Source organism: Raphanus sativus, chromosome 5 (genome assembly GCF_000801105.2).
Source record: "Raphanus sativus cultivar WK10039 chromosome 5, ASM80110v3, whole genome shotgun sequence".
NCBI lineage: Eukaryota > Viridiplantae > Streptophyta > Magnoliopsida > Brassicales > Brassicaceae > Raphanus > Raphanus sativus.
Genome location: NC_079515.1, coordinates 13,401,445 through 13,473,533, shown reverse-complemented (window position 1 = coordinate 13,473,533; position 72,089 = coordinate 13,401,445). Strand labels below are relative to the sequence as shown.

Genomic DNA, 72,089 nt, shown 5'->3' with positions numbered 1-72,089 from the left:
CTTCAATTCTTCTATTAGAGGCTGTAAGAAAACATCGAGGGGCCGCTTCGGATGCTTAGGCCCAAGTATCAATATACTCATGAAAATGAATTTTCTTTTCATACACATCTCTGGTGGAAGGTTGTATGTCGTCAGGATGACTGGCCAAAGTGAGTATTGTCTTCATGGCATTCCAAAAGGAATAAATCCATTTGTGCACAATCCAAGATAAACATTTTGAATGTTGCTTGGAAAATCCTTATTTACCAAATTCAAGTGTTTCCACGCTTTTGCATCTGAGGGATGATTGATCTCGCCTTCCTTCTGAGTATGTTCCGCATGTCATCTCATTGCTGCTGCAGTCTTTTTAGATTGATATAATCTCTTGAGTCTATCCTTAATAGGTAAGTACCACTTCCGCTGGTACAGTACCCTATTCCATCCACGTCCTTGCGGTTTATATCGTGGTTTTTTGCAAAAATATACTCTCCAGCAATTCTGTATCGTCTTTCCAGTAGATCATACAGTTGTTTATACACACATTTACCATCTCCGAAGGTAAGCCAAGACTATGAACCAGTTTTTTGAATCTCATAATAAGATTCATCACACAAATTATCTCCAGACAAATACTCTTTAAACAACTCAGCCCATGCATCCATACAAACTTCAGATAAGTAATGATCAGTTTTGATATTTATCATCCTAGCTGCCAATGATAATTTAGATAAACCTTCTCTACAACCTTCAAAAATTGGTTGATTAGCTGCAGCTAACATTTCATAAAATCTTTTTGCTTCTAAGTTAGGCCCTTATATATTTTCTACTTCCTCTAGTACTGAGGTTGTATCGTGAAATGCTTATGTAACCATATCATGCATCCTATTATGATATACCATCTGATCCTCTTCAGGGTAAGTTTCAGAAGGGAAATGACTCGGTTCATCTATGTTACGAATATTTTTAAACTGATTACTACTACTAGCTTCATTTCTATTATCACTCTTTCCATGGTGAAACCAGATGTAGTAATGAGGGGTAAATCCTCTGTTTACTATATGTTTCCAAACCGTTTCACTAGCAGCAGACTTGTTATTCTTGCATTTACGATAGAGACAAAACATTTTACATGTTTCCTACGTGAGAGACGTTTTTCCGGTCTGGTATATGAATATTTTTGTTCCGTTGAGAATTTTTCTCCATAATCTTTATGTAGATACATCTAACTCCGAAACTCATAGATATATCAAGATATTTTTTACTCAATTTCGTTTTTTGGTGTATGTTAAGAATAAGAGAGAAAAGTATATTTATAGGATAATTTTGGATTTACGTCCATTATAATCTTTACTACAAATTTACAATTTCTACTCGTAAAATGGTTGTTAATTAGATGCAAATTTATAGATGTAATTTAGACATAAAGTAACGTCTATTATCTTCTTGTCGTTGTTAATGCGTCGTTATATTACGACTACTTTACAACCAGATGTTATCGTAATTGAATTACGACTAAATTCCAATGATTTTTATTTTCGACATTACTTGGTCGTAATGTCGACATGAAATTACGACCACACATTTGTGATCATAATTCGCAGTCATTACGGTTTCTTTCTCTCATCCATTTTTTTAATAAATCTTTAAAGATGAAGAATTACCATAAAATATGATCACGTACTTTTTTACGAGTAAACTCGAACCAATCAAATCAAAATATTCAATTGTGTTCGTTTCTAACCAAATTAATTAGTAACAATTTGGTAGATGGTGAATATTTTAGTAACAATTATTCAATTTGAATTTTATTTTGATTTTAACAAAACTATCGTATGAATAATTATTTAGATTTGGTGTAAGTTCATTTTGAACTTTGTTCGACACTAATAATTTAAAATTTCAGAAACATGAAGAATTTTAACCATCTCTAAGTATAGTTTATCAAGTTTAAAATTTCAATAAATTTTTGATTTATAAAATAAAAATTCAAATTTTTTTGTCGACTATATTGAAAGAAAATAAAATATTATAAAATTATATGAGCAAAAAGTTTTCAAATTGATTTTAAGCATTTAGTCTTTAATTTTTTTTTTTTGACGGCAAAAGGCTATTCTATTACTCAAGCTTGAGGTGGTCCGGGTAACCAGACCGGAATAGAACAACCAACAAAATGTAACTTCCTATGGAAGAACCTAGCTGTCTTAGCTAAAAAAATCTGAGATCTGGTTCCGCGCTCTAGGAATATAGGAAATCTTGAAGTCTGGGAAGCATATAATCAGTGTCTCTATCCTCTCTAGTTACGTAGCAAAACTTGGCGAGTCTTGAGGTTCTTTGATCATAGTAATCAAATCCTTGCAGTTCGTTCCAAAGTTCTGGCATGTGAATGTTGAAGCATATCCTCCATCGCCCATCGTAGTGCTTCCACTTCTGAATGTAGAGTTGATTCTCTTCTGGGGAAGTTCTGTGTTTCCATGAGTTGTGTGTTTCCGCTGCTGTCCAATCAGACCCATCCACACCCACTAAATTGAGCCTGAGATGTCCAAGATCCATCCAGTAAACAAATATTTCCCAAACTTATGACTCGGGGTTCCTCTATATTACTCTCTTGTACTACTGGTGGTATCGTTTCATTGGCTTTAAACCAAGCTTAACACTCACTTTCAGCATATCGAACTAGTTCCAGAGGATATCTGTCTATGCCTCTGAAGAGTTTATCATTGCGAGCCTTCCAAATGTACCAAATCAGCCAGGGATAAGGATCCCTATCTTGGTCTGGTTCCAGTACACCATTCTTCTCCCAGAAGAGATAGTTCATATTCGTATAGATACTTGATGCTGGAAAAATAACAGGACTCGTGGGAGTTGATGAGTGTAACCAGACTTGTAGAGAAGGTGGGCATTCGAAAATAGCATGTGTCACTGATTCCTCTGGTTCACCACATCTTGGGCAGTAATTATCACATCTCATATTTCGCCTTACTAGGTTTCTCGTTACTGCCACCTGACCAGTTAACAATTGCCATATAAGATGACAAATTTTCTTCGGCGCTTTTATCTTCCAAGCAAAGGCTTGGAGCTTTGTAATGCTTGGTTCTACCCCTTGCTTTTCGTCTACCTCCTTCAACATATTTTGAGCCACCCAATATCCAGACTTGACCGTATATTGGCCATTTCGTGTAAAGTTCCAGCAAAATGTATCAGGCCTATGAGTTATGCTTATGGCTAAACTCCTAATAAGGGGTATGTCTTCTGGCCTGACATATTGCTCCAGTAGCTCAACATCCCATTCCTTCGACTCCTGATTAATTAGATCACTCACTCTCATATTTGGGTGCATCACCGGCGCTATAGGTATAGCTGGCCTAGCAGGATTCAATGGAATCCAAGGGTCTTCCCACACCTTTACCTCATAACCAGAATGTATTTTCTGTCTTATCCCCAACAACAAAAGCTCCCTCGCAGCAGAAATACTAGTCCACACATATGAAGGACTGTTTACAGAATTTATTCGCAAAGGCGAGCTTAGTCTGTAATATCTTCCTTTCAAGACACGTGCAACCAGAGAATCCGGATTTTGTGCTAGCCTCCATAATTGTTTTGCTAGCAATGCCAGGTTGAATTCATGGATCAAACGAAATCCAATCCTTCCATCTTCTCTCGGTAGGCAGACTTTTTCCCATTTCGACCAGTGTATTCCTCTTTTTGGGGGATTTGAGCTCCACCAGAATTGAGCAATAGCACTAGCAATATTTTCACATATCTCCAATGGGAGCAGGAAAGTAGACATAACATACGTCGGAAGAGCAAGCAATATGGACTTTATCAATACCTCCTTTCCTCCTTTCGAGAGCCAACGACCTGTCCAGCCATTCACTCTATGCATTAATTTGTCCTTTAGGAAAGCAAAGAGCTTACACTTTGAGCCACTAATATCTTCTGGAATACCCAAGTAAGTCCCCATCCCTCCATCATTCTGTATTCCCAGTACATCTTTTATCTCTTGCCTTGTGGTTGCATTAATCCTCTTACCAAAGAGCAATGAGGATTTATCAAAGTTGATACATTGTCCCGATGCCTTGCCATAGATCCTGATCACTTTCATTACTTCTTCACATTCACGGGGCTCCGCCTTACAGAAGAAAAGGCTATCATCAGCAAAGAGAAGGTGGGATACCGATGGACACGCGCGTGTGACGCGCATCCCCGTTATCTTCCCTTGGTTCTCTGCGTGATTTAGAAAGCTAACGAGCGCTTCCGTGCATAGAATAAAAATGAAAGGAGACAAAGGATCTCCTTGACGTAGGCCTCTCCCTGGAATAATATTTCCTCTTGGCTGGCCATTCATGAGGACTCTATATTGAACTGATGTAATACATCTCATTATCCAGGTAATCCATGTTTCCGAGAAACCCATCTTTCTCATAACAGCTTCAATAAACGACCATTCCATCCTATCATATGCTTTACTCATATCTGTCTTGATGGCCATTCTTTTATTACGTCCGCTTGGCTTAGTCCTCAGTGCATGAAACATCTCTTGCGCAATCATAATATTATCCGAAATCTGCCTTCCAGCAACGAAGGATGACTGGATTTCAGAGATTAGACCTGGTAGCACTTTCTTGAGTCTCTGGCATAAGACCTTAGAGATAATCTTGTAACTTACATTACATAAGCTAATAGGGCGAAATTGTGTCATTTCATTAGGCTTTGTAGTCTTTGGGATGAGGCAAATATTTGTTTCGTTCAATCCAGCTGGCATTGTCCTCTCAGTAAGAAATTTATTGACCATAAGAGTCAAATCTTCCTTTACTATGTCCTAGAACTTCTGATAAAAAAGTGCAGTCATCCCATTTGGTTCTGGGATTTTTTCTGGATGCATTGCAAAGAGTGCTAGCTTAACCTCCCACTCAGAAATCGGAGCTGTTAGACTTTATTCATTGGCTCCGTGATTGTTGTAGGAATTTGGGATAGTGCTTCCTCAATATCTTCTGGATTAGAAGACTCAAAGATCTGTCTAAAATAGCTAGTAGTAATGGCTCCTAGTCTTTAATTTTGTTTTGCTGGGAAAATTGATGTTATTGATGAAAATGAAAGTACAAATATATAACATTTGGGTAGCTTTTAAAAAATAAACATAAATACATTTTCCTTAATAAATGTTTGGATACTAGTCAATAGATACCGCCACAAAGCATACTATACCACTCATAAAGATAAAATGATTTATTATATATTCTGCAGAATGTAAATTATAGAAATATCGACAGAATATATATTCATAACTTATAATATATTTATTTTAACGATAATTTGACCTTAAAATAAGTTTAGTTTCTTTTTGTGGCAACAAACATATATTCTATTATTCAAATTTTAATTCGTTTAAATAAATAGACCGGAATAAAATAACTAACATAATATAGATTTTTATGGAAAAAAGTAGATTTAGCTAACGAATCAACAATTTCATTTTGCATTTTTGGAATGTGAAATATTTTGAATTTCGAAAAACATAACCGAAGAGTTTTAAATCTCTTTCAATTTTGTTGTAAAGCTTGGTCAAATTCAAGGTTCCTTTCACAATTAAATTTTTGCAATCAGTCCTATCGATACTAAAACATTGTTTTCATTAGGTCTGAGCATCCGGGTCTTCGGGTCGGGTTTGGGTCGGATCCTATCGGATCCGGGTCATACGGGTCCTAGAAATTTAGACCCATATAGGTACCTATAATTTTTCGGGTCGGTTCCGGGTCAGGTCTTGTCGGGTCCGGGTCGGTTAATACCTGTAAAATACCCATAATTTTCGGGTCTGGTTCGGGTTCGGATACTTAAACTCTGAAAAATATATGACATACTTAAATTTACTCAAATTAATCAATATTTATCATATATATCTAAATATTTACAAAATAATTTAAATTGAACTATTAATAATTAACATAAAACATTTTTGAACTCTAAATTTTATATTTTAAAATGTTACAAAATAATAATAAATATTGTTAATAAAAGATATTTCAACTAAATAAAAAATAATATATATATATATATATATAACAAAACACATAAAATTATAATTTTGAATATACATGTTTTTAAGTCGGGTACAAATCGGTTCTTATCGGGTCGGATCTATTCGGGTCCGGGTCTATTCGGGTCGGTTCTCTTCGGGTCCGGATCTATTCGGGTAAAAGAAATTTAGATCTAAAAAATACTTGTAAACTTTCGGGTTGAGTTCTGGTCGGGTATTTTTGGATCGGTTCCCGGTCGGATCTTTGGGTCCAGGTTAAAATGCCCATGCCTAGTTTTCATAGCTTATTTCAGTGTATCTACCTCAGTATGCAAAATAGTCTCTCTCCATTATAAGTTATGCGTCCCCATGAATTGAGTTTAGCCCAGATTATCTTTTTATATCCATCGGGAGCTGAGATGTAAAGCTTGTAAAGCTTGGGTAATTATAAAATAAGTTAGATGTGGTATGCTTTTTACCCAAAAAAGTAAGATGACGCCAGATTTGGCACATGGCTTACCATCTCATTGTATCTTGGAGAGTGTTACAAGTTCTGGGTTTTGGCCTTCGAAGTCTCCGAGAGAATCAATTTCAGATGCTTAGATTATTCTTTATCTGTTGGATATATGGAGAAAATGTACTTGTTTTCGTAAATAAATATACTTACCAAAAGGGTGTAGATAGATTCTCCCAAAAATATCACTAAAAATGTTTTAGATAGATTTATTTTGTACATATATAAGATGATCGTATACTACATCAGAATAAACTTATCTAAAATTATTTAACTAGCCAAAGTTAGAACAATTGTGTTTGTGTACACCTTTATTTTTTGTAGAAGTTAGATTTATATATTAATTTAATTGTGTAAGTAATGGTGGGGGAACCAACACAATTGAACCCATTAAACACTACTGTCCTTTTTTTGAGCAAGAAACACTACTGTTTTTTTTTTAAATTTCAGTGAAGATAAAAACACCACTAGAACAAGATTGAACGGTTAAAAGTACAAAGAAATCCGTATAAAATTACGATTTTTATTGTATTGGATGTCGTTTACGAGTGATTATGTGTTGGTTCCATCCACATACACATCGAAATACTGTGCTCATGCTTAATTGTTTTTGGTATGAAGTCAAGCTTAATTTTGCAGCAAAGCACATGATGTACGCAAGCATATTTTTGTTTAACTAGTGCAGGTTGGAGTTGTTACTTCAAATCTCGAAGTAAACAATAAAACAAACAATGGACTGGTTTCCGGTTTTCTGTTTTTATTATTAATTAAGTTTGCATTTATCTAAGGTGGTATTTCTATTTATAGCTTTTTACATTTTGATATCATTCCGATTAAGAAATCCAAACCCACGTTCTCGAATACTTTTTTTCTTCTTGGGTTTTTAGGGTTTCATCTATCTAATATTTTTTTTTTTGTAACTGTCTATCTAATATTTTTTGGGAGTTAAAAATGAATTTTGGCAAGAAAATCGAAGAGTACTGTTTCATGAGTTTTCCTTCGATTTTGTTGAAGAGACCTGCTTCATGGCTCTCTCTTCTTGCTCCTCCGTTTCTTCACGTTCTTGGCCTGCGCTTCTTACACCTCCTCCTCACTTCTGCTGCTTTGTTCTTCTCCTCTTTTTTCTTTCCAATCTCATTTCTTCCTTCTTCAATCCAATCATCAAAACTAGATCAAAAAGAAGACTATGTTGCCACAGAGGATATCATCCAAAAACCGGAGAAAAATATCGTAATAACTAATGGAATGGATGAAGATGGTGCAATCCCTGATGATGAGAGCCTTATAGAGCTGTCTTTACCTAGTGGTCACTACGTTGAACAACACAATACTAGTAAGAAAAATAATCTCTATGTAAACAACAAAGTCCAAGATGGTAGGCTCTTTGATATATTCACAGAGTTCAATGGTTTCATCGAAGAAGATAATCTTATCGAGATCGATATCTCTATTGGATGCATCAAGTCAAGGATTGAGATCAAGGCTTGATGTATTTACATTCAACGTTTTCTATACTTTTTTTTCCTAATTTGGGAATTTCGTATAGTACTACATTATTACCTTAATAAATCTCGGGTTGTAAATTACAGTACTTTTTGCACTTATTGTGCTCTCTGTTTTGTGTAATGTTGTAATGTAATTTGTTTTATAAATTGTGCCTTTGTTATAATATAACGAACGACTCTACTGTGCATCTGTATGGTTGTGGTCAAATGGTATGTAAGAAATGTGAAGAACAATTTCAAGAATAAGAGAGAAAGAGGAATTCAATTCAAAAAGTAAGGAGGAAGAGCGTAGAAAGTTGTTTGTTAAAAGAGAGAATACTGAACGAAAATCTTATTATCTTAATTCATAAAATCTGAATATAGTCCAGACAAAAAAAAGACATAGAAAGACACATTGGATATTAGATTGCCTTCTGCCCTAACAGCTATATTTGCAGGAATTCAAATTTGAATGAATCCCACTTGTCCATAAGCTTAGTTTTTTTTTTGTGACACTAAGCTTAGCTTTACCAACTTCTTTTTAATAAAATAAAATAGCGTTCCGAATTGTATCCATTGCTTGGCATCCACTGTATGGCATCTATTTCCTGTAATCTCTTTTACCTGTCCAGCCTCTCTTCTCTTCATTTTTTTGCTTCATTCAAGTTTTCATGTCAATATTCCCTCAAGTTTAACCATAAAGTTTGGTCAAACTGGAAAATCATGAAGCTATTCCTCATTAAAAATTTAGTGTGCAAAATCAAGTGGGACATAAACACGTACTAAAAAAGAGAAACTTACACAAATAGGCACAATCTGAGTTTATTTCTCATTTAGAGACACAAGTTGAGTTTGACACACTTTTTCCCAACAAATGTCTTTTTGTTGACCACCACTGCCCTTCTGTGGTGTAAGTCTATCTTCTCTCTTTTGTTGTCTTTCTAATTATTAGTTACTTCGTTTGTAACTAGTGGAAGGGAGTGTTGTAATTAATGTTAAAGTTAGCAAGTACATTAGTTGTTTTATTGGGTACAGAGAAACTCTTAGCTGTAGTTGGATCTAATGGACCAAATTTAAAGATTCAAAATAGGATATATCCAACGGCTATGGATATAATACTGTATTAGGCTTCAGCTTGGTGCAATTAAGAAGGAAACGACGTGATGGAAAGAGCAATAACTCCTCATAATTTCGGGCAGAGATTGGTTGTGAGGTTAATGTTTTAGATCTGAAGAGAAAAGTGAAACCGCAAGAAAGGGAGGTCAACGAATCGTGTAATGTTGCTTTGAAGAAACAGTTTCTTCGAGTAAAACCAGCAAAGGTACGTGTGTGTTGAGATTGTTTTTGAAAATGGTGTGTTTGGTTACGTGAATATGGTTGCTTGTTTCATAGGGGTATGTGTAATGTATGTTCGAGTCACTTGTCTGTGCGTTGGTTGTCTCTGTCTTGTTGTGTCTCTGTTTTTGTAAGTGTTTGTTATCTCTGTTTTCTGTGGTTGCTTATGAGTTTTTTTTTTTTGTGGTGGAATGCAGATGGATGAGATGTGTATGGTAATGTGTGGAGGATGGTATTGTGGTAACGATGGGAAGTAGGAGTTCTTGGTGGACAAGAAACGGATGGCTAGGATGGTAACTGTTGGGGAGGAAATATCCATAAGAGAGCTTGAACGTCGTGTTCTCCGCGAGTTCAATGTTGTCGATTTGGAGTCTTGTGCTTCGTTGTCTTATTGGCCACCTGACAGTTTGGAGCTTGCAACATGGATTAAAACACTGCATGTGGTGTTGACTAGCGATGGAGCTTTGAAGTATTTTTTCACGCATCTGAAGGTTAGGGGGTCAATGAATCTGTTTGCAACGTTGGAACATGTAGGAGGGGATGTTTTCCAAGGCTCTGGAAGTGTGGGCGTTGCATTTGAGACACCTGTGATGGATTAAAAGAAGAATGATGGAGGCGGTTTTAGTGGGAAAGGGGAATACGTGTCTAGTGTGGGGTCCAAAACCAACTTCATCAATTTGGAAGATGTTGAATTGGTGGAAGAGGTAAAGAGGTTTGAAGCGAGAATGAAGTCGGCTAGTAAGTCCACCGGTGTAGCTGATTTGAGTGGTTGCAGTGAAGCTATCGATATTGATTACAGTGGACCAGAAGAGGTGGATGACCGGGACGTTCGGCCTAAAGGATATGATTATCAATTTTGGGAACCACTGATTGCGGGTGATCTAGGTGGAACAGATGCGCTAGAGGCTGTATTCAATGATAAAGAGGACGCTAGTTTGGTAAAAATGGAAGATGGAAGACGTTCTAACAGCTTTAATACCGGTGGATCGTCTCGTGGATTAGAGGGGGATGGGGCTTCTCGTGGATGGGATGGAGACGATGTTATGGGGGTGTCTGATATACCATGGATTTTATCCATTTTTAACCATGGTATACTAGTATTTTATTATATATTTAATCTGTTTTCTAGCCTGTTAGGTATGTTTTCAGGTTCATGAGCATTTCGTGAGAAAGTGATATTTTTGGAGCATTTTGGAGTACAAGAGATGATACACCCGAGTTGACCATTCATGCGATTATAATCGATCGATACTCATCCAGAGTTGTCGATCGATGTAGCTGAGAATATCCACGTACTAGAAGATTATAATCGATCGATACACATTCAGTGTTGTCGATCGATATCGAGGACGAAATGGTTTAGCCGACTACTTCACCAAGACTTCACCAAATTACGAGATTGCCCCTGACGAGTTTTTAACCTAATGGAAATGCTTAAATATTCCTGCTAAGTATTTTTGACGGCAAGCAAGCTTTGAACAACTCAAGAGAAAAGCAGAGAGTGTGAGAGAGAGACTAGAGTTTTATTTGTATTGAGAGATTGGAGAGATTTCTCATCTCCTTTTGTATTTCTACTTATTTCTATCTATGCAATTCTTTCATCTATCCATTGTCATGAATTGCTTAGCTATGTCTGAGTAGTCTACTTGTTAGATCTAGGGTTTAAATAAGTTTGTGGGATTAGCCCCAAACTATAATTGCTAAGTTGTGGTACTCATCAATTGGATTGCACCCTATGCTTGTTCTAGATTAGCTAACTAGAATATATATCACTAGGATCTTTGATTATCTTGAATTATCCATTGGAGCTAGCTTGTCTCCTGTTGAGAAGAGCGACAGCCCTCCTTGAGACCTAGTGTTCATTATCGGCTCGCGCCTATGCATATCTAGAAGCCGTCGATCGATATCCTGACAGGTGAATCGATCGCCGAGCGAAAGGTGTATCGATCAATATCTCAAAAAGATGTCGATCGACTCTTTTTCTGTGTCAAACATACGACAGTTGAGGCCAGAGATCTAGATTATTTAACCAGTGATACATCACTTGAGTTAAGCGGCTGAGATCTATAGTATCATGCAAGCAACTTGTTTAAGCATTTATAGAAATTATAATCTCTATTCCTGAATAAAAGCCCTATGTCTAGCACTCTTTATCAAACAACCCATCATATTGTTAGTTAGAGCAACTACCTTGCTCATTTTAGGAATTGTTATTTTTATTTCCATCATATAAACCAACTTCACCTAAGATTGATTAGTAGATTTTATTTAATTGGTTCCCTAGCTCCTCGTGATTATCCCTAAGTATTATAGTTGTACCTCTTATTTGAGAGAGTAAGCTCTACTGGGTAATTTGAGCACTATCAGTGTCCACCTGGATGACTTATCGTGTATGGGACAAACAAGGCTTGGTGGTTGCGGTAAGCGTGGTCAGAAAACTGGTGGTAGCGAAACAGTAAAACGGAACCTCCGTGATGTGGACGACGACGAGTTTGACATCCCGCCTTTGTATGATGACACAGAGTACGAAGCTGCTGAGATACCGGGTTTAGACGTTGAAGGGGCGGATGGTGTTGTGCATGTTGGAAAGGTCTATGGGAGCAAAGTGGATTGCCAAATCGCTTTGGACATTTATGCGATAAAAAACCAAATCAGATTCACCCCGACTCGGACGAAGGTTGGTTCATTTGTATGCGAGTGTCAGGAAGCAAGGTGCGATTGGCGAGTAACAGCACATGAGATACGGGGCACTGGCTATTATGAGATTAGAAAAGCCTAGCTTGAACATGCATGCCCGATAAAGACTAGGAATGGATACATGAAGCGAGGAACTGCTCGAGTAATAGCGGCAGTGTACAAGGCGAAATTTAAGGATCCAACTAAAGGGCCAAAGGTGGGAGAATTGCAGAGGCTTGTGCTGGAAGATCTTATGATATCAGCTTCTTACATGAAGTGTTATAGGGTAAAGGAGAAAGCTGTGTTTGATCTTAGGGGATCAGATGATGATTCTTATACAAAGCTGGAAGAGTATTTGTATATGCTGAAACTAGCAAACTCGGGAACGATGGCTGATATATAGTCAGAAGTAGACAAGGAAGGAGTGGAGCGATTTGTGTACATGTTCTTGGCGTTTGGTGCTTCTATACGAGGTTTCAGGAAGCTGAGGCTGGTATTGGTGGTTGATGGCACACACCTCAGCGGCAAATACAAAGGCGTGTTGTTGACAGCTAGTGGTCAGGATGGAAATTTCTAAGTGTTTCCATTGGCCTTTGTTGTGGTTGATGCTGAGGATGTGGATGCTTGGACGTGGTTCCTGCAAAAGCTGGAAAGGATTCTGGCTGATTCTCCAGATATCACTATTATTTCCGATAAAGCAACTAGTATCGCCTCAGCTGTGAGTCGGGTGTATCTACATGCACATCACGATTACTGCATTGTTCATTTAGCAAGGAATGTGAATGCAAGATATTCATGCAAGGGGCTTGCAAGGTTGGTGACGGCAGCTGCTTGTGCACACAGGATGCGTGACTACATGAACTATTGTGACAAGATAAGGGCTGCGAACAGTGACTGTGCCATTTATTTGGGTAAGATTGGGACGTCTCATTGGTCAAGGACGCACTGCAGAGGGGAAAGATACAACATCATGACAAGTAACATAGTTGAGCAGCTTAACAATGCTTTGGTGGAAGGGAGATCGTCACCAATTGTTGAGTTGGTTATGTTTATTCAAGAGATGATGACGAGGTGGTTTAGTGCTTGTAGGAAGAAATCGGAGAGGCACAGGGGGGTGATGACGGTTGAGGTGGATAAGGTGATGACAAAAAGCATGGCGCTGATAAGTGGCAGCAAAATCAACTCTGTTTCTTCTTGGAGCAATCAGGTAGTTGGTAACTTTGGTGGTCACGACAATGTCATGCTTGATCAAAAGAAATGCACCTTTTGGTCATGCGATGCTAGCTGCTGACAACCTTGGGGTACCTTATGGGACACTGGTTGGTCACTGGTATAAGACAGAAACTTGGAAGGAAACCTATGCTGGGGTGATCAGTCCAATAGGTGATCCACGGGATGAAGATATTCCAGAGGATGTCAGGCCAGCGGGACGACGCAAAACAAAACGCTACCTATCGACAAGAGAGATACCTGTGAGTTTATTTTCTCCTTATTTTTAATAGTTCAAAATATATGTTGAGAATGTGATAATCATCTAAGGGGTGTACTTATGCGGCATGGTCCAAATAAGAAAGAGAAACATAATAGGTGTGGGAGATGCAGAGGGATAGGGCATAACATGACCAACTGTACGGTCCCCCTTAATTGAAGTCAGATCGCCAAAGTGACTCCTAATTTTGTGCCGGGGTAAGAATGTGCTGAGTTGGGGAGCATACAAGGTCAGAGGATGGGCAATTGTTTTTGTTGTAATGGCTGGATGTTTGTCATGTTTGATTTCGGAAGTTATGTTATAAGTATCTTTAGGATTGTGATGTTTGGATAATGTTTTCTGTGTATTATGGATGTTTGATTATGGAAGTTTGTTATGTCTTTCAATCCGACCACGAATTTTCCAGCCAATGGTTGCGGTTCCTGGTACACACCAACCCATAAACTCCTAACCACGGAACGCGTATCTATGAGCTCAGACTAGACTAACGAAGACCATGTTTAGAAATAGAAGTTTATGTTGATAGGCAAGCAGATATTGTCAGACATAGTAAAATTAATAATTACTATATCCTAAATCAGTTTTTTTAAATACATAGTGGAAGTACCAAAAATATGTAGTGATGATATGTATAGGGTTTGTGTTTGTACTATTGGGGTTTAGGGTTATAGTGTTTGTGGTGGTTTAGGGTTAAGGTAAAGTGGATGATATGTATGGGGTTTAAGAAGGAATTGTGTAGAACATATTTGGTGGATCTTGTGGTTGTGGGGTAGTTGGTTGTTATTTTGAAATAAATCGATCTTCTCTCTTATTTAGGGTATATGTGGTTGATTTTTAGTGGTTACTAGATTTGTGGTCGGGGTTAAACACATCGATGCTAGCTGGGTTACAATACTAATACAATGACTCAGTTACATTTAAGAAAACAGAGGAAGCTAATACATTTTAAACACAGATCTAGACCTTAGAAGACCTAATACATTCTAAAATAGCAATAATCTCCTGGATATCTTTCTTGATGTCGAGAAGATCTTCCTTAACTTGGACCAAGTCTAGTTGGAGTGTAGCTTGTTTGTCAGCCACGCGGGCAAGCTCTTCTGAAGTTGCTTCGTCAACCCACTTGAAAACATGGCCCGGACCGAAAGTGGTTCCGCAACGAAAAAATTTTCTTCCAGGGTTATCCTGTGTTTTGGATGTGAGAACAATGGTCGGGGAGCCGCAGTGGCAAACAATTGGGATTTCGTCAACATTTTCCATTTCGTGGAGGATGGGGTGGAAAAAGTGTTGAGAGGTTTTTTAGATCTGAGATTAAGGAGAAGAGGAATCAGTGAGGATATTTATTATTTTTCTTAAAGGCTTGAGATGAATATTTTATATCTTTTTTGTTAACTTCTCATTCACTTTTTGTTAACTATTTTGATTTAACAATGGTATCCGTAGACCGCTGAGATATTGGTTATGGTCTGTTTGGTTAGCTATTATGTTTGTTTTTGCTATTGTTTTTTTTTATTCCGAATATGGTGGACGGTAAGCGATGGTTAATCGATGTTTTTTTGCTATTTATATGATTTGGTGGTTAGTATCCTATGGTTTGGATTTTGATTGGTTATCTAAACACGTTGGAAGCAAATCTAGTGGATACTACCATAGACAATCCGAGTTCATAAGTTGATTAGCAAAAAGAAGAACAACAGTCTAAGTTGGTAGAGATAGATTACATCCGTATAAAGCACTGGCCTTTATGCCACAAAAAAACATAATTAGTTCAAGACGCCGCTAAAAAGGCACATTAGTAGTACAAAAGGTGGGGTGCCTTATAAGTCAATCTGACGGAACTTTGATGAGAACACTATTCATCACCCTGGTATTCTGGTAGGGGTGGTGGTTGGTAGGACGATGGGTATGCTGGTAGGACGATGGATTTGTAGGCTTCCATTGCGTAGATCTGACGGATGTTGTCTACATTGTAATCTGTGATCCCTGACATGTGTGGGTCTGGATCGTCGAAAAGGTGCATCTCCATAAACTTTACATAGACCGGGCCGCATTCGCCTGACCGGAGGTTTTCGTAGGTGCCAGAGATGCGCTCCAAGTAAAAGGTGACAGATCATGGGAGGTGTACTTGGCAACATAGCGGAGAAGATATGGGAGCATCTGAAGAATAGGCTTGATGAACCCTAAGACCTCTCCATCGTCGTACAAGCTGGGCTGCGAGTCCATAAGTTCAACATCTCCAACACCGAGGTTTACAGCTAACCTAACCCAATGCATGTCTTCCAATATCATAGGGGTGTAGACCGTGTGAACCTCTTTCATCCAGGTCTTACCAAGAAGCAGTATCAGTTGTGTTAGTCGCGGATCCCAACGAAGCCTTTCTTTTCTGACAGCGGCTTGGAATTGACGATCTTTTAACATCATCAATGACGTCAAGAGGGGACTTCTGAAAGACGCATTCATACACTGGAGTACTTCCTTGTGATGCTCTGACAGCATGTGCTATAGAACACGCATGTGCTGCATTTAAGGTACCACCGCAATTGGTTATGAAGCAGTGATACACAACTAGCATGTTTTAGATATGATATTAACAGTCAAATAAGTCCTCACCAGTGTGCTTGTCCATTGACTGGGAGTTGCTAGCTGGAGAGGAATTGATTGTCGAAATCAAGCTTAGAAGGTGTAACGTGGAAGCTGTCATACGGACCCAAACAAAACAAAAACGTTTTAATATAAAAAACAAGATGTTGATGAAAAAGAAGGATGGGTGAGGGTACTTACCCTTTTTTCCTAGAAGACAACGTTTTTGAGAACTGATTCCAGAGGTCGACAGGCGGATCAGCGATGAGAAGATAATGAGGGAAATCAGGACGGCAGAGTGCTTGATGTAGATCCTTCTCCTCTTCAGATGGTGAATGCGCAGCTTTTTTTTTGGCTGGCGAGGAGTCACTAAGTTCGCAAACATCTTGATCGCTCGTGCGTGCCTGCAAATTTGAAAGATTGAAGCTCTGTATTATAAAATATGCAGATGATGGATGCAGGAGCCTTAAGAGCAATACATTAACTTCGCAGACAACCCTTCGTACTTTAGTGTCCGGTGAGCTCGATTTACTGACTTCCTTCCCTCCGTCCTCGCATTTTCTACCCTCCTGCAAATAGTGAAAAGTGATTGTAATCACCCACATAAACGATAGTCAGTCTTAATGAAGTGTAAGAACATGTACCTTGTCGGGTCCCTCCGTTGGTGTTGACTGGAACGTACTGGTTGACCCTTTAAGCAATGCAGTTGCAGCAAATGCATTTGGTGAGGAGGAGTGTCCTGAAAACCCTTGTGGGGAGACAGCAGGCTTGTTAGGGGAGCATGTGGGTGTCGTGGTTACAGAAGGGAGGCGGGGGAGACAGATTGGTGTGGTGGTGTCAACCGGTGAGGGGGACAATGGTGGAGGAGGAGAGTGAAGAAGCGCTGAGGAATCATAGATGGGGAGGTGGTTATCAGGTCCGAACATGAGCTCTAGAGGGGCTGGTTTCTCAAAAGGGGTGGAGTCAAACTGGGGTAAGGTACCAATTAGAGCGTATTGTTGTGAAGGGCTTCCTTGAGTGGGGTTAAACGCTTCAGATGGGGGCTGGTGGGTGGGAGATGTGTGCGTAGAGACATGGTTAGGTGACCTTGGAGAGACTGTCTGCTGGTCAGTAGGTAGGTGGTCTGGAGCTCCTGGCTCATTGGTTGGGGGTTGAGCAGATATGACGTGGTCATTAGCATTTGGGCTACGTGACCCGTGGACGGGAGAGTTGTGGTCACTTGCTGTCAGGTGGGGTTCCTGAGTCTCTGAGTAGTTGTGGTCATGAGAGTTGTGGTTGGTTGTAATTTGTGTGGGAGTAGATGGGACAGAGTCCTGGGGGTTCTGAGTTTGGTGGTCGGGTGAAGCATGGACAGGAGAGGTTAGGGGGGATGGTGATTTGTGGTTATGGGTTGGGTGGTCAGAGAGGGCTGTGTCGTGGTTGGAATGGATAGAAGAGTGGTGGGCAGGAGAGTGGTGGTCAGGAGAAAGATGGGTGGTAGTATGCTACTGCATCTGGTATTGGCTGAGGATGGGAGACTGAGAACCCAGTATGACGTCACCAGTCTTCTGTTCCTTTTAACAGAAATGAGAAAAGATGGCGAGGGTATGTATATACAAGAAAAAACTCAAAAATGTTGTAGATATGAGTGTGGTTATGCGGGAAGGAAATGATACCCGATTGTTCTGTGGGGATTGAGGTGTGCTCTTGCGACGATGCTTGACAAGTAACTTTGAAAGTAAAGAACCAGATGTGCTCCTTTTCCGCTTGCGATTTATTAGAGAGTTCACACGACCCTTAAGACGCTCGTTGGAAGCTGTAAGTGTTGATACAGATGCTTTCAGTGAAGCAGTTACTTCTTCCACCTCAGTCACTTTGGCTTCCAGTAAAGTCACTCTGTCATCTACTAACTCGTTAGTGGGGACCGTGTTTGAGGTGGAAGCAGCAAACAAACGGGTGATGCGACGTTGTGATGTGGTAGCGGCTCTTTTCTTTAAAACTTTCTTTGGTTTGAGTTTTGACACTTTCCTTTTCTGCGGAACAGTGTGCTTCTTGTGTGGAGGTTCTTTCTCTGCTTCTTGTGGTGGAGTCACTTTGAATACAGGTTCCGAGCAGTCTCCTCCAGGCCAGATGTAGTTGGTGAAGTGATGGTTGTTTGCTATCAGCTGCTCCATGTATGCAACCTTCTCGTCTGCAACTGCATTTGGCCAAACACCCCACCGGGTTGTGGTCCTCGGACGATAGGGATATATGGACTCACAGTGAGCTGCAACAAACAATGAATCTCTTAAAGAACTTCTTCACACACTTAACAAATACAGTTTTAACAAACTTCGAAAATGAGAACACCGACTACAAATGTCAAAAAAAATAAGAGAAATATACTTACTGATGGGTCCGCTTCTGCGATAAGAACATAGTCTAGCTTGATGGAGGGATGGTTATGCCAGTTCCGCTATGTATGCTCCATAAAGATAAGTTCGTTCAGAGGAACAGGGATCTTCAACCGCAACGATGGTATAGCTCTGAAAGCGAGTAGCTGCAGTGCTAGCGGGAACCCTGTGAGACGAAATGATTCTTGTTTGAGCTTATCGACAAGCATACGAACGAGGTCTGCAACAGGTTTCCCTTTCTCGAACTTTGGTGGTTTCATACATCGTACAGTGTGGACGAAGGATTCGCGGCCCCATGGGAAATTCAGGAAAGCATCCAGGTCGTCTAACATCGAAACATACCTAAGTGTTGGACGGTGGATCTGCTGTGAGGCAATCAACACTCCATCCACGATTATTAGGAGGGCTAGCCGGATACGCCTCCACTCATCCATTTCAATGGTGATGTTGTTGTACTTGCCAATTAGTCTCTTCCATATCGAATCTTTGTGTGCATCCTTATGCTTGTAGGAACCCTTCTTGTTGTGGTCTGGTGGTTCGTACCCCTCTGGGAAAGCTCCACAGTTGAGACCGGTTATGGTTCCAAATTCTTCAAGACCAAACTTCAGTGGGTCGCTACCAAACACGGTCCACAAAGTGTGTTCATCATCGGAGAGCAGCTGTCGGGAGAGAAGGCAGTGTATGAGCTTGCATGAAACGGGGCACTGTCGCAAGGGGAGATCGAACAGTTTTCCAAAAGAAGACTCTCTAATCCTTGTAAACTCAGAAGAACCGCGTAGCACGTGGCGGAGAAAGGTAAGGATGTTAGGCCTTGAGTAGATGTTCAGACGGCGACAGGGGAATCTATCAGTTGCAAACAACCTCATGGGGAGACGGTGGTCTATGGCGTCCTCTGCAGAATCTGTAAAAACAAAAGAAGTTAGTTAAAGGATCGTGGGGGGGGGGTGTACTATAAACGGAGACGGAGGGGGTTAGCTAAACGGAAATTACCTTCCATCAGCGGCGGTGGAACGAAAGACAGGTTTAAATACGGCGGCGGTTGAACGGGAACGGAGGAGAGTGAACAGAAACGAGAATCGATGGACGAAATTACGGGGAAACTAACTATTTACTGAGAGTTGCTTAGTGGTTTTGGCATTTTCTTGAATCTGGTAATCTAAATCAACGGGGGAAAAGTGAAAATTAGGGTTTTCCACTTCGAAACCAAACAATAAAGAAGTGAGAGAGGATGAGTTGAATTTCGAAACAAGAGCCAAAAGACATAAAGTTTAATTGTTTTCAAAATAGAAAATACAAACAATTTTCTTGGTTTCGAACTAAGCATTAAGAGACTAGTTAGGATGTTTCGATAATATTAGCTTAGAGTTAGTTTAGTTAGGAAAAGGAGGAAGTGTGTAAATGAGGGTCATATTGGTCATTTCGCATGGAGAAAGTGTGTGGAGAAGTCAATGTGACTGTGTGCGTAATTGAAAATTGGTAATGTGCCTGTGGGGGTAATATTCTCCTAAAAAAAGGAGTAGATGATTTATGACTGAAAGGATTATGATCTTGACAGGTCCATGAGTCCTAACCTTGGATGGATGTACTCACAAACTTTTATGCTTGCTCCCTTGGTGAAAATGCCAGCAAGCTGATCTTCACTTCTTGTGTATCAAGGTAGTATGATCTATTGTTCCACAGCTTGTCTAACCTTGTGACAATTCACCTCAATGTGTTTGGTCCTCTCATGAAACATTGAGTTTGATGCCATATGAATAACAGCCTGATTATCACAATGCATATTGATTGGTGTTGTTATCTCTATGACCAAATCTTCTAGAAGGTTTCTGATCCAAATGAGTTTACTAGTGAGCTGACTCATTACCCTATACTCTGCTTCAGCACTTCAACATGATATCACTTTTTGTTTCTTGATCTTCCAAATTATTAAATTGCCTCCAATGAAGGTGTAATAGCTTATTCTAGACCTTATGTCCAATCTATCACCAGCTCAGTCTGCATCAAAATATGCCACAATCTTTGTGCTCTTGTTGCAGGTAATCCATAGACTTTGACCTGGAGCTTATTTGAGATACCTCGTGATCCTTTCCACCATATTCCAGTGATGAACTTTAGGAGTTTGTATATGCTGACGGCTGACTTGATTCACAGCAAAACATTATATGTGGTCTTGTAACAGTTAGATAGATCAAATTCCAAACTATTCTCCTATAGAGTTTAACATCTACAAATGGCCCATCTTCAAATCCCCCCTCACGCAATACTTTGTACCCTTCTTCAAGTGGAGTTTTGGCTATTCTTCCTCAACGCTTTCCCACCTCATTTAAAAGATCAAGTTTATAATTTCTTTGGGATAAGAAGAGCCCCTATTTGGAGCGGCGTATTTCAATCCATAAGAAGTACTTTAAATCACCCAGATTTTTAATATCAGATGCAGATTTAAGAAGCTTTGATTGAGATGATACCTTCCTTGTCACTTTCTAGTGATTATGATACCATCAACATAAACCAGAATCACCATAATTCCTTGCTTGCTTGAGAGAGTGAAGAGCGTGTGATCGTTTGATTTTACAAACCCTCTTACATTCAAGGTTGTTCTCAGCTTGTGGTACCAAGCTCTAGGTGACTACTTTAATCCATATATTTCCTTCTTCAATCTAACCAGATTATCTGGCTTAACTAGATGTTCTAATCCAGGAAGAGGGTGCATATACACTCCATCTACAAGCTCTCCTTGTAGGAATGCATTCTTCACATCTTATATGTTTGAGTGAATCCTATTGCAACCAATATATTTTTGCGCCTCTCCACTTTTCCATTTTGCTACATAATTGATGGACTGCTTCTTCAGTTCCGTGAGGACTAGAAGATCCCCTGGTTTCCTTACTCTCCTTAGGTTGACTTATTCCAAAACTTTCTAGAATGGTTCTCAAATTGTTTTCCCTATCCGAGGGTCCATGTGAGAGAACTCTAAGATTTTTCCAACTCTTCTCATCATAGTATCCCTTGGATTCCGCAAACTTCATATCTCTTGAAACAAGAACCCTTCTAGACTCTGGTACATATCACATATACCCCTTTTGTGTGTGAGAGTATCCAATGAACATGGCCTTTACACTCTTGCTTCAAATTTGTTTCTCTGCTCACCTGGTGTCAAGACATAACAAACACACCCAAACATATGAAATTTATCTATAGGTGGTTTAATTTTATTTAGTACCTGAAAGGATGAGACATCTTGGAGAATCTTGGTTAGAATTATATTGATGAACATTGGTGTGGAACATCATGCTTCTTGCAACCTCCATAAGATGTCTATTCTTCCTTTCAGCCATCTTATTTTCTTGTGGTGTGTAAGGACGGCTTAATTGATGGATGATTCCATGTTTTGTTAAGCAATGTTTGAAAGCATGGCTTGTGTATTCTCTACCATTATTTGACCTAATTTTGATCTTAGCATTGAAATGGTTAGATACAAAGTTCTGAAAGTTGATGAAAGCTTCTAATACTCTATCTTTAGTTTGAATCAAAGTTAGCCAAGCATATTTCAAATTTTCATCTATGAAAGTGATGAAGTACCTATGGTTTTCTCTAGATACATAAGGTGCTGTCCAAAAAGAATACAAGCTTCACAACTTTCATTTCTAAAAGATAGATTAGGCAACATCAATCCTAAGGTGCGAGAGTAGGGTGACCTAATCTAGCCTGCCACAATGCATTATTAGCTAAAACAGGTATGGAACTAAAAGCAGTAGATAAAGTAGATCTAACGTTGGTGTCTTCAAGCACATACAAGTCCCTTTAGCTCACAACCTTTCCAAGCATCTTACTAGTCTCAATATCCTAGAAATGAACATCACTAGGACTGAAAATAACTTTACAGTTGAGATCAGTAGTGGCCTTTTTCAAAGAAAGTAAGTAAGATGCAAAAGTTGGTATTTAAAATGCTTTAGATTCTTTTTCAAACAGTTTCAGGTTTCCTATACCTCGAATAGGTATTCTATCACCATTTGCAATCACAACATCACCTAAAACAGGCTCTATATTGCTAATGAGACTAGAACCCTTAATCATATGATGGGATGCTCATGAATCTACAATCACCGGTTTAGCAATTTGTAATGAATTTAAACATTTACTACTAATGTTACCAGAGTTTGCATTGAGTGCTGTGATGAGAGTCTCAATGTTTGACTTGCGGATGAAAGCATCAGCATTAGGAAGCTGAGAAGTATCTCCCAGAGCATGAGAAGTAGACACCATAGACTTTCCAGCCTTATTGTTATGCACGGCTTTATGAGTTCTAGCTTGGCTGAACTTGTTTGTTGAGGATGGTCGAAGGTGAGTATGGAGAATTCAACAGTTGCTTTTGGAGTGTTCCTACTTCTTTCAATGTTCACAAGTCACACGTATGTCTCCTCCAGGTTTGTAAGCTGATTTTTTTCCACTGTGTCTCCACCTTCTCAGCCTTGCTAGCCATAGATAGCTCCCCTTTCCACCAAACAGCCCATCTGAGCCTAGTTCCTTTTGAAGCTGAACGCATACATCATCCCTGGTTGATGCAGTCATGATATCAACTGATGATATTCTCATATAAAATGTCAGGAATGAGAACGTGGTCCAGAAGCTGAAGCAATATCTAGAACCGTAGCTGTACCAGAAGCCAATCGGATGCACAACTCAACAAACCAGAGAACCAACTTGGACATATGTTCATTCAACCGGGAAGTCTTTCTCAATGAACCCAATTTTCATGCATTCTACACGCATCAAGGTTTCAGGTACAGTTGTAATCACATTAAGAGCTTCAATTATCAGAAAGATATGAATTTTACAATCCGGAGGTTTTCCAGTCCATCTATCTGCGAATACAGGCCTTTACAAGTGTATTCCAGCCCAACCAAGGTACGGCCTGAACCAAAACCAATTAGATACTTAAAGATGGATCTCTTATCTTTCAAACAATCTCAATTCGAGGAGAAATGGTTATAGAAATTTAAAGTTATGCTTAATTTAGCAAAACTGGTCAAACCAGCTCTCAACTTGGCTAATCTCGAACATGTCACATTCAAGGCAACTCCATTTCTTTTTATTGCTTGATGAGCTCGTGGTAGAGATTCTCCAAGTGATTAATTTGGTTCCAAAACAGCTCACTTACCTACCCAAACTGTCTAGATACAAGGAACCTCACATATTTCCTTATTTGGCCAAGATCAAGCAATAATGGCCATACCATTCAAACCATGGATTGAGTTATTATTTATTCTGAATTATTATTCTCATTTATGTTGATTTATTTGTATTTGAGCAGCCTTGGTCGAGCTTATATAAGCTTTTGCATTTGCTTCTTTGTAACCTGACTTGAAATAATGAATGAAAATGGAACTTTTTGTTTCCTTTTGATGTTTTCTCTTGTAAAACTTTGTTTTAATTGTCTTGTCGAGGCTAGTACTTCCAAGAGCTTGAGTATTTGAGCTGTAACAAAGGCCATACACAGACTTTGTGGTGCTCTTCGACTCATCATCATGATATCTATCCCTTAGCTTAAGATATGTTTATTCAGAAGTTTTGTGAGCCTTTGATAGCTTATGCTTGTATCATATTTGATATCAGAGCTAAAAGCTCATATCATCTATCATTTGTTTTTGTTTTGTTTCATTCTATTCTAAAAAAAACCAAAATATTTTTTTAACATCTTTCTTTCTTTTCTGTTTTATTTTTCTAAGTTTCTTTAAAAAAAAAGGGTATATATATATATAAAGAGAAGATATGGAAAACCAACCCAACAACAGCAACATAGCAAACATCATTGGAGTCTTTAAATGCAAGAAGATTATAATTTTGCAGGAAGATCAGATCCTCTTGAGTACTTTAAATGGGAGCACACGATGAAAGAGTTCTTCAACTTTTGTGGCCGTCCAGATTTTGTGAAGGTGTTCATTGTAGCTGATCAACTCATCAACCACGCTCAAAACTGGTGGAGACAATATAATTCTGGCCATTTTCGACAACCAACTTGGGATGAGATGAAGAATCTCTTAAGGAAACAATGCATCTCACGTGATCAGTATCATGAAATTCGGAGGGCAGTTTCGTACGCTTTGCCAAGATGATAAAACGGTCATGGAGTATCAAAGTAAATAAAGTGTCTCCGCATTTGGCTCAATCCAGGAGTAATGAATGAGGATGTCATGGACCAGTTTTTTTATGGACTGAAAGATGAGATATGTGTGCACATACAACGATACACATGTTGTGATTTAGAAGAGCTATTTCAACGAGCAGTCCAAGTTGAGATTGACACTAAAGAGCCTGAGCCGCCTGATCCACCAGATGAGTCTCCATTTCCAAAAGATCCCACTGAAAAAGAAGAGCCATCAGAAGTGGTCCAACAGCATTCAAGTGAGACCACCATGTCGCATAAACAAGTTTTGAGGACAAATTTTTTTGAAGAAAGAGGGAATGATGCAGTCCTGATATCAACTGATGATATTCTCATATCAAGTGTCAGGAATGAAGACTTGGTCATTAAACCAGAAGCTGGAGAAATATCTAAAACCGTAGCTGTAACAAAGGTCAATCAGATGCACAACTCAACAAACCAGAGAACCAACCAGGACGTATGTTCATTTAAAACGGCATATCTCACAAGCCGAGAAGTCTTTCTCCATGAACCCAATTTTCATGGATTCTACACACATCAAGGTTTCAAGTACAATTGGAATCACATTAAAAGCTTCAAGTATCAGAAAGTTATGAATTTTAGAATCTGAAGGTTTTTCAGCCCATCTAACCAGTGTTCGAAAATGCGCCCTACGCAGCCACCTATACGGTTGATATACGCTATGCGGCCATGCAACGTATCGAATTCAGCATATGAAGCTTAATATACGGTTTCTTAAAAAACGAACGTGTATATACGCCGAACAATCCGCATATACGGTGGCGTCTAAGCGTTTACCATTTTTCTTGCTCAAAAAAATAAAGTTATATAAAGTCGTAAATACATAATTAAATGAAGATGAATCAAAAATTAAAAACTACGTCGTTTAGCTTAGGTTTTTAAGTTAACCGTAATTACCAATTCACGTTCAGCTCATTGTCTTCTCTGGCTACCAAAAAATCTAGTCCCCAACACCTTCACTTTATCGCTTTCTATCTCCACCAAAGGTATTATTTTGATTTATGTTCTTTTTTCTTGTTTCTGTACACAAGGTTGTTTTTGTTTTGAATACTATAATACCTGATGTTTATTTGTTGGAATCTATTTTCATTAGCAGTGTTCAATATAATGTTTGATGAGTGGAACCTTTTTATAATTTATAGTGCGAATTATGGTAGTTGTAAATTACGATCAGTTTTATCTTACTATACATTTGTTTTCCCAAAAATTGCAGAAAATCATTCAAGACTTATTATTTTGATTTGAATATGAGGATATATTTTTGGAAACTTAGGTATTTTATTTTAAGAATTCAGTATTGGAAACTTTATGTTTTTAGTATTAATATTATTTTATTTTCATATTAATGATATATATATATATATAAATATATATATGTCCATGTATATCCCGTTTAGGTGTCCGTGTATACAGTTAGGCGCTAGATATTAGGTTATCGTGAAGGGAGCGCACTGGCGAATACAAACCTTTACAAACTCGTGGTAGAGATTCTCCAAGTGATTAATTTGGTTCTAAAACAGCTCACTTACCTCTCCAAGCTGTCTAGATACAAAGAACCTCACAGATTTCCTAACTTGGCCAAGATCAAGCAATAATGGCCATACCATTCAAACCATGGTAGAGATTCTCCAAGTGATTCATTTGGTTCCAACACAGCTCACTTACCTCTCCAAGCTGTCTATATTATTCTCATTTATGTTGATTTATTTGTACTTGACCAGCCTTTGTCGAGCTTATATAACCTCTTGCATTTGATTCTTCGTAACCAGACTTGAAATAATGGATGAAAATGAAACTTTTGTTTCCCTTTAAAGTTTTCTCTTGTAATTTTTTTTTCTCGTCTTGTTGAGACCACTACCTCCAAGAGCTTGAGTATTTGAGTTGTATCAAAGGCCATCCGCAGTCTTTGTGGTGCTCTTCGACCTATCATCATCATACTATCTATCTGCTAGCTTAAAGATTTATTAATTCAAGAGTTTTGTGAGATTTTGATAGCTTAGGCTTTTATCATTGGTTGAAGTTCCTTAGCTCTCAAGATGTGCTTAATCACATCATTGAAGCTCAGATTGAGTGTGAGGAGTAAGCCAAAGACCTAGTCTTAGCATTCTAAGCTTAGACCACAACTGAAAAAACTGCCCAAGGTGCTTGGTAAAGTCCATCTCCTTCTGCTTCAAGTTGTTAATTTTCCTCTTTACTTCAAAGATTCAGATCAGGTTTGAAGTATTTACATAAACCTTGTGTAAGGTATCCCACAACTACTTTACGGTTTCACAGTGAGAGTAAGACTCCATAATATGAGTATCAAGTGAGCTTTGTAAGATAGACAGCACCATAAGATTCTCCTGACCCCATTTGCCTTCATCTACCACTACAATCTCCTTGTGATCTTTCCCTTGAATGATTTGTCTTGGTGCTGCACCTGAGGTGATGTGCTCCCATAGACCTCTTCCTCCAAGGGCGGTCTTGGTCAATCTTGACTAAGTAATGTAGTTTACCTCTTTTAGGGTAACCAGCATCACACTGGCTTGCGATGCTCCATATTCTCTTGTTATTGTCCAACGTGTAAAATAAGATACCAAGAAGACGAGAGCCAAAGGACAAGAAACATTTAGTCAAAAAATATTCGGAAATAGCAACCAGCTTCTTATCGACCATCCTTACCTGTCACATGACTTGCACCAGCCTGCTTCCTTAATTTCTTTAAATGATCATGTGATTGTCAGAAGCTGCCTGCCTACATGTTTATTAAGTAAATCACATGCTGGTCACAAGCTACTTGCTTCAGCTGCTTGTGATTAAGCATGTCTCTAGCTGTCAAGTCTCAGCTTTGTTTTGTGCTGAGTGAAACCCACCTCTGAAGCAACCTCTCAGTCATTTAAATCTTTTTTTTTCACCATCTTGACCACAAGAAAATCAGAGAAAAACTTTCAGAAAAATCAGAGAGAAAAGAAAGAAAATCTGACAGAAAAATGAGAGAAAAATTCAGAGAAAATTCTGAAAAGAGATCTGAGCATGGAAGAATCTTTCTAACCTTCTTGTGCCCTGGATCAGTGGATGTGGTGTGTGAAATATTTGTAGATGGTCCAAGAGATTCATGAGATCAGTCCACAATTTCAGTTTATTATTAAACCAGTAAGAGCTTCAAATCAGTTTGTTTACATCAATTTGATCACACCAGTTTAGATTGGAACTGGCTGACTGAGTGTTTGATCTTCCTGTCCGGATTAATTTCTTAAGCCCTTATGTGGATTGATAGTATTTCGGTTCATGGTCGCCTAGCATCTAAACAACTTAGCTGAATTGATTTATCTTTGAATCGAATGAACTGATCTTAGCTAATTTAACCAAACTGATCATGGTCTGAACTAAACCTTTCTGAACCGAACTATCAGAGCTGAGTTGAATTTCTTCCGGAACTGGACTGATGAATCTCATGTTCTAACCGTTCTGTTTTAATTTAGATACCCGGGGAGAGTGATCGGACAAGCCGGATCGATCATGCCTTTTCCTCATTCTGTTTTGGGAGTCATCAACAGATTGTGAAAGTTTAGCTTGAGGTCGAGTCTAGTCGTCCTTAGCCAATCTCATGGATTTAAAGGTGAGTCTAGATAGATGATTGATGAGTTTTAGGAATGTGTATTGCTTGATTAAAATTACTTATTTTGCTTGATTGTTAAGCAAGTCACTTAACCTATAACTAGATTTTGATCCGCACGTCCGTGCGGATATTTTTTTTTATAGAATACATTGTTTTTCATGTCAATATTAGAATTGGAAAAAAACTGGAATCCAAAAAAATTGAATCGATCCCGATCCAAAAAGAAGTACCAAAACCCGAACCGAAATTGATTAAATACCAAAATTTTGGTATTTAGAAAACTAAAATCGAATCAGATCCGAACCGAAGTATTTCTGATTTCTGAATGTATTCGAAATAGATTTATAAACTTATATATATTATCTTTTTAGATTTAATGTATATAAAATATTCAGAATATATATGTTACTTTTAAGTTGGTTTAAATAATTAAAAATATATATAAATAGTCAAATGTAAATATCTAAAATAGTTAAAATATATTCAAAACACCAATATATTTTTTCAAAACACATCTCGATATTTAAGTATATAATTATGGCGATGTGTTTACTTGTGTAAACACTTAAAAAATATTAAGAATTATTCTTTGAGGTTTATTCTTTGACGTTAGTACTTGTTCTCAAGTACTTATATATATATATATATATGTCTGTGTATTATTAAATAAAGGGAAGTTTAGTAGAATGACTCAAATTAGTTTATAAATTACTAAAATAACTCTTAAAAGTTTAAAATTCTTAACATTATTTAATGGTCGAAAATACCCTTGACTATAATTATGATCAAAAAGCAATATTACAAAAGTGCCATTTAAAATTATTAAAAAAAATTGACGGCAGACTTATTTAACGGAAAAACAAATCTATCGTAAGATAAATATGTCATATTAAATTGTTGTAAATTTTATATCTGCCATGTATTTGGTGGCTGACTTTTATGTTACGACAGAGTTTTTAAGCTGACAGATTTGTGTGGCCGATTTAAGATTGTTGATAGATTTATCTATTTTAATCTGTCATATGTAGTAACCGATTTGTTGAAGTGAAACGTTTTTTTTTTTGAAGTAGTCAGATTTTTGAGACAGATATGTTTATAAGAAATAGACATAAATTTTTCTGATAGATATGTTTTCCCGATTTAAATTGACGGCAGACTTTTGTATTCATTTGGTGGCAGATTTTTTAAATTGTTATCTTTGACGACAGACTTTTAAATAAACTTTAATTACTAGAGTGGGACACAATTCGAATTTCTGGCTAAATTCAACTAAATTTTGATTTAATCTAAATGGGATCTCGGTTTAGATTGATTGAATTTGGTTTTAATTAACTTTAAAATTTGATTTAGAGTTATTTTCGGTTTAAATTAATTTAAACCAATTTGAAACCTTGGTTTAATCTTAAGAGATTATGACCATGTTATCTCAAATTAGGTTTTACGTTCTTTGGTGTCTTCTTCCTCTGATCTTTCACTCAGAAACACGTGGTCCACTTTCATGGTGACTTACAACTGCAACTTTTAATCCGGATTGAGGAGATAGTAATAGAACACATAATTCTCGTGTGTGGAAAGTTGAGAAAACTAAGTGGTTATTTGAAAGTTGAGAACACATAATTCTCATCTTCCACGTAACGTCGGTTCCTTTCTAATGAGCAATCTTTTTTTAGCTTTTTCAGGTTTATCATATGAAGAGGAAAGTAGTTTGCTATTGGTGTCTCAGTAATATGTTTATTACAAGTTGCAAAAGTTGCATCGCTACATCAAGTTACATAAATAATTCTCGTGTTCATATTATTACATCCTAGGATTTGGATTTGTACAGTAGAACGATATCTTTTTCTTTACTCTTATACACAACTTGATCTTGACCAATCGATACTAATACATCTTCTGATGAGATCATATCATCAAAGGAAAATATGAGTATTTGTCACATCGTCATTTTCTCGTTCTCTAGTTTCTTCTTCTCTTCTTCCAGATCACCTTACCAAGATTCAAAACAGAGCAAAAGAATATTACTACTTTGGAAAAAAAAAGCTTAGAAAGACTTGTTACTCTTACTTAAGAACAAGTCGTCTAAGAAGACGCGAAGACAAGTTTATCTCAAGTTGTTGTCATCTCTCTGGTCAGAAGGAACAACTTTTGGAAGCACTGTATTGATTTTCTAGCGACTCTGTCAGACAAATCACCCTGCAAAAGCGAGGAAGGAAGATCACAAACCTGCAAAAGCGAGGAAGGAAGATCACGAACCAGCAAACAATTTGAATCAAATCAGTGAAACAAGAGTTAACAATAACTGTGAATATTTAGTAGCATTGGTTCTTCTTAAGCTATCAAACCGATCCCAAGTAAAGAGTGTTAAAACACAATCAAAACATTACTTACCACATTAGAGAAACATAGTGTTTATGAGAGAAGATGACTGGACAGTGACTAATCCTGAAGAAATTAAAGGGATTGTAGAGATCTCCCATCTGATGATGATTGTGTGGTTTAAAAATCACCATAGAAGTTAAAGGATAAGGTGAAAAAGATGGTTGCCGGTAGAGATAACGGAGAAGGTGTAGACAAAGTGGCGGAGGTGAATGCGAGTTAGGGTTAGCGAGTAGGGTTCTTTGTCTGCGACGGAGACTACGTCTTCAGCCAAGAATAAAAGGAGATTCTGGTTTTTTGAAAAATAATAAAATCTATTTCTTTTTTTGGTCAAAATAATGACAGGGATGTTTGTGTAATTTTGCTTGATATATGTGTTATTCTAGTAATTATAAAATTTTAAGAGTTAGTTGAGTCATTACATATATAATTAGAGTCATTGTAAGTAATTTCTCTTAAATATATGAATATAAATCATGTGAAGTCTTATTGTATATTCACTCTTCTGAAAGTTCCCGCATTACCGTGAATTGGTCCTGTGATACGGAACAAGGTCGCGAAGACATGATGATGGGGTCGCACCCTGGAGGCCGTGTAACTGGATGCAGCTTTAGATGTTTGATCTTGGAATATCTGATGGATATGATGATTATATTTATTTTCACCCCAGGCTCGGTTAGCCTTGGTGGTTATACGGGTTTAACATATATCTATATTTATTTATTAAAGTATGAGTGAATGGCGGGTATCGTGGATGAGATGTTTAAGATAAGATTCACTTCGACGGAATGGTAGAACTTATATATATAGTTATGGAATATATTTTCACTGCATACAAATTGAGTTTATTGCTTGGGATATTATCATATGTGCTGGGTGTGGGATTAGACTCACTAAGTAAACTAGTTACTCATGACTCACTTGTGATGCAGGTAACCAGTATATGGGAGACCTTAACCAGTAGACGGGAGACCTTACTCTAGGACGGGAAGGAAGAACATTAGCCAGTGGTAGTTTTATTATCCTTGCAAAATCGTTTTGATATTTCTTATGTATAAGATTTGTTGACGGAAAACCTCGAGGTGGATTTGTAACAAATTTTGCAAGATGATTTTGAATGATATATATGTATAAAGAATGTTTTTAAATTACGGGTTCCATATGACATTAGTCCTTGTCTGGATGAATAAACTATCGTGTATTGCTTTGTCGGGTTGAAAAGCCTAAGGTGATATCTGATAGCAGCGTTGGTGTTCTTTAGTTGTTGGTCTAAGGCGATCAGAAGTATTCTGAGAACCTCAGATCGACCATCTAGGAACATCGACCATGTCATTTCCGGTCATCTACAATCGGGAGTGTCACAGGGCTAATCCTTCATATCCTATTTGAACCATAAACCTAAGAGGGTGAATTACTCATACATAGCAAAGTAAAACATAGAAATAGATAAATAAAATTGTATAGATAGAAAGATAAGAAATCTGGAGTTCCAAGACAATCTCTAAAAGAGTTATGCTCTTTTCTCCAACTCTAAACCCAAAATCTTTTGCTGCGAAAATATGAAAGTATGAAAGCATGTGTTGCCTAATACAATGGCAAAGCACTTAAATATTAAGTTAAAATTGTCAGGGGCATTCTTGTAATTTGGTTAAGTTTTGGGCTTCAAGTCGGCTGTGACCAAAGTGGGTTTATGCGCGTTCGCTATCGACCGATAGCACTAGGTGTGCATCGATCGATTATAATCTCTCAGTGTAGACCCATATGTGTTGGTCGATGGTCATCTTCGGTGAAATCTCTAAATTACTCTGAAATGCTCCAAAATCTCCACTTTACTTCAAATAACTCCTGAATTTGTAAACATACATAACAGACTCCAAAACATAATAAGTATATCTAAAAACTTTTATATACCATGGTTGACATCAGGTAAATTCCATGGTATATCAATTCCCCCCAGACTTAGCATTTTACTTGTTCTCAAGCAAAACAATCAGCAGTCTCTCTGAAAAAGGTTTGAAAACTGTAGAGACTCACAAAGTTTAAAACGCATAATCACTCTATCAAATAAGTCATAACCACAGAAGCACATTATACAATATTCTAGTATAGCAACCAAATTCATTTAGCCAGCAACTTAGCAAATCATGTCTGACAATCCCCTCTACTAACTTCATTTCTTACATAAATAAAAGTGCAGACTTTACCTTGGGAGTATTGATCAACAGACAATTGAATTCTTACTCAAGCAAGTTTCTGAACACACAGGTAGTCTTCTCTGATCCATTTCTTACCTCTTTTTCTCTCTTCTCTAAATATTTATAGTTTCAGTTTCAACGAATGTTGATGCTAATGTAGTCATCTTGTTCATCTTGTTGACTTGACTACTTTTGTAGCTCTATTTTTGTCAAAGTGTAGCGAATAATGAGTCATAGGAGACATTCATACCCCTCGTTTCCATACTATGTGATCATTCCTTTCAGATTTAGAATATGAGGTCAAAGGTAATTTATCTATTTGTCTGCCTCATCCAGGAAATCATTTCAATTTTTTAATATTTTTATTATATATATTTAAACTTTTTATAATGGTTATTATAAAATATTTCAGTAAAAACAATTTTTGAATATATATATATATATATTTTTGAATCAGTTTTTGATATAAATCAATTTTAATTATTATTTTGATTTTTGAAATATATATAAATTTAAAAATTTTATGATTATTTTAGATAAAAGTTTTTTTAAATAATTAGATTGGACATTTTCATATATTTTAAAATTGTTCCAAAACTGTTCCAGATAAATAGTTTCTTATAATAATTCTAATTTTTTATATATAGTTTTTATTGTTATTTATGTTTTCGGACAATTTTCAAAGATATTTTGATCTTAATAATATAAATATTAGTTTCTTTGTATCGCTTGATGGGTTGTGTTCTTAGGAGTTGTTTTCGACTTAATATTTGCCATATCTCTTTTGATTTTGGATTCCAGTGTATCATCTAAACTATTAAAGCTGAAGTACATTTTGTACTTAGCCCAGACTTTTCCTAAATAATTACCATTGTATGCCACTGAACTAAACCATATTTAATACTTAAATTAAACCACTTAAATTTAATTAAACAGTTAACCAAACATACATAATTACTACATTTCAAATAAACCGAACTGCTCAATATAATCAAATCTAAACAGTTATGACACGTATTTATTAAAATCTAACATTCCAAATTAGGAATAATAATAAGAATATTCTCAATTATATCAACTTTACTATCAAGCAACATCTAACTATAAATTAGGGATACTAATACCTAATAATAGCATGCAATATATCAATATTTATATATATCTACACAACTTCTCAGTTTTGATTGGGAACAAGAATATATCGTTTGACGACTTCGGAGATATTTAGAGATAAAGTTTGTTGTTATAAAAGACTAAAAGTAAAACAAAATAGTTTTTTTTGCTAATAAAAAAAGACTACGTTGTTTGTTTTTCTGGAAAGAAAATCAACATACACTTAATGAGCTTTCATTCTTATTCATATCTATATTATTAAAATTGAATATTAAAATTGAAATATAAATTAAATTTGTTTGAAAATATCGATAACAATTTTTAAAAAATGTTTATTGAAAATTTGGATAATAGTTTTTTTAAAATAGGTTTGTCTGAAAATATGAATAAAATTTTTAAAAAAAGATTTGTTTGGAAATATGAATAGCAGTATAAAAAGATATAATGTTGTTTGAAAATATAGATAATAGTATATTAAGGAAATAATGAATTTATGTTATTAAGAAAAAGTCACAGGAAGATTTCAAATCAAAATAATAATTTAAAGTTTATTTATATCAAAAATTGATTCAAATATATATATATATATATATATATTCAAACATTTATTTTTACTAAAATATTTTCCAATAACCATTATTAAAAAATGTTTCCAATTAGTTAAAAAATATACTCATGCGGAGGGAGTATATGTTTTATTTTCCATATTCAATTCAAAATATAGATATATGTAATTATTTAGATGATACTAAAATATTATTAATTATATGTTTGCTATGTTTTTAAAGGAAAAAATAGATTGTGAACTAGGGGTGGGCGTTCGGATACCCATTCGGGTTTGGTTTGGGTCTGTATGGGTTCGAGTTTCCGGGGTCAAAGATTTCAGTCACATTCGAATATTTCTAAATTTTGGTTCGGATTCAATTCGGATCTTTACGGGTTTGTTCGGGTTCAGATAACCCATTCAAATTATTTTTAAAATTTTTTAATACTTTAAATTTTTCAAAATATATAAACAAAATAATATATTACATATAAATTTGAATAACATATATCAAAATGCCTGAACTTAGCATATAAATTGGTTTGATTTAAATATGTGGATAGAGAATCAATAATTATTTTAATTATTTTTGGTGTTTTAAATATACTTTAACTATTTTAGATATTACATTTGACTATTTATATATATTTTCAATTATTTAAACCAAATTAAAAGTACCATATATATTCTGGATGTTTTTATATACATCAAATGTAAAAAAATATATAAGTATATAAATTTATTTTGAATACATTTGGGTATCCGAAATACTTCGGTTCGATGGATTTAGTTTCAATTCTCTAAATACCAAAATTTTGAAATTTAAATCAATTTCGGTTTAGATTTAATTCTTTTTGGATCGAGATCGGTTCGATTTTTTGGATTTTGGTTTTTTGCCCAACTCTAATATTGACATGAAAAAAATATTTTATAAAAATATACACCCGCACGCCCGTGCGAGTCAAAATCTAGTTTCTTTAAATGGTGTTTTTCCTTTAATCAAAAATGTTGATTCAATTTATTCGATGACAAATTCTGATACAAAAGAGAAAAAAAAACTTTTCTAGTCTTTTTCAATTCTCACATAAACAAGAAATACAGATGTACCAGGAAACATAGTTAGAGAGACAGTTTTCTAAGCATGAGAAATGTCTCTGCCAAAGAGTCCAGCTATACCTTTCTCAGGGTCACTTTGCTTCACAATGGACTCACCAACCAAAACCTGTAAGTAAAAATATCAGTCATCTAATTAAAACTTGCACAAGTTACCAAACAGCCTTTTGATAGATTATATATAGTCAAAGCTTTACCGCTTTAACTCCAGCAGCTTGTACATAGGCAATGTCATCAGGTGTAAACAGACCGGATTCTCCAACCACCTTAAACCCACATAAAAGAATCAGCACGCTCAGAACTCAGGAAGATGTGAAAAGACACAAATGGAAACTAGAACTACTTACAATCATGTCTTTCTCGCGGATTTGTCTACCATGCTCTCCTTCAAGAAGCTTCTTTGTATTACTAATGTCCACTATAAATGTTTCTAAACACACAAAAACTTCTATTGTCAGTCTCCTTAACTCAGCTAAACTTTCAAGAACTAGGCATATGTACAAAAGCTTCTTCATTACCAAGGCTTCGGTTATTGATGCCAACCAGCTCGATCCCTTCTATTCCAAGAACACGACCCATCTCTCTCTCATCGTGTACCTGATTGAGAGCCATGCTTGTTAAGAGCGAAACTAAAAGGAATACTAACTCTCAGCAAAAAAATCAGAGCAAGGAAAAAGACAGACCTCAACAAGGGCAGCCAAACCAAGCTTCTTGCAGAGCTGAAGCATGTAGGTTATTTCCAGGTCAGTCAATATAGCAGCAATAAGCAATACTGCATCAGCGCCTTTAGTCCGAGCATAGTAGATCTGCCATGCGTCTACAACAAACTCTTTGCATAATAGGGGACACTGCAGTAATTGAAAAGCATAGCTTACCAAAAATATTGTCTTCATCACGAAGCACATAAAAGAAAGAACCAGAATACCTTCACACCAGCGCTTCTTATTGCTTCCAAGTTTTCAAAGCCTCCCTGTCGAACCAAATCAAATGCTTAAGAATTGCAAATGTGAATAAGATATCTGCAACTGAATACACGAACAAGTGAAACCTTGAAAAACTTCTGGTCTGTCAAAACACTAAGACATGCTGCACCGCCTCTTTCATAAGCTTGAGCAATCTCGACCTGTAAGCAACACAATCCAGATGAATCATGAAGACCTTTTTAGGTCTAGATATAAGAACAATAGCGAACCATTTTGGGGAATCAACCAAAAAAAAAAAAGATGTTGATATATTTCCACAAGGCCAAACTGCAGATGGAAAAGACTACAACTCTTCTTCGACCTTAACTAGCTTAATAAATATATTCGAGAAAGACAATATTTATGATTACCGGGTCAAAATTCTCTTTAAAGATTCCCCTACTTGGAGAAGCCTTCTTAACCTCAGCAATCAAAGCAGGGAAGCCAGTTCTTTGATGAGCCATCCTAAGCGCACCGACGAAATCTCTAGTAGGAGGAGCATTCTCTACAGCTTTCTTTAACGCCTCAAGTGGGTTCAGTTCCTTCATCTGAAAAGGACAATCGCCATTAGCAAAAAACCCCAAAAAGTAATTGTAAAGAGAAAAAAAAAAACTCTAACCCGGGAAACTTCTTGGGCTTTGAACCATGTAATCTCCTCCAAGATGTTAGTGGGAGAAGAATCAGCAGTATGCAATCTCAACTCAAATGGTCCAGAATAACCCAACGGGGCCGTGCTTGGTGGTTTTCTCCTAATCCTAATCCCTTGGCTAATGGCTACTTCATTCTGATACATATCTACTTCCCATTCTTTGATTCTAACATCATTTTTCTACTGAAGAAGAAGAAGATGCAACACCTACGCTCTCCTTCAAATCCAAAAAGGCAACTACTATCAGCAAGAGATCGAATTAGTCGAGACAAAATCGAGCATGAGAAAATGCGACAGAGGGAATAAAAGTAGGCGAGGCACCTGTTGAGCACGGATGGCGAAAAGCGACGGAGCTCTAGAATTGATCCTCCTGTCCATGGCAAGACCTGAAACCGAACGTCCGATGGAGACAGAACCGATACGGTGATACAGAGAAGGTGAAACGGGGAGTCTCTGTCCTACACTTTGAACCGGAACTAGTCCCTCCATTGCCGGAAAATGGTTCTCTGCTTTTGGGAGTTTATGAGATTCCGGTTAAGAATGACAAATTCAATTTATTTAAGAATGTATTTTTGGTAGTTTTGGGTGATTAACACGTGGGTTAATAGACACACCAACGTAAGATGGCTACGGCCAAGTTTTGGGCTGGTTGGTGAAAGCTGAACAGATTGTTATTAGTCCAACACTTGATGCCATCATCTTCCTACATTTTGGGATAAGTTTGTGAAGCAATGGGGGAAAGAAACCCAAAGGAAATTAGGTGGAAAATATTTTCGTTTTTGTAAGAACATCTTAAATGTTACTATTTTCTTTTTAAGCCAATATTTTTGCAAACCCCCCCCCCCCCCCCCCCCCCCGGCCTGTAAATGAGTCTGTTTCTCTCGAGACCCCATCAACGGAAAAAGTGCCTATTTCAACATGAACTTTACGCGTCGTGCCTATTTCTTCACGAACTTTGTAGTAGTGCATATTTCACACTGAACTAAACAATTTTTTTAAAATACTATATGAACTTTATGCGCCGTGTCTATTCCTTCACGAACTTTATAGTAGTGCGTATTTCACACTGAACTAAACAAAAATAAAAAAATACTACAAAGACTCTCAAAATCGTGCTTATTTTAATATTGAGTGTTAAATGTGTTAGTCATCCGTTAATTTATCAAAACAACGTTATTTTGTATAAATTTTGTGAAATTAAAAATTAAAAATAAAAAATAAAATATACGTTCAAAATCGTGCTTATATATATTGACTGTCAAAGGTAATAGTCATCATTGAATTTATCAAAAAACTATTTTGGATGCATTCTATGAAATCATCCGTCGTTTTTTAATTTTTTCAATTTTACAAAAAAATCTGTCCAAAATGATGTTTTGATAAATTAATGTATGACTAACACATTTCACTTGCTGACAAAGAAAGACTAACACTTTTGACGGTCAATATATATATATATATATAATCACGATTTTGAGTGTCAAAAGTGTTAGTATTTTTTTGTCAGCAAATCAAAGGTGTTAGTCATATATATATGTACATTAACCGTCAAAAGTATTAGTATTTTTCTGTTTAGAAAATCAAAAGTGTTAGTCATACATTAATTTATCAAAATAACGGATGACTAACACTTTTAACCATCAAATATAAATAATAACGATTTTGAGAGTCTATGTAGTATTTTCTCAAGACTAACACTTTTGACAGTCAATATATATATATATATATATACCGTTAAAAGTGTTAGTCATACATTAATTTATCAAAACAATGTCATTTTGGATAGATTTTGTAAAATTAAAAAATGACGAATAATTTCATAGAATTTAACCAAAATAAAGTCTTTTGGTAAATTAAAGGATGAATGTTACATTTGACAGTAAATATATATAAGCACGATTTTAAGAGTAAATTTTATTTTGATTTTTAGTTTCACAAAATTTATTCAAAATGACGCTATTTTGATAAATTAACGGATGATTAACACATTTAATGTTCAATATTGAAATAAGCACGATTTTGAGAGTCTATGTAGTATTTTTTTATTTTTGTTTAGTTCAATGTGAAATACGCACTACTATAAAGTTCGTGAAGGAATAGACACTACGCATAAAGTTCATATAGTATTTTAAAAAATTTGTTTAGTTTAGTGTGAAATACGCACTACTACAAAGTTCGTGAAGGAATAGGCACGACGCGTAAAGTTCATGTTGAAATAGGCACTTTTTCCCCCCATCAACATAGCAAACTCTGGAATTATCCATAGGATGCCATTCAAAAAGCGCTGAAACCTTATTTTGTGCTTGTTGATCCGTTAACTAACCCTCTGCTCATAAATCTCTTTCTATTTAGTTATGCATAACAACTCTTGTGGATTACCATCTTTATTCTTATGAATCTTACCATTCTTGTTTTTCCATATATACCACATAATTCATGAGAAATAATTAAAATCATAATACTTCAGGAGTCTCCGGAACAAATAATCAACATTTCAAAAAGCGAGACCGATGGAAAGATCCTCGAATTGGAAGGAATCTTCGAAAGGACTCAATTGGACATTCAAATATTATATGGTTAATGGATTCCTCCTCCACATCAAATATACTACACTGTATATCACAATCCATTCCGTTAGATTGCTATTTTTCGTAACCGGTAAACTGCCTGATATAATTTACCATACAAAATGCCTCAATTTTGGTGAACAGTTCAGTCTCCATGTTGCGCAAGCCAAGGTTTGGTATCTGGGCTATAAAATTTTAGTCTTTGTCCCTTATCCAGACATTGTGATTATATTATATATCCAGATTTTACTGTGTAATTACCCGGTGAAGTAAAATGTCACATGTACGATCGATGACACCGACCAATCGGTAAACCTTTAATGATCTTCTGGATAAACATATGCACTAATATATATATATATATTCTAAGATTCAGGTGATCCATCTTTAAAATAAGATTTAAAACTGATATTTATTTTTTGGTATTACTAATTTTGGACGAATACTTCTATATTTAAAATCAAGTTTTATGCTATTTTGGTAAATTTTCCAAAAAATCTTAGTTATTATGACTCAAACCCGTGATTTGTTTGGGCTGCATCTCAAACTCATGACTTCTCATTTATGTGTGATTTTTTTTAAGAATAGACTATCTATTAGAGTTGGTCACATTACACTTTCATTCATTACTAATCTGATATTAAATAAAACACATTATTAAATACACAAATCAAACTGACATATTATTTAAATATTGTTACCTTGATCTTTTCAAATGGTTTCCTATATTTTCGAAATTGATATCTCCTTAAATACTATTATTTTCCATAATATCATAAATAATATCATCTAATTAATATACTTGATAGCATATTTGGATTGAATATATATCAATAATTTAATGTTGTAATAGTATACTTTCATATCCATCTATATATTAAAAGAGAAGTACATTTGCCACATGTCGCTCATACAGAGCTTCTCAGCAGAAATCTGGCGTTCCTATTGGTTGATTTTTTGGAATTTCTTTTTTGATTTATTTTTTGTGCTCGAGATGCTAATAGGAAAATAACACTAATTGCTAATCTCATAAATTATAACTTGCGCAATAATATAATAAATACGTGTATTAATAAGTTTCATTATTACAAATTCGGTAAACCATTTACTTTTGATATCATATTTATTATATTGCTTAATGACATTTAACTATTTGTATCTAAATAGGAAACTTATTTTTATTAACTTACCTTACTAATATTGATTATTTGTGCAAGTTAAAATCATATTATATGCATATCATTTTATGACAATACAAATTTAATATCTTTCCTTAAACGATTTCATTATTTATTGTAAAAATATTACCTTGGTGTCATTAATATGAGAACATTCACTTTATATATAGAGATGAATCTAGAGGTCTTAAAACACAAACATTCTTCCCTTTTTATCGTACAATGGCAATGGTGCGAACCTCCGAAAATGCTGACAAGGGAGAAGGAACGTGTTATGGTCCTTGCAGCCACAAATCGGCCTTTTGACCTTGACGAGGCTGTCATTAGACGGTTGCCTCGTAGGTAAATTTATAAATGACTATCAAGTCTATAAGTTCTGTGTTTGGTCAAACTGAAATGACTGTTATAGGCAGTGAAACTGTAACGCCCCGACCCGTCCACGGCTAATGGGCTACCCACGCCCGCTCTCTCGGCCCGTGGGCCCCATCCCATCTGACGGTCGGTCGTTAATTTTCCAAGGCCCGAAATCATTGTTTACTAACCCTGCAATCACCATCCGACCTTTCCCCGTGCTGAGCAATTGAGCAAATCTTCTGGTCTGATTGGAATCCTCCTGATCATATTTGGTCTGGTGCATCTTGGGTCTCCTAGATAAGATGGAAATGTCTCCAATTCGTGGTAGCATTGATGGCTAACTCTCTGATGAGTTATGGCTCCAAGTGTGAATACATTCCGGATAAGGAAAGTTGTGGTTAATGAAGATCCTCTTGATCATGTGGTCTCTGGTGCATGGCATGGAATGGTCTGACTCTTATGGATCATTAGATGAACTCCCTGAATTTATAGATTGGTCTCCTGGTCGCCAAAGTCGGGTCTGAAGCTGATTGAACCGGTTAGCTTCCAATTGAGGCAAGTGTAGAACTGGTTTGATCGGTTTTGGAGAATGGGTCATAACTTCATAATTCCGTGGCCATTTCTCCTGAAATTGGGCTTCCTGGAAAGATGAGAGATCCCTCTTGAATCCTATGATCGGATTTGGTTCAGGCCACTTCTTCATTGGGCTTGAATCTCCTTTAAAAGTCGGGTACTCGCAGATGGATGGGCTGGGGAACCTCCGGTTTGTAAAATTCATAACTTCTTCCTCCGTGAAGCTTTTCTTGTAATTCCAAACCTCAGTGAATCCTTCATTAGTTGGCCTTCTAGGAAAATTGGATTCATGACAAAAGACCTTCTGGTTTTTGAGATATTCGTCTGGTTCTGGACCTCTGTCGCTGGTACCTCCAAAGTGGCCGGTTTGGACTGTGTGGTTGACCTCTGGTTCGACCACTGGTTTGATGGCCGCATCACACACGGTATTTCGAATCCCTTCCCGATAGGTCACCCATCCTTCCACTACTCCAGCCCAAGTACGCTTAACTCTGGAGTTCTAAACAGATGTGTGACGGAAAAGGTAAGTCAACTTTGGTGACATAGGTAACCAAATCAATTCTCTTAAGCTTTCTTTTCACATATCACAACTCGGGATGTTACAATTCACCCCCTCTCGAAGAACGCAACGTCCTCATTGGGCCCCACGACAGGTCTCAAGACGCCTCTCGGGTCAGAACCAAGACGGCTAACCAGCTCTGATACCACTTGTAATGCCCCGACCCGTCCACGGCTAATGGGCCACCCACGCTCGCTCTCTCGGCCCGTGGGCCCCATCCCATCTGACGGTCGGTCTTTAATTTTCCAAGGCTCGAAATCATTGTTTACTAACCCTGCAATCACCACCCGACCTTTCCCCGTGCTTTGGCCTCACTTACACGGTATCGCGAATCACTTCCCGATAGGTCACCCGTCCTTTCATTATTCCAGCCCAAGCACGCTTAACTCTGGAGTTCTAAACGGATGTGTGACGGAAAAGGTGAATCGACTTTGGTGACATAGGTAACCAAATCAATTCTCTTAAGCTTTCTTTTCAAATATCACAACAACTCGGAATGTTACATAAACGTTTGTGGTATTGACTTGGTGCAGGTTGATGGTGGGATTGCCAGATGCTCAGAATAGAGCAAAGATACTAAGAGTTATACTTGCAAAAGAAGACCTTTGTTATGATGTTGATCTTGATGAAGTTGCTAGAATGGCTGATGGATATTCTGGAAGCGATCTTAAGGTCCTGCCAAAATATAACTCATATATCAATATATATATCGTGTATCCTTCTGCTATGTGCAAGCAAATTCAAAGTTTAGAGAAGATAATTCCAATAATAATACTCCTTCTGTTTTAATATAAACTGTAAAATAGTTTATTAGATTTTTTTTAATTTATTCACATGTTTAGCTGATTAATAGTTTTATTAAAATTTACGTAGTTAGTTATAATTTTTTATTTTATTTACAGTTAAATGAATTAAATTTAAATTATTATTTGTGCTAATTTTTGAGAAAATTAAAAATTTTAAAATGCGTGTAATTCTGTAAAATATCATACAATATGAAATAAAAAGAAAAATGTTTAGTTCTGCTCGTTTTATGATGTTATCACAGTATTTATCTAAAATAATATTGTTTATAAAATAGAACCTTCTTTGGGATAGTTTTTCTTATTTTTTCTTTTGTTGTTGTCACCTTCTTTGGGATAGTTGAAAGTTGAAACCATGTTCGTATGCTGAAACCATGTTTAGATAGAAAATATATTATCTATTTTTTAAAAAAAACATCTCTAAAAAATATTTTGCCAAATAGGTCTACTCAGAAAACAACGCGCCGTTTTAAATTTCCACATTCTGACAATGTGCTGTTTAAAACCACAGATCCAAAACGCGAATTCGGAAAAGCAAAGTCTCTCTATCAAGTCCAAAGCCAGAGTTTCGAGATTCGTTGACCGATCTAAACAGAAAAGAAGCCATGTCAGGTAGGTACCGCCGTGCACGGAGAAGCAATCGAGTGGGAGTCCGAAGACGAAGATTCCGATGACGCAGAAGATGAAGAAGAGTATACGTCACCGTCGCAACCACCCTCTTCGGCGAATTTCGATAAAGATCGACACTTGGTGTATTTGCAGATGATGTAAGAGCTGCTTCCGTACCATTACCAATCGCAGGAGATCAATCGACTCACCCTCGCTCACTTCATAATCTCGGGACTTCACTTTCTAGGCGCAACAGACCGTGTTCGTCTCTAACTCTGTTTCTCTCTGTTTTTTCAGTTTAAGCTTTGCTCTGTAATAAATGGTTAAAGTGTGTAACTTTCATCAGTGGTTTCTGATTTTCACATTGGTTTCGTTGCTCTAGGTTGACAAAGATGTAGTTGCGAAGTGGGTTCTGTCCTTCCAGGCCTTCCCTAGGAACAGAGCTTCACTTGAAGAAGGTACCTTTATCGTATTATTGTGGCTGAGAATCACGAGAACTTCTTTCTGAATTGAATTGTGAGGTGTTGATTTGCAGGTGAATTCTACGGTTTCTATGGTTCAAGGAGCTCTCAGTTTCCTATAGATTAGAATGGGGTAAGGATAAGTCTATCGTCAGGGAATGAGAAAGGCAAGATTTATGTCAGGGATTTAAAGCGCCGTCCTCTTGTTTTGGTTACAGTGTAAGTCACTTCCAGATCTAGACGCAATTTTTAATCTCTAAATACAAATGAATAAGCTTCACTTTCTCTCTTCGCCAATGCATTGAAAAACTTTCATTATTTTAGGAATCAGTATTTACTCTAAACAAAAATGCAAAGCATTTTGATTCCTGACACACTCTGTCTCTTTCCATGGCATTGTAGCACAATTCTTGCTGCCTCCGAGGACGGGACTTTATGGCGTTGGGACGTACCGATGGTCTAATGTGCATGCTGGCTACTTTCTAGAAGTACATAAGGAATAAGGAATAGTGATAAGAGACAGGTCAGAGGATCTGGAATAACTGTCAGCTGGTGCTGTGAGTACTTAATTAGTCTATAAGTAAGAGTCTAGGGGAGAGATATCAATGATTTGATCAAGTGGTTGTAAAGAGATAAAGAGTCTCTCGTGTGGAAGGCTTTCTTTGTAATCCTTGTTTGAATCAAATAGAAACATTATCTTCTCTTAAGTCACAAGTGTTCTTACCAATACGTTACAATCTACTTACCACAAGCCAAGTAGTCTTTGTAGGAACTGATGGATTAGGAGTCTTAAGATATGCATTGTTACAAAAGCAGGACTATCTATCTATCTATCTATCTAGCACATATTGCTGTTTATATTGTGATTCCCTGAGACCTGAAAATTCTTATCTATGGCCTCATTAACTTCACTTCGGTAACAAAACGTTTTTCCAAGGAAACAATAACAATGGGTTTCATGCACGAGACTACACACAACAACAGTAACTTTGAAGTTGCGCATAACAACAGTAGCAGCAACAGGTTCATCTTGCGTTTGATTCTCCACCGTTCGATATGGCGTCATTTTATTACAGAGTTGATATGTCAATGGCAGGAGTAGTAGGAACGATGGATGGTATGCAGAAGCAGAAGCAGCAAGATATATCCATATGGTTCTAAGTCTTGGCGAATAGATTTCATCTTCGCTTTATTTTGAACTTTGGTATCACTTACATTCTCTCTACAATGTAATATTTTTCTGGGTCTGTATCTCTGTCTATTCGCTTGTAATGTGTTTGTTAGGGAGTCTCTGAAACTCTCTGTTACTGTGTGTCTTGGTCTTGGCTGGTGAAACTCTCTCATCATCAGCTTCTTTTTAGTTTACACACCCCATATACTTGGGGGACGAACATGATGTAAATTTTCATATAATATCCTCCTATATATTAAAAGAGAAGTACAAACGCCACGTGGCGCTCACACAGTTCTTCTCACGAAAATTCTCGCGTTTCTATTGGTCGAATTTTTCTAATTATTCTTTTTGATTTATTTTTTTCATCGACCTTTTAATTGGAAAGTGACATTAATTGTCAAACGCACTAATTATTTTTTGCGCAAGAATCGTAATCAATGTCGACCATTAATCATAGCTTGCAGAAGAATTTTAATAAATGTCGACTAATCATTAAATGTCTTAATGGCATAATACGTTTTATATCTAATTAGGAAACTTATTATTATTAACATACCTTATTTATACGGATTACTTGCGCAAGTCTCGCATCATATAATATGTATAATCGTTTTTAACACTACAAATTTAATATGTTTTCTTTAATCAAACGTAATTTAATTTACATACCTTAGTATAACCAATTACTTTCACAAATTTAGCAAGTAATATTCTTGGCGTCATTAATACTTTTCACCATCACTTTATATATATAGAGTTCAATGTCGAGTTCAAGCAACACAACCATTCTTTAGTCTCACGCATCTATTGTTTAAGTTTTTTTTTTATGTTTTTGATCGTTCTAATTTAAATTATATTTTGTGATCCTGAGCAGGTTTATGATCCAAGGGATGATAATCAATAATTAGCTCACAGACGAACATCGTTACTGGTAATTTATTCGAGCCTTTTCTTCTCCAATTATTTTGTTCTTTTGCTCTCCACATTGTCTCTCTATCAATCTTTGAGACGAAAAAGTTTTCTTTGTCACCAAAAAACCACAAAACTTCCTCCATCCATTCATGATGCATCTCATCGGATTTGTTCTATCAACTATACAATTTTGTTTTTGTTTCGGGATTGTATACATCTTCAAATCTTTTTGTTATAATCAATGTCACTAAATTTGGTGAAACTGATCTTGCAGAGCTGGAGCCTTGGATTTGAGTCTAAGTTTTGGGGTTGAATCTATATGTATTTTATAATATATTTTTTCTTTGTTTTCTTATATGCAGAATTACAATAAACACCATCATTGACGTTTCGTCACAATTCATTGTTGGAACCTCATGAATGTAATTTCTTTTTTGTTGATTTTTTGTAGTTTCTTTTTTTGATTTATTGGTTCTATTGGTTGATTTTTTGTAATAGCTCATCAACCAATTTCATGAATGTAATAACCTCATCAACCAAGCGATTCTATGGGCTGATTTTTTGTAATATTTTTTTTGATTTATTTTTCTAATCAAGCTACTAATCAGAAAATTACATTAATTGTTAATCTCATTAATCATAACTTGCGCAAGAATCTTAATAAATGTCGAACATTTAAATTAATTCCTAATCTCATTAATCATAACTTGCGCAAGAATATTAATAAATGTCGACCATTTATTAAATGTATTAATGGCATAATACGTGTAATATTATAACTTTCTCCCAAAAACGTTTTTATTATGTTTATATTATTAATAAAAACTTGATAATATTAATTAAATTCACTCATTCACTATACATATTTAATATATTTCATTTAACCAATTGCTCTCATTAATCATAACTTGCTAATCGGAATATTACATTAATTGCTCTCATTAATCATAACTTGCGCAAGAATTACAATAAATATGTGTATTAATAAGTTTCCTTTTTACAAATTCAGAATTAAAATATTATGATATTTTGGCTTATCATGCAAGCTAAATCATTGAGAAACGTACACCAATTTACTATATATAAGATATTCACAGTAGAAGAAACGAAGCCACTGACTTTTTATTCTCAACTTTTTATTTTCATATTGTTTTTGTTGTTTTACATCATTAAGCTTTTATATATACATATTTTATCAGAGCTGACTTTTCTTTTGGTTTATATGCAGATGCCCTATTATAACGATTTCACCACGATGCAGGTAAATTTTTTTTAGTTCTAATGACATGTTATTATTTAGTCAATGTATTCGTTATTGTTTTTTAGTTATATTTTTTTATTGGATTATTTTTTGTTTTCAGATCTCAATATATAATAAGGTCATTTTTATAATTATTATTATCATCATTTAACAATTATATTATTATTTGTTTATTATTTAGTTGTCACAATTTGCTTTGAATGAAAAATATGTCCATATTTATAACATTAATGATTACCAATTAATGATGATTACAACATCACGTAACATATATTCGTCATATTTAATTCACAAGATTGATTGGTAATAAATAAGAATGATTTATGTTAACGCATTAAATTCAAAACATCTATATAGCAATAAAAAGAATGTAATAAATTGTATGAATATATTATTTGATACTAACTTGTCGTGCAATCATATTTAAACACAGTAATAAATATGATACCAAGTTGCGCAAGTAATCCACATTGAAGATAAGGTAAGTTATTAATAAAAAGTTAACAATTTACAAACATGGTAAATTACATTTAAAATCGTGAAGTAAATACTCTTGGGATTCAAGTTACTGTTAAAAAAATGTATAGCATTTTTGTATTTTTCAAAAAAAAAGGTTTACGATGAGGGGGAGAGAGAGAGGGAGATTTAGTGTTTTGGGTATACCCAAGGATTTACAGTTTAGTGTTTAGAATTTATCCAAGGGTTTAGGGTATATCCAAGAATTTAGGGTTTAGTGTTTTTGGTTTTTTACCCAAGGGTTTAAGTTTTGTCCAAGAGTTTAAGCTTTGTCCAAGGGTTTAGGGTATAGTGTTTATTGTTTATGATTTACTTTTTTTGTGACGATTTTAAAATTGTTAAAAAAAATTCTTATTTTCGCAGCTACTAATATTTTTCATTTATTTGAAAAACTTAACACAAATTATTATTATTTTATTTATTATCTTTAAAAGAAGATGTACATTAATTGGCAAACTATGATTAGCTGGTAATTCACCCAAAAATTACAACATTCATCTGTTTGACATGTTATTACAACATTTATCTGTTTGATTTCTAGGAAATGTGATCTTAGAACATTAAGATACCTATTATATTATCATAAATTAATCTGAAGTAAATATGATATCAACTTGCCAAAGCAATCCGTATTTAATATAAGGTAAGTTATTAAAATTTAAAACCAAATTAACTAAAGGTAAATTATTTAAACAAAGCAATAAATATGATACCAAGTTGCGTAAATAATACACAATGAAAATAAGGTAAGTTATTAATAAAAAAATTAACAAATTACAAATAGGAAAGTAACACAAATTTGAGAGAGAGAGAGAGAGAGAGAGAGAGAGAGAGAGAGAGAGAGAGAGAGAGAGAGAGAGAGAGAGATTTAGTGTTTTGGGTATACCCAAGGGTTTACGGTTTAGTGTTTAGGATTTTTATCCAAGGGTTTAGGGTATATCCAAGATTTTAGGGTTTAGTGTTTGGATTTTTACCCAAGGGTTTAAGATTTGTCCAAGGGTTTAGGGTATACTGTTTAGTGTTTATGATTTACTCTTTTGTGACGGTTTTAAAATTGTTAAAAAAATTCATGTTTTGGCAGCTAATAATATTTTCATTTATTTTAAAAACTTAACACAAATTATTATTTTTTATTTATTATCTTTAAAAAATGTTGTACATTATTTGGCAAACTATGATTAGTTGGTAATTCACCCAAGAAAAATTCATGGTAAAATATTAAACTAGGAAACATTCCTATATAAATCAAAATTGTGGTAGTTAAAAAAGTAATCGGTGAATTAAAAGAATGTTTACATTTTTATATTTTTCAAAAAAAAAAAGGTTTACGATGAGAGAGAGAGAGAGAGAGAGAGAGAGAGAGAGAGAGAGAGAGAGAGACGCGGGTTAAACACTAAATCTCTCTATCTATCTCTCTCTTTCTCTCTCTTAAATAGATACAAAATATTCCGTAATATTTAATCCGCGGGTCCCGCGAATTACCTGCAAATTTGGGCGGGGCAGGTGCAGGTATTTTGAATCTTTCATTGCGGGTCATGCGGATCGAAATTATGAGTCAAAAAACTAGGTGACCCGCGGGTTGGCGGGACGGACGGGGTGAGTCGATCCGCAGACCCAGCTCTACCCGTATAATTTGAATCTGTACAATGCCCGCACAGGGTGCGGGCCTGCCATCTAGTATAATATAATTTGGAGTTTCTCTTAACTATTTGTTGTTATGTTTTTATTTGATATATACTTTTATAGTGATAATTGAACAGTTTGATGTGGTTGGAAACATAATTTATTGCTAGAAGATGTTACTTAGAATTTTACTTGAAAGCAAACGTGTGTGTTGAAATGGCTCGTTGGTAACGGAGCATGGGTCAGTGCTCCTAATAACCAGCGATCGAGCACAAACATATCCTACGAAAGGACCCTAGAAACCAAACCAAACCAAAAGAAAGAAATAAAGAAAGAGAAAAGAACTTCCAGGATAAAAGGTATTCTTAAATACCTTCTTTTTAACCACTTTATAATTGAAAACAAAAACAATTTTGGAATAACATACACTGTGGAAAAAAACTTCTTTCAAGCACTTAAACCACTTTGAAGTTTGGCATTGGTTGATTAATCATTTTTTACAAGAATTCTTCTATATATTATATGAGAAGTACATTTGCCACATGTCGCTCATACAGAGCTTTTCAGCCAAAATCTAACGATTTTATTGTTTAATGGCATTTAACAATTTTTATCTAATTAGGAAATTTATTTTTATTAACTTACCTTGCTAATATTGATTACTTGCGCAAGTTTCGCATCATATCATCATATGCATATCATTTTATGACAATACAAATTTAATATCTTTCTTTAAACGATTTCATTATTTATTGTATTAATATTAATTTGGCGTCATTAATACTGTTCACGCTCATTATATATATATAGAGGTGAAGAAGTAAGTCAAGATCACACAATTGCATTTTTCTTTTGACATGTGTAATGCTCTGCGGTGGCTCAGATGCAGTGATTATTCCAATAGGTGCATATTCATTCTCCTGTTCTTGAACTCTAACCTGCATGTTTCTTATCATATATGTACCTATAATGCAGGGTTGGGAGGTTTTGTTGCATGCCGGGCTCTCTCACAAAGGAATAATGATCCCACAAAAGCTTCACGTCCTTGGGATAGCGTGAGTTTCAACAATCTCTTTGTCCTCTCTTCTTGGGATAGTACTGTTAGAAACACTTGTTGGGAAAACTCACCACACAAACTCGATGAAGCACTCTCTGATGCACTTATCGTAGTACGTTAGAAAGTATGAATTTGTAGATCTATGGAGAACAGAAGAAGAACACGGAATTATAGAAGATAGACACAAGAATTTGATATTCCAAGGTTCACCTAAATGTGGTTACGTCCCTGGGGCCTGACAATGAGGCAAATCACTATAATCTCAAGTACAAGATATAGTACCTCTCTCTCTCTCAACCAAAGCTTATAACCAAGCTAGGTATTTTCTTGTCACCTTATTACGCTTGCCAAGTTAGAGAGAAGAGTGCACACGAGCTCATCTTATATAGTAGGAGTTTATTACATTAACCTAGTTGGATTAGGGCATTCGCCCCTTTCCATAAACCTATTAGGAAAATATTCCAAAATACTTGCAACTTCAATAACTCCATGAGAAGTAATATTTCCAGGAACCTATCACCTTCAATAAAGTAATATTTCATTTTCCTAATATGACATCCTTATCTTGGTTTAAGTTATGCGATCTTGTTTGATTTCCATCACCAAATCTTGACTGACGAAGTCCCTGAAGTATTCGCTGACGTAGTCTCTGAGGTAGTCTCTGACGTAGTCTCGAATCCCAACAAACTCCACCTTGATGACATCAAACATGATCCACTACTTAGGTTAAGCAAACTCGTGCTTTGCCAGGCGATGCCGTATGCTCCTTAGTGTTCGGACATACCAAGGAAGTCCACTGCTTCCTCAAACTTCTTAACCGGAACAACCTTGGTTAATATATCTGCAGGATTCCAAGAAGTACATATCTTCTTCACACTTACATCAACTTGAGCGATGATATCCCTGATGAAGTGCATATTTCTGCTGATGTGCTTAGTCCTCTCATGATACACATTGTTCTTGGCTAGACACAATGCACTTTGAGAGTCACACGATATCACCACCGTGTCTTGCTGAATCCAAGCTCCTCCGCTAAGCCCCTTAGCCAAATTCCTTCCTTGACTGCTTCAACAAGCGTCATATACTCTGCTTCAGTCGTCGATAAAGCCACTACGCTTTGTAGACTTGATCTCCAGCTGATTGTATTCCCACCAGCCTTGAAAACATAACCTGAGATCGACCTCCTCTTGTCCAGATCCGAAGCAAAATCAGAATCACAGAAACCTTCAACATTAAACGCCTCATTCTTCCTGAAGCACAATTTCAGATCTTGTGTTCCCTTCAGGTACCTCAATACCCACTTGACCGCAGTCCAATGAACCATCCCAGGCTTACTCATAAACCTGCTAACCAACCCTAACGCATACGCCAGATCACACCTCGTGCCTATCATAGCATACATTATGCTTCCGATAGCATTAGCATATGGAATATCATCCATACATGTCTCTGCTTCATCATCTGCTACAGCTGACAATTTGAAATGTGCACCAACAGGTGTTGATACACTCTTTGACTCATCCATGTCGAATACCTTGAGAATCTTCCTGATATAACCAGATTTAGACAGTGTTAGAATCCCCTTTGCATGATCTCTCTCAATATCCATTCCCAAAATCCGTCTTGCTGGACCCAAGTCCTTCATCTCAAATCTGCTGCTCAGCAACTGCTTCACTTTCCTGATCTCTGCCGCATCCTTTGATGCAACCAACATATCATCCACGTATAGCAACAAATATATGTATGTACCTTTGGTTACCTCCTTGATGTAAACACAGTGATCATATTCACTCTTCACAAAACCGTGACTAACCACAAACTGATCAAAACACTTGTTCCATTGTCTTGGTGCCTGCTTTAGTCCATAAACAGCCTTCTGAAGTAGACAGACGTGATCCTCTTTCCCTTTAACCTGAAATCCCTCTGGTTGCTCCATGTAAATCTCTTCTTCAAGTGTACCATGAAGAAACGCAGTCTTTACATCAAGTTGCTCAAGCTCCAAATCCTGATTCACTGTAATTGACAACAAGAACCTTATGGATACATGTTTCACGACAGGTGAAAACACATCTTGATAATCAATACCCTCTCTCTGAGAGTATCCCTTAACAACTAACCGAGCCTTGAATCTAGGCTTCTCAACACCAGGTATACCAGACTTCAATTTAAAGACCCACTTCCAGCCTATCACCTTACGCTTACTAGGCCTTCTCACAAGCTTCCAGGTTTGGTTCTTATCTAGTGAAGTCATCTCCTCACCACATGCTTCAGCCCACTGCTTTCGCTCTTCGCTGTTCATCGCTCCATGATAGTCTTGAGGTTCTTCAGCACATACATCATCAGCTACATATAGTGCAAACGCTGCTACATCATCTGAGTCGGAGTACCGTGCAGGTGGCACTATTCTTCTCTGAACTCTATCTCTTGCTAGCTGATATCCTTCAAGACTTTCACCTTGTTTGTCACCTACGTCACCAGCTGACTCAACTGTTTCTTCAACAGCTCCACCTGAAGTATCAACTTCCGGTCCTGACGCAGATCCTGCTGTATTTTCCAGCACCGTCTGATTTCTTAGCTCCTCTGTGACATCTGCTTTCTTCTTGCAGACATTCAAATCCTTGTAGAAATTATCTTCTACAAATACCACATTCCTACTTATAACACACTTCTCCTCATCAAGAAGCCAAACTTTGTATCCTTTCACATCCACCGGATAACTTATGAAGATTCCCTTTTTAGCTCTGGCCTTGAGCTTTCATTGATCTGCATGGACGTAAACCACTGATCCAAATCTTCTCAGGTGCAGATAACCGGGCTTCTTGCCCAACCAAAGTTCCTCCGGAATGTTCCCATCTATGGCAGAAGATGGACTCCTGTTTGTCACATATGCTGACGTAGATATTGCTTCAGCCCAGAATTTTTCCTCTAGACCCGACTCAACTAGAAAACATCTCACATTTTCCATCAGAGTCCTGTTCATACGTTCAGCTACACCGTTCTGCTGTGGTGTGTATGCACAAGTCCTATGTCTCTTGATTCCATGTTGCTTACAGAAGCTGTCAAACTCTGTGTTGCATAATTCAAGTCCATTGTCTGTTCTAAGACAACACACCTTCTTCTTGACTTGATTCTGACCAGCTTCTTCCATTCACAGAATTTACTAAAGGCTTCTCCTTTAGTAGCTAAGAAATATACCCAGACCTTCCTTGTATAATCATCGATAATAGACAAGAAGTATTGCTTCCCTGACAGACTTGGTGTCACACTTGGAGATCCCCATAAATCAGCATGTACATACTTGAGAACTTCACCTGTATCATGTTTCCCGATGCTGAAGCTTACTCTCTTCTGCTTCCCCATCACACAGCTCTCACATAAATCCAAATCACCAATCCTCCTCTTATCGATCACCCCTTTACGGGCAAGAATCTGTAGATTCTTCATGCTCATGTGCCCAAGACGTCTATGCCACAAGACTGTTTCATCCTTAGATGGTTTCTTCTTGACACTGCAGTTTACTTCACCTGATACAGTTTCACCATCTAACATGTACAATGACCCGGACAAGGTTCCCTGAAGTGCTAGCTTACCATGCTTGTAAAACCTAGTCTTCCCATGTCCACCACTGTGCTCAAAGCCCAATAAATCCAAGGTTCCCGTGGATATCAAGTTCCTTCTTAATTCCGGAATATACCTGACATTCGTGAGTGTCTTAACCGAACCTCCATAAGCTTTGATGTTGATTGTACCAATCCCTTGCACTCTAACCGCGCAATCATTACCAAGAAGAACTTGTCCTGAAGTCAGCTCTTGAAACATGTGAAACCAATCCGTCCTACACGTCATGTGGTAAGAACATCCAGAATCAATCACCCACTTATCATGATGCCACTTATCTCCTACCAAAAGTGAATCATCGTCTGAATCAGGATCTATCACAACCGCTGCCTCAACTTCTTCCTCACCTCCGCCATACTTCTTCTTGTATGCATAACACTCCCTTTTGGAGTGTCCCTGCTTCTTGCAGAACCAACAAGTTATCCTAGACCCTGAGATCGATCTAGACTTGCTCTTACCATTCCTCACAGGATCCTTCTTCTCGGTTCTTCCTCTAGCATAGTGACCTTCACCAATATCATGTGAAGCCAAAGAAGATTTCAGATCCTGATCTTTAGACCTTGCTGCACTTGTCACCTCTTCCAACGATAATGTATCCTTACCGTACTTAAGTGTTTCCTTGAGAGAGTTGAACCGTGATGGAAGCGAATTCAGGAGCAGAATCGCTTGTACCTCCTCTGACACAGTTACATTCACGCTTGACAGGTGAGAGACAATCTTTAAGAAGTCATCGATATTCTCATCCATACTCCGAGTATCAACATCTTGAATGTATAGAACTTGTGCTGCAAGTGAATTCTGTTCGGTAGAGTCTTTGAAAGATATAACCTCTCCAGTGTAGACCATGTAGAAGCAGCTGTAGTACACAACTCGATCTTCCTTAACACATGATCCCCAACATTGAGAATGATCAGATTCATCGCCTTCTCTGATATTTCAAGCCTTTCAGCTTCCTCTTTCACCAACCGCTCTTTGTAAACATCCTCGTCTTCATCCTTCTTCCTAGCTGAGACAGAAGGTGACTCGGACTTTTCTAATATATCCTTTAGACCAAGGACAGACAGATGCGCAAGCATCCTCTTCTTCCACAACGAGAAGTCTCCCTTCCCATCGAACCGCTCCACCTCAATTCTTACTTTAGTAGACATTGAGATCACCAACCTGGCTCTGATACCACTTTGTTGGGAAAACTCACCACACAAACTCTCTGAAGCACTCTCTGATGCACTTGTCGTAGTACGTTAGAAAGTATGAGTTTGTAGATCTATGGAGAACAGAAGAAGAACACGGAATTATAGAAGATAGACACAAGAATTTGATATTCCAGGGTTCACCTAAATGTGGTTACTTCCCTGGGGCCTGGCAATGAGGCAAATCACTATAATCTCAAGTACAAGATATAGTACCTCTCTCTCTCTCAACCAAAGCTTACAACCAAGCTAGGTCTTTTCTTGTCACCTTTTTATGGCTTGCCAAGTTAGAGAGAGGAGTGCACACGAGCTCCTCTTATATAGTAGGAGTTTATTACATTAACCTAGTTGGATTAGGGCATTCGTCCCTTTCCATAAAACTATTCGGAAATATTCCAAAATAATTGCAACTTCCATAACTCCATGAGAAGTAATATTTCCAGGAACCTATCACCTTCAATAAAGTTATATTTCCTTTTCCTAATATGACATCCTTTTCTTGGTTTAAGTTATGCGATCTTGTTTGATTTCCATCACCAAATCTTGACTGACGAAGTCCCTGAAGTATTCGCTAACGTAGTATCTGAGGTAGTCTCTGACGTAGTCTCGAATCCCAACAACACTGTATCAGACTTTTTTGCCAAACAGGAAACGTGTGTGTCTGTAGTGTTTAAAAAACCTGGTCTTGATATTGCATAACAGAACCGAGATGGTTTCGTGATGGGAGAAGGAGCTGGAGTTCTGCTCTTGGAAGAACTTGAGCATGCTAAGGTATATATAGTATAAGCTCATTTCTCCTCTCTTGTTTCTTATGTGTTGTTCTGATTTATCTTTTGTACAGAAAAGAGGAGCAACAATCTACGCAGAGTTCCTTGGTGGGAGTTTCACATGTGATGCATACCACATGACCGAGCCTCGCCCTGATGGTACTTTCATTTTTTCCCCTCTATTTCATATATTAAAAACAGGTGAGATGCAAGTTTTATACAGTGAGCTAGAAAGAAACATAATCCTCTTATGCTAACAAATCTTTTCAAAACAAGTGATATCATCAAAAATATTAACTATAACATGTCTTTTTAAGCTAACATATTTATGCAAAAAGGGAATGAAATAATTTTTATATTTCTCTCTCTTCTTATTTATGTCTCGACAACAGCACCCAACAAATCTAAAAGCAGCTCTTGTTCGAATTGGTTCCCTGAGATTGTCGGATTATCAAAAATCTGTAGAGGGAGCCTTCGCGGATTCTCTCTGAACCCCATCTTCTCTTCGTGTAATGATCCTTCTTCTTCTTCTCCTTAACGATTTAATCTTTCGATGATATGTCTACGGATCTTGTCTCTCTTGTTGGTTCTACTTACATGGGGTTTGGTTGTAATTTTGAATGAATCTGTTCATGCTAGGGTTTCTAACGAATGAGCTGATTCTATGTTATCAGTGTGTTTCTTTTGCATGATGTGAACTCTTTTTTTTGTTATCATTTATTACAGGAGGCTGTTCTGTATTTGAGTTATGTCGTCGCAGGCCTGCCATGGAGAGGAACCAAACAGTGTAAAGGAGGAAGGAAGTGTTGCCCCTGAAGATATCTCTCAAGATGGAACCCGTGTCTGGACTATTTAACATCAATTGTTCTCTGGTCCCTCATCATTGTACAGTGTTGAAGCTAAGTTTTTAAAAGCATGTAACTATCCTGTGCAGTGTTTACAAGAACTCATCCACAGGTTATGTTGTGGTGGGAATCAACATCAGTTTGTTTAAACTACCAAGAGCTAAGCTAAGTTTCTTAGGATGCCATAGAGCTTTGGATTGGAGCAAACGTGACAGAGTTTGTTGGATTTTCCATGAAAATTCTGTTAATTGTGATATGTTTTTTTTTTTTAAAGTTTCAGACTCAAGTTCTCAAAACAAAGTTAAAACTATTACGTGTTGTCCTAATCAACTACATACCTGGTGAGAGTTAGCCATATATCTTTAGTTTACTTTTATGCAATTTCTTAGTTCATTGAAAAAAGCCTATTTAGCTTAATATCAAAATTCGGCGTGGTAATTGCAGATCTATGCAAATTTTTTAATAATTTGAGAACCGTGTCAAAATTGGTATCGTTTGCCGATTCTATCTCTACGAGCACATGTGATTAATATATGAAGTAACCTGCAACCGGTTGTTGTGACTATTTATCAGATTTATTTTTAGAACTATTGAAAAGGTAAACAAGACAAAAAAACGGTTATTTTTGCTAAATTGGAGAGAGAAGAGTTGTACGATAGTGAGAGGAGTCGCGATCGAGGAGGAGGATCATGACTATATCTACACGCCACCAATCGAGGAGATCAGTGTTCCGGTGGTGATGGAGTCGGAGGATCCGTACGGAAATTTCCGGCAATCGATGGTGGAGATGGTGAAAAAAATGATAAGATCTTGTGTGAAAAGATCACGTCCCTGACTACTCTCCAACGGATTGTGATGATGAAACAAGATGTGGATAGAATGATACTTCAAAGAGTTGCGGAATGACTCTTGGACTATCAAAGGTTTGCTTGCAAGGTAAGGATCAAGGATCCGAGTAACACTTAGACAAGCTTTGATCAAACAAGATTCAGAGAGAATTTTTAATAGAAAATGTTTGATGATCTTATTGATGAATTTCGTCCATAATATAAAGAGAAGAAGGCTGTACATGCACAGCTTCTTGGAAACACACAGAATAATAAATGCAAAGACTGAGTTCAATTTTAAAAAGAGAAAAGGCTCCTAAGAGAGTTGTGGACGAAAATAAGAAAAGAAATGGGGCTGGTTTCATCAAGAGGCTATTGTATAAGTGTTGTGTCCAAGCCTCATTAAAAAACTTGTTTGGAAAACCCAATGGGACAAAACCAAACCAAGGAAAAGAGTGCAAGTCACAACACCTCTCTTGATGAATGTCTTAGGTGGCTTGAATCACAACCAGAGTGGTTGGATAAGCACACTCTATACTGCCCTGAATAGTGTATAAGAGTTGATGAAGAGCTTGTCGAAATCTTGCTTGCTTTGATCTAGTCATTGGACCAACGGGCACTTCTAGGTCCTTGTCATTTGTTTCCTCAGGTTCAAGCTGTTCCTTTGTTCTTTCTTCATCTTCCTTAAGCTATCGTTCAAGCTGATCCATCTCTTCAATTCCATTGCTGGCCACGATCACATCATCCTCTCCCACTTGAGAAGGATTTGACCTCAAATCCGTTTCTTCTGCAAAATAAGGAACTAGATCAGTAACATTGAAGCTTGAACTCACGTTATACTTACCTTGGAGATCGAGTTGATAGGCATTGTTGTTGATCTTCCTGATGACTTTGAAAGGACCATCTAGTCTAGGCATGAGTTTGGAATTCTTTCATTAGGAAATCTGTCCTTCCTCACGTGTATCCAAACTAAGTCTCCTTCTTCAAAGATCATCTCCTTTCTTCCTTTGTTAGCTTGCTTAGCGTACAGCTTGGTCTTGTTTTCTATATTGATCAGGGCCTTCTCATGTATCTGCTTAATAAGTTCAGCTTTCTTTTGTCCATCCAAGCTCACTCTTTCACTCAAAGGTAAAGGCATTAGTTCCAAAGGTGATAAAGGATTGAAACTATAGACAATTTCAAATGGAGAGAACTTAGATGCATAATGCCTAGCATGATTATAAGCAAATTCTACATGAGGCAAACATTCTTCCCAAGTTCTAAGGTTCTTTTTAATCAATGCACGCAGCAAGGTAGACAATGTTCTATTGACAACTTTAGTTTGTCCATCAGACTGTGGATGACAAATAGTAGAGAAACACAGCTTAGTTCCTAACTTAGACCACAAGGTTTTCCAAAAGAAACTAAGAAACTTGGTGTCTCTATCAGAAACAATTGTCCTAGGCATCCCATGAAGTCTAACAATTTCTTTAAAGAACAGATTAGCAACATTCACAGCATCATTAGTCTTATGACAGGGAATAAAATGGGCCATTTTAGAAAATCTATCAACGACTACAAACACAAAATCCTTTCCAGTCTTAGTCCTAGGTAATCCAACAACAAAATCCATTGAAATGTCATGCCATGAATGCAAAGGAATGGGTAAAGGAGTATACAGACCGTGGCTTTGGACTTTGGACTTAGCCTGTTTGCAAGTGACACACCTTTCACAAGCTTTTTCTACATCTCTCCTCATGTGTGGTCAATAGAAGTGATCCTGCATTACGTTCAGTGTCTTAGCCACGCCAAAATGTCCTCCAAGTCCACCTGCGTGAGCTTCCTTGACAAACAAATCTCTCAAAGAAGAGTTAGGCACACATAGTCTATTTTCAAAGAAGAGAAAACCATCATTCTTGAAGTATTTACCACGACCAAACTTCTCACAAGAAGCATATATATCCTTAAAGTCAGAATCAGTGGCATATATAGTCTTGATATGCTCAAATCCAAGTAATTTGGTTTCAAGAGTGTTCAAGAGAACATACCTTCAAGATAGTGCATCAGCAACTATGTTTTCCTTACCTTTCTTGTATTTGATCACATAGGGAAAGGTTTCAATGAATTCAATCCATCTAGCATGTCTCTTGTTCAGTTTCTGTTGTCCCTTGAGATGTTTTAGAGACTCATGATCAGTGTGGATGACGAACTCCTTAGGCCAGAGATAGTGTTGCCATGTTTGCAAAGCCCTCACAAGCGCATAGAGCTCTTTTTCATACGTTGGATAGTTCAGAGTAGCCCCTCCAAGCTTTTCACTAAAGAAAGCTATAGGTTTCTTTTCCTACATAAGCACAGCACCTACACCAACACCAGAAGCATCACATTCTATTTCAAATGTTTTAGAAAAGTCAGGTAGAGAAAGAACTGGTGAATTAGTGAGTTTCTCTTTCAAGGCTTGGAATGCTTCTTCTTGGAATTGTTCCCACTTGAACCCAACGTTTTTCTTGATTACTTAAGTCAGTGGTGCAGCCACAGTACTAAAATCTTTGACAAATTTTCCGTAGAATCCGGCTAGACCATGGAAGCTTCTCACTTCACCAACTGTCTTTGGGCTTGGCCATTCCTTGATAGCTTTGATCTTTTCTTCATCAACCTTGATTCCATCTGCACTCACAACAAAACCTAAAAAGACAAGGTTATCTGCTCCAAAGGTACATTTCTTTAAATTAGCAAACAAGGATTCCTTTCTAAGCACTTCTAGAACCTTTCTAAGATGCTCAACATGCTCATCCAAGTTATTGCTGTAGATCAAAATGTCATCAAAGTAAACCACAACAAAATGACCTATAAATGATCTAAGAACATGGTTCATTAACCTCATGAAAGTATTAGGTGCATTAGTCAGCCCAAATGGCATCACTAACCATTCATATAACTCATGCTTCGTTTTAAATGCAGTTTTCCACTCATCACCCTCTTTCATTCTAATTTGGTGATACCCACTTTTCAAATCAACCTTAGAAAAGATGCTAGAACCATGCACCTCATCAAGCATATCATCTAATCTAGGAATGGGATATCGATACTTTACAGTGATATTGTTGATGGCTCTGCAATCGACACACATTCTCCAGCTACCATCTTTCTTTGGCACAAGCAAGACTGGAACTGCACATGGGCTCATGCTCTCACGGATATGACCTTTCTCCATAAGCTCAGTGACTTGTTGCTGTAGTTCCTTGGTCTCCAGAGGATTAGTTCTATAGGCTGGCTTGTTTGGAAGAGAGGCTCCTGGAATAAAATCGATTTGATGTTCTATCCCTCTGATAGGCGGCAGTCCTTGTGGAGCTTCTTTTGGAAAAACATCTTTGAATTCCTGCAAAAGAAATCGTATCTTGCTAGGGAGATCCTGCACTGGCTTTGTTATGTTTAAACATTCTTTAAAAACAATCAGCAAGTGAGGTAAAGAACTTCCCTTTGGTTGAATCAATATATTAGCCTGCTGTTTGGTCTTAGATTCTGATGTCGCTTTTGTTTTTCTTCAAGGCTATCTGATCTAGATGGACTTCTTGTGGTGTCAAAGGAACCAAAACAGTCTTCTTTCCTTTGTACTCAAATGAGTATCTGTTTGTGAACCCATCATGAAGTGTTCTTCTGTCGGATTGCCAAGGTCTTCCAAGCAGTATGTGTCCAGCATCCATTGGTAAGACATCACACAGTATCTCTTCCTCATACTTCCCAATAGACAATGGTACCTTAACTTGGTGCTTCACCTCTAGCTCTCCTTCATCATTAAGCCATTGTAACTTGTAAGTTGTTGGTCTTTTTATGACCTTCAGACCAAGTTTCTCCACCATGGTTTCACTTGCAACATTGGTACAACTTCCTCCATCTATAACCAAGCTGCAAACCTTCCCGTGAACCATACAGCGAGTGTGAAACAGATTCTCTCTCTGCTCATCTCCATCAGTCTTGGCTTGAAGATTCAGTGTTCTTCTAGTAACAAGTAACTCTACACGAGTTGGCATTTCCACCCTTTCTTCTTCAGACTCAGATACCTCTTCCTCGGATTCAATGTCACCATTTTCCCTGATGAGTATTACCCTTTTGTTAGAGCAGCTACTGGCATAGTGTCCATACCCTTTACACTTGTAACACTGTATGTCTCTGGATTTTGATGCAGTGGCTACTTCCTTTCCTTTAAGACTCTGTTCCTCCACTTTAGGTTTGGAGAATGGTCTGGATTCTCGGGTCTTTTCGTCCTTTTGGTAGTGTGGTTTGCTGGCTCCATACCTAGACTTGTAACTTCTTCTTTTCAACTGCTGTTCAAACATAATTGCCTTGTGCAGAAGCTCTTCCATCTCAACATAATGATGAACTTCAAGTCTGTCCATGATGTCTCTATTTAGACCACCCATGAATCTTGCCATTGTTGCTTCTCTATCTTCTTGGATATCAGCTCTCAGCATAAGGGTTTCCATTTCCTTATAATATTCTTCAACTGATCTACTTACTTGAGACAGTGTTCTGAGTTTGAAGTGCAACTCTCTGTGGTAGTGGCTCGGTACAAATCTCTTCCTCATGATTACCTTCATTTGGTTCCAGGTTTCAACAGAAAAATCTCCAGTCCTTCTTCTTGCCGTAACCAAGTTATCCCACCAACTTAGAGCATACTCTTTGAACTCCGTAGGGGAAAGTTTCATTTTATACTCTGCAGTATAGTCTCTGCAATTGAACACGAGGTCAATCTTCTTTTCCCACTCTAAGTATTCTTCTGGATCAGCAGTGCCTTTAAACTCAGGAATTTTTAGTTTCAAACCTCCAAGAGGATCATTGGTTTTTGGCCTTTCTTCCTGATCACGCCTCCTTCTTCTGGTACCATTGGATCGGTTTGAATGGCTATAGTAACTTTCTGTAGCAGATCGATCTGAAGTCCTTCTGGGTCTCTCACGATCTGAGTGCACAACCTCAGCCCTGAAGTTCTCTAGTCTCTGATCCATCAAAGTAGTCATGCGTGCAGTCAAAGCATCAAGTAACAGTTGATCCATTCCATTATTCCTATTGTTCTTTTCTCCCATGGTTCCTGCTGAATTTTAAAACACAAAACCAGTAAAAGAGATCATAGAAATAGAAAATAACAAAAAACACAGAAACTGAGACATATTCAAAAACTTTTATGAAGAACCCTAATTATTTTCTCTGCAATTTCGAAATTCTAATAAGATTATTTAGCAACTTCAACACTTGTTCTAGGTAGATCTGACACTAATAAGCATGTTTCTAACAAGATCCGAGCTTTAGAACAGATCTGAGAACAGAATATGAAAAGTCTAAAGTTGCAGAAACAGAAAAACACAACCTGGTGATGGAGATCTGCTCTGATTCCACTTGATAAGATCTTGTGTGAAAAGATCATGTCCCTGACTACTCTCCAACGGATTGTGATGATGAAACAAGATGTGGATTGAGTGATACTTCAAAGAGTTGCGGAATGACTCTTGGACTATCAAAGGTTTGCTTGCAAGGTAAGGATCAAGGATCCGAGTAACACTTAGACAAGCTTTGATCAAACAAGATTCAGAGAGAATTTTTAATAGAAAGTGTTTGATGATCTTATTGATGAATTTCTCCATAATATAAAGAGAAGAAGGCTGTACATGCACAACTTCTTGGAAACACACAGAATAATAAATGCAAAGACTGAGTTCAATTTTAAAAAGAGAAAAGGCTCCTAAGAGAGTTGTGGACGAAAATAAGAAAAGAAATGGGCTGGTTTCATCAAGAGGCTATTGTATAAGTGTTGTGTCCAAGCCTCATTAAAAACCTTGTTTGGAAAACCCAATGGGACAAAACCAAACCAAGGAAAAGAGTGCAAGTCACAACACCTCTCTTGATGAATGTCTTAGGTGGCTTGAATCACAACCAGAGTGGTTGGATAAGCACACTCTATACTGCCCTGAATAGTGTATAAGAGTTGAGGAAGAGCTTGTCGAAATCTTGCTTGCTTTGATCTAGTCATTGGACCAACGGGCACTTCTAGGTCCTTGTCATTTGTTTCTTCAGGTTCAAGCTGTTCCTTTGTTCTTTCTTCATCTTCCTTAAGCTCTGGTTCAAGCTGATCCATCTCTTCAATTCCATTGCTGGCCAAGATCACATCAAAAAAGAAAAAAAAAAAGATGGAGGAGATGGTGAAGAGCCACGGCGAGCTGGAGATGGTGAGGAGCCATGGCGAGCTGGCGAAGGATTGGCGGAGTTTGGCGCCGGAGCTCGTCGGTATCTGACTCAGCTCGTTACTCAACCACCGTATCGTCTTTCTCCATCTCCATGATTATAAGTTAAAGCTTTCGAATCAAGATCTGTGTGGGAGGTGAAAAAAAGAAATTGATTTGTATGAGATTCAAAATAACCGATTTTGTAGGGTATTATTGCCAGTTTTTGTGGGCAACCGACAGTTGCAAGTTATCACATAAAGACACTTTTGGGATTACCTAAAATTCTATAGTATCATTACCACCTAACTAATTATGAAAGATATTTTTGATATCTAATGCAAATTCCCAAAAAATTGGTCGCTTCCGTTCAAAATGCAGTTAATACTTAATAATTTATACAACCCGCAACTAGGCTTATAACAGTGGCTTCAACAAATCAGGTTTATGTAGTTGGTCGCTTAAAACATTTAAAAAGAAAACTTTTTGCCTACAAACCATTACAAAAATTTTGATGCCTTTACAATTTTATATTTTAATTTTGTTGTTTAAAGCTAATACTTTATGAACTTTAAACTATAACCAGCCCTATTTTGACATATACTCGATTTGTTTAATTTTAAACTGAGCTGCCTTGATTGGTAAGGTGGATGATAAAGCAGTAGTTGTATGCTATAAAAGCAGTATGCTGAAAGAATATGTATGCTTTCACAAAACTACTTGATAAATTGATTGGTAGAACCAACATGTTGTTTATAACTACTTCTTGATACTAAAGTTAATTTGTTCCATCTCGTCCATGTAAAATATTGAGTACCAGCATTTTCCTGTGCCTGATGCTTTATTGCAAAGACAGTGGTTTTATGATATATTATAAAGAAATTTATAATATATAATCCTAAAATAATATACTATTTATTTAGAAAGATTTTATGAATGTTCACAATAAAGAAGAAAAATATTATTTTAATGATGTTTTGTTATTTTTTAAGGGAGAGAGAGAAAGAGATAGATAAGGAGAGAAATAGGTATTTAGGCTTCGAATGGTGACAAACCGCCCTCCACCGCTTTGAATAGTAACAAAAATCTCTACATATACCTATACATCTTTATGTTTTTGTTACTATTACAACCTCACCGTACTCGTCCAATAGTTGTTCCGCATGTTACCATTCAGAGCCTTTGAAATAGAGAGATAGAGAGCGAGACTGAGATATATCTATATAGGTGAAATAGAGAGAAATTAAAGATTATGATAGAGAGAGACAGAGGGAGGCTGAGAGAGAGAACCAAAGAGATATAAAATAGATGAAACAAGTGAAATAGAGAGAAACTAAATGTTGAGAGATAGATAGATAGATAGATAGATAGATATATATATATATATATATATATATATATAGAGAGAGAGAGAGAGAGAGATTTAGTGTTTTGAGTATACCCAAAGATTTACAGTTTAGTGTTTAGGATTTATCCAAGAGTTTAGGGTATATCCAAGAATTTAGGATTTAGTGTTTGGATTTTTACCCAAGGGTTTAAGCTTTGTCCAAGGGTTTAGGGTATAGTGTTTAGTGTTTATGATTTACTAATTTGTGACGGTTTTAAAATTGTTTAAAATTTTCATTTTTTGGCAGCTACTAATATTTTTCATTTATTTTAAAAACTTAACACACATTTTTTTTATTATCTTTAAAAAACTGTACATTAATTGGCAAACTATGATTAGTTGTTAATTCACCTAAGAAAAATCCATGATAAAATATTAAACTAGGAAACATTCTCATATAAATCAAAATTGTGGTAGTTAAAAGATAATCGGTGAATTAAAAGAATTAGATTTTTATATTTTTAAAAAAAAAAAGGTTTACGATGAGGGGGAGAGAGAAAGAGAGAGAGAGAGAGAGAATATTTTATGATTTACTCTTTTGTGACGGTTTTAAAATTGTTAAAAAAAATTCATATTTTGGCAGCTACTAATATTTTTCATTTATTTAAAAAGTTAAAAAAAATTATTATTATTTTATTTATTATCTTTAAAAAAAGTTGTGCATTAATTGGCAAATTATGATTAGTTGGTAATTCACCCCAGAAAAATTCATGATAAAATATTAAACTAGGAAACATTCCCATATAAATCAAAATCGTGGTAGTTAAAGATAATCAGTGAATTAAAAGAATGTTTACATGTTTAAAAGAATGTTTACAAGGATTTACAGTTTAGTGTTTAGGATTTATCCAAGGATTTAGGGTATATCCAAGAATTTAGGGTTTAGTGTTTGGATTTTTAGTCAAGGGTTTAAACTTTGTCCAAGGGTTTAGGGTATATTGTTTAGTGTTATGATTTACTCTTTTGTGATGGTTTTAAAATTGTTAAAACAAAATTCATATTTTGGCAGCTAATAATATTTTCATTTATTTTAAAAACTTAACACAAATTATTATTATTTTATTTATTATCTTTAAAAAAGCTGTGCATTAATTGGCAAACTATGATTAGTTGGTAATTCACCGAAGAAAAATTCATGATAAAATATTAACTAGGAAACTTTCCCATATAAATCAAAATTGTTGTAATTAAAAGATATTGGTGAATTAAAAGAATGTTTACATTTTTATACTTTAAAAAAAAAGGTTTACGATGAGGGGGGGGAGAGAGAGAGAGAGAGAGAGAGAGAGAGAGAGAGAGAGAGAGAGAGAGAGAGAGAGAGAGAGAGAGAGAGAGAGAGAGAGAGAGAGAGAGAGAGAGAGAGAGAGAGAGAGAGAGAGAGAGAGAGAGAGAGATTTAGTGTTTTGGGTATACCCAATGATTTACAGTTTAGTGTTTAGGATTTATCCAAGGGTTTAGGTATATCCTAGAATTTAGGGTTTAGTGTTTGGATTTTACCCAAGGGTTTCAGCTTTGTCCAATGGTTTAGGGTATAGTGTTTAGTGTTTATGATTTACTCTTAAGATTCAAATTATGCAACCAGTGTAATTTATTATAAAAAATTAACTAATTGAAAATATTTAAAAGATTGGCTATATGGGCTAATAATAGTTGATCTTACAACATTAATATACCTATTATATTGTCATAAATTGGTCTGAAGTAAATATGATATCAACTTGCCCAAGTAATCCGTATTCAATATAAAGTAAGTTATTAAAACTGAATTAACTAAAGATAAAATATTAAACACAGCAATAAATATGATACCAAGTTGCGCAAGTAATCCGCATTGAAAATAAGGTAAGTTATTAATAAAAAAATTAACAATTTACAAACATGGTAAATTACATTTAAAATCGTGAAGTAAATACTTTGGGATTCAAATTACTGTTAAAAAATGTTTACATTTTTATATTTAAAAAAAAAGCTGTGCATTAATTGGCAAACTATGATTAGTTGGTAATTCACCCAAGAAAAATTCATGATAAAATATTAAACTAGGAAAAATTCTCATATATATCAAAATTGTGGTAGCTAAAAGATAATCGGTGAATTAAAAGAATGTTTACATTTTTATATTTTTCAAAAAAAGGTTTACGATGAGGGAGGAGAGAGAGAGAGAGAAGAGAGAGAGAGAAGAGAGAGAGAGAGAGAGAGAGAGAGAGAGAGAGAGAGAGAGAGAGAGAGAGAGAGAGAGAGAGAGAGAGAGAGAGAGAGATTTAGTGTTTCGGGTATACCCAAGGATTTACAGTTTAGTATTTAGGATTTATCCAAGGGTTTAGGGTATATCCAAAAATTTAGGGTTTAGTGTTTGGATTTTTACCCAAGGGTTTAAGCTTTATCCAAGGGTTTAGGGTATAGTGTTTATGATTTACTCTTTTGTGACGGTTTTAAAATCGTTAAAAATTCATTTTTGGCAGCTACTAATATTTTCATTTATTTGAAAAACTAACACAAATTATTATTATTATTTTATTTATTATTTTTTTTAAAAGTTGTACATTAATTGGCAAACTATAATTAGTTGGTAATTCACCCAAGAAAAATTCATAATAAAATGTTAAACTTCGAAACATTAATGTTGTAAGATCACTATTATTAAATATTGACTACCATCATTTTTACTGTGTCTAATGCTTTATCCCAATGATGGTGATTTTATGATATAAAATCCGTTACTTCCAAAGCTGAGCACTATTTTATCCGTAATTTGAAACTGTACAATGTCCGCACAGGATGCGGACCGGTCACCTAGTATGATAGTAGTTACTGAATGTAATTGTTGCAAGTGGGCTCATTGGTAGTTGAACATCACCGACCACACACAAAACTCCAAAATAAAAGAGAAAAATAATTACTACTGATAGAAAATGGTACTAAATACTTCCCAACATTGTCGGTGAACGATGATATTTTAACCAAGTTATATCATATTTACTGCATACCAACTTATGACAATATAATATGTATTTTAATGTTGTAAGATTACTATTATTAGTTAATATAGTCCATCTTTTAAATATTTTCAATTAATTAATTTTTATAATAAATTACACTGGTTGTATAATTTGAATCGAAAGAGAGTATTTACTTCACGATTTTAAATGTAATTTTCCTTGTTTGTAATTTGTTAATTTTTTATTAATAACTCACCTTATTTTCATTGCAGATTACTTGTGCAACTTATTATCATATTTATTGATTTGTTTAAATAATTTACCTTTTGTTAATTTGATTTTAATAACTTACCTTATAATTAATACGGATTATTTGGGCAAGTTGATATCATATTTATCACAGATAATTTATGACAATATAATAGGTATCTTAATGTTGTAAGATCACTATTATTAGTTCATATAGCCCATCTTTTAAATATTTTCAATTAGTTAAATTTTATAATAAATTACATTGGTTGCATAATTTGAATCCCAAAAATATTTACTTCACGATTGTAAATGTAAATTTCCTTGTTTGTAATTTGTTAATTTTCCTTGTTTGTAATTTGTTAATTTTTTAATTAATAACTTACCTTATTTTCATTGCGGATTACTTGCGCAAATTGGGATCATATTTATTGCTTTGTTTAAATAATTTACCTTTAGTTAATTTGGCTTTAATAACTTACCTTATATTTACTTGGACAAGTTGATATCATATTTACTGCAGACCAATTTATGAAAATATAATTTTAATATATTTCTTTAAACTATTTCATTATTTATTATGAAAAATCCCTCTATATATTAAATGAGAAGTCACTTTGCCAGATGACACTCATACGAAGTTTCTCAGAAGAATTCTCTTAATCTTATTGTTGATTTTTTAGAATTTTTTTATTTTAATCATTGACAAAACTAAAAAAGAAAGTAACACTAAATATTAACCCTATTATATATTACTTGCGCAAGAATATTAATTAATACATGTATTAATAAATTTTCTTATTACAAATATGGTAAACCATTCACTCTTGCTATCATATTGATTATATTGCTTAATGTGATTTAACGATTTGTATCTAATTAGGTTGTTTGTTTTTATTAACTTACCTTACTAATATTGATTACTTGCGCAAGTTAAAATCATATCATATGCATATCATTTTATGACTTTTTTTTAACATGGATGTTGTGCAACCCGTAGACCCTTAGACACTTCCGTAGCTTTCCGCAACTCATAGGCCCGTAGTCATTTCCGTAGCTTTCCGCAATCCTTAGGCCCGTAGTCACCCCTGGCCCGGAACCAGCCGTCACTAATACCCATTACCCAAGAGCCCAACACCAACGCCGCGCTTAAATTTAAACTTGGGAAAGGCGTAAAGCATTCCGTGGCCACGGGGGTATTCGAACCTGGGTCCTTATCGGCATTGGAACTGCCTCAAGACCACTAGCCCACCACCCCGTGGTTCATATCATTTTATGACAATACAAATATAATATTTTTCCTTAAACAATTTCATTATGCAAATTAAATATATAATTTTAACTATTCTATTACAAAATAATTAATATATAATTAAAATATAATTAAAATATAATTAAAATATAATTAAATATAATTAGAATATTATTAAAATATAATTAAAATAATGATTTTATTAAAATTTAACCTGCGGATTACCCGCAAATTTGTGAGAGACGAGTGAGGGTATTTCAATCTTTCATTGCGGGTCATGCGGATCGAAATTATGAGTCAATAAAAACTAGGTGACCCGCTGGTTGGTGGAGCGGGTGGGACGGGTCGACCCGCAGATCCAGCTCTACCCGAATAATTTGAATATGTACAATGTCCGCACATGGTGCGGACCGGCCACCTAGTGTTAATTATTTACATATTTCTCGATGTTAACTTTCTAATTTTTTTTTTAAATAAAAATATCAACATTATCTAACAATGATTAATCTATATTACCTTTAACCAATGAAAACAAATTTACAACTATATAGTTTATTTTAAAAATTAAGAAAAAACTAAATGTTTAATTATTTTCTCGATAATATAAATCTATGAAGCTAAAAGTTTAATTTTTTAAAAACTTTCTAATTTTGTAAAATGTTATAATATCTTTAAAGATGATAATAAAACAATATTTTACCAATCTTTATATATATTTACGATTTCAATAATAAATAATAATCTAAAATATATATAGAAGAAGATACAAATACACGTGAAAGGTAAAAACAAATTATTCAATGAAAAAAAAATATACCGTAAAATTATTATGTTTTAAAAATTGATAGACACACCTCATATATATATAATAATATATACCGGCATAAAATTGAAAAAAAAATATTTATATAAAAGTAAATGAAAACGAACACTCACGCGGTTGTGGATCGAGATCTAGTTTATAACTAAAATGCCAATGAGAATTAAAATTTCTTTAGATTTTTTTTTGATCAACTTAAAAATTTTCTTTAGATAAATAAAGTTTTTTTAGGTAAATTGTATTTTAAATAAATAAATAATAAGAAAACAGAAATGATTTGTTTTAATAGCACAGATAAAAAAACCTGTTTAAATGTTTGGTAAGACCGCAAGGGCAAATGGTGGAGACTCGAGACGAAAGTCTTACCACATGAAAGGATTTGGGTTAAGGCGTTTCATGTAAGCCTTATCGTTAGAAGAAAAAAAATGTTGGAGAGTATTAACCTCATCTCCTGCAACTTCTCTCGCTTTCCTCATCTAAAACCCTCCAGAAAAGCCCAATCCCTAAGGCAACCCCTAAACCTCACCCTTGTCCAATCAAGAGCTCCTAGAATTCTCCTTGGCAACAACAGATGGCAATTCACGAAGCACGAGAAGAAGAAAGGTCTCTTCCATTTCCATGTGTGCAGAAGCTCACTAAACAACCCAGATCCAGACAAGACTGAAATTCAAGATGAAGGAAGAGACTGGACGAGCTCTGTATTGCTTTTCGCTCTCTGGGGTGCTCTTCTTTACTATTGCTTCAACCTTGCTCCTGATCAAACCCCAGTAAGTAATTCTTCACTCTTTCTCAATTTCCAATTTCGCAAATTGATATTAGATTTGTTTTTTTTTTCTCTTTTGCAGACACAAGACTTGTACTTTCTGAAAAAGCTGTTGAATTTGAAAGGCGATGATGGTTTTAGAATGAACCAGATCCTTGTTGGTTTATGGTATATAATGGGTTTATGGCCTGTGTTGTACGCTATGCTCTTGCTTCCCACTGGTCGAAGGTAATAATAATAATAATAAATAATCTTTCAAATGGCTTATAACGCTAATGGTTAGTTTCGTTCGACAGTAAAACTCAGGCGTGGCCTTTCGTGGTGCTTTCCTTCTTTGGTGGCGTCTACGCTTTGCTACCTTATTTTGCACTGTGGAATCCACCTTCTCCTCCTATCTCAGAGTCTGAGCTTACAAAATGGCCTT

The 72,089-nt window shown here is 36.1% G+C and overlaps 5 protein-coding genes, 1 long non-coding RNA gene and 1 pseudogene across 7 annotated transcripts in view; 3 read left to right on the top strand and 4 right to left on the bottom strand.

The window, feature by feature from the left end:
* Nucleotides 1-2,214: 2,214 nt before the first annotated feature.
* LOC130494863 (uncharacterized) lies at nt 2,215-4,678 on the bottom strand. Its single transcript, XM_056985685.1, has 3 exons — nt 4,154-4,678; nt 2,718-4,003; nt 2,215-2,509 (listed from the first exon to the last, which is right to left on the bottom strand). Exons 1-3 carry the CDS (start codon nt 4,676-4,678, stop codon nt 2,215-2,217), a joined length of 2,106 nt encoding a protein of 701 aa, XP_056841665.1.
* A 2,730-nt stretch (nt 4,679-7,408) lies between these two features.
* On the top strand, nt 7,409-8,113 carry LOC108861165 (uncharacterized). The gene has a single exon (XM_018634995.2). The coding sequence runs from the start codon at nt 7,458-7,460 to the stop codon at nt 7,992-7,994; it is 537 nt and encodes a 178-aa protein (XP_018490497.1). The 5' UTR covers nt 7,409-7,457; the 3' UTR covers nt 7,995-8,113.
* Nucleotides 8,114-18,501: 10,388 nt separating this feature from the next.
* On the bottom strand, nt 18,502-22,702 carry LOC108858261 (uncharacterized). Its single transcript, XM_056985684.1, has 2 exons — nt 22,591-22,702; nt 18,502-19,340 (listed from the first exon to the last, which is right to left on the bottom strand). The coding sequence occupies exons 1-2, from the start codon at nt 22,700-22,702 to the stop codon at nt 18,502-18,504; spliced, it is 951 nt and encodes a 316-aa protein (XP_056841664.1).
* Nucleotides 22,703-35,421: 12,719 nt separating this feature from the next.
* Nucleotides 35,422-37,890, bottom strand: LOC108837222 (indole-3-glycerol phosphate synthase, chloroplastic). 2 transcript variants are annotated; one of them, XM_057010737.1, is made up of 10 exons: nt 37,495-37,890; nt 37,144-37,410; nt 36,896-37,072; nt 36,611-36,685; nt 36,488-36,532; nt 36,246-36,410; nt 36,081-36,159; nt 35,910-35,992; nt 35,760-35,828; nt 35,422-35,671 (listed from the first exon to the last, which is right to left on the bottom strand). In XM_057010737.1, the coding sequence occupies exons 2-10, from the start codon at nt 37,315-37,317 to the stop codon at nt 35,585-35,587; spliced, it is 954 nt and encodes a 317-aa protein (XP_056866717.1). In that variant the 5' UTR covers nt 37,318-37,410; nt 37,495-37,890; the 3' UTR covers nt 35,422-35,584. The 2 variants fall into 2 exon arrangements, with proteins under 2 accessions (XP_056866717.1, XP_018465788.2); XM_018610286.2 differs by having other exon boundaries at nt 37,144-37,390; nt 37,495-37,888.
* Nucleotides 37,891-43,727: 5,837 nt separating this feature from the next.
* On the top strand, nt 43,728-44,984 carry LOC130495227 (uncharacterized). Its single transcript, XR_008934497.1, has 4 exons — nt 43,728-44,077; nt 44,199-44,274; nt 44,352-44,496; nt 44,680-44,984. It is a non-coding gene; the product is annotated as an uncharacterized LOC130495227 (long non-coding RNA).
* Nucleotides 44,985-58,276: 13,292 nt separating this feature from the next.
* LOC130512891 (uncharacterized) lies at nt 58,277-64,778 on the bottom strand (annotated as a pseudogene).
* A 6,443-nt stretch (nt 64,779-71,221) lies between these two features.
* The window catches only part of LOC108856921 (uncharacterized), a 1,661-nt gene continuing 793 nt past the window's right edge, over nt 71,222-72,089 (top strand). Inside the window, exons 1-3 of the mRNA XM_018630824.2 lie at nt 71,222-71,669; nt 71,748-71,893; nt 71,962-72,089. The exon at nt 71,962-72,089 is cut by the window's right edge and continues 131 nt beyond it. Of these exons, the coding sequence (XP_018486326.1) occupies nt 71,328-71,669; nt 71,748-71,893; nt 71,962-72,089 (616 nt within the window). The 5' untranslated portion in view covers nt 71,222-71,327. The remainder of the gene's footprint in view (nt 71,670-71,747; nt 71,894-71,961) is intronic.

What these genes read in the sequence shown, in the direction of transcription:
- LOC108837222 (XM_057010737.1), bottom strand. Translation starts at nt 37,317, where the DNA reads ATGTATCAGAATGAAGTAGCCATTAGCCAAGGGATTAGGATTAGGAGA. An exon ending in CATCAATAACCGAAGCCTTG is followed by an intron (nt 35,993 to 36,080) that starts GTAATGAAGAAG and finishes TTGTGTGTTTAG; the next exon opens with AAACATTTATAGTGGACATT. An exon ending in AAGCTGCTGGAGTTAAAGCG is followed by an intron (nt 35,672 to 35,759) that starts GTAAAGCTTTGA and finishes TTTTACTTACAG; the next exon opens with GTTTTGGTTGGTGAGTCCAT.
- LOC108861165 (XM_018634995.2), top strand. Translation starts at nt 7,458, where the DNA reads ATGAATTTTGGCAAGAAAATCGAAGAGTACTGTTTCATGAGTTTTCCT.
- LOC108858261 (XM_056985684.1), bottom strand. Translation starts at nt 22,702, where the DNA reads ATGGTGTCTACTTCTCATGCTCTGGGAGATACTTCTCAGCTTCCTAAT. An exon ending in AGCACTCAATGCAAACTCTG is followed by an intron (nt 19,341 to 22,590) that starts GTAACATTAGTA and finishes TTGTTTTTACAG; the next exon opens with ATTCTGCAGAGGACGCCATA.
- LOC130494863 (XM_056985685.1), bottom strand. Translation starts at nt 4,678, where the DNA reads ATGACACAATTTCGCCCTATTAGCTTATGTAATGTAAGTTACAAGATT. An exon ending in TCACACGCGCGTGTCCATCG is followed by an intron (nt 4,004 to 4,153) that starts GTATCCCACCTT and finishes CTCTTTGGTAAG; the next exon opens with AGGATTAATGCAACCACAAG. An exon ending in CCTTATCCCTGGCTGATTTG is followed by an intron (nt 2,510 to 2,717) that starts GTACATTTGGAA and finishes TGGACATCTCAG; the next exon opens with GCTCAATTTAGTGGGTGTGG.